Raw genomic sequence first — 72,089 nt, 5'->3', positions numbered from 1 at the left:
GACATAGAACAGCGCAAAATTAGAAAATTCCGTAGGGATACTTTGGATTACGCTCGGGATATCGTCTACTCTTGGCAAGAGTTTTACGCAAACAGCCGACCAGTACCAAGAAGACCACCTAGGCAACCAGCCGCAGCAGAAGAATATACAGAAAGCAGCGAAGTAACTAGTGGGGAACTCGAAGAAACACCAAGTGCTACAACAGCCTCTAATATTTTATCTGAAGCCACAACCAGTGGATCCACAGTAGCCACTCCACAGATTCCTTTTTTAGGCAACGGAAAACCAGAAGAGGACAAAAGAAAACCCCGCCAGAAAAAGAAATGAAGAATAATCTGGTGATTAACATCTCTTCCAAACCTCTTACCTCGGCCCAAATAGATACACTCAATTTGGGTATCTCATTTATACCAACTAACTCCACTACGTTCTTCGAAGAAGAAGTCAACCTCTTTAAACTTATAAGGAAGATGGAATTAAAGGTCTTTTTTAACAACATAGAGGATCACATGCAAACCACAACAAAATCAAAATACCTAGAAATGAAAAATAAAAGCAACTTCTACCCGCAGGTCAATCACCCACTGATTCATCTATTTAAACAAAAAACCATAAAAGACCTTAAAAGATTGAAATACACCCAGCCTAAAAAACAGAACATCCGCAAACACCAACTGAAACTAATTAAACAACTGGCAGAGGACAGCAGCTTGACTCTCAAACAAGCAGACAAAGGTGGAGCTCTGGTACTAATGGACACAACCCTCTATGATCTAGGCTGTACCAAACTCTTACAAGATACCAGGACTTACACACCACTGGATAGTGACCCAATACTTGGGATAACTAACATTATCAATACAACTGTGGAGAAGGCTCTCATGATGGCCTGGATAACCGAAAAAACAGCTGACTTTCTGATACAGAAATACCCCATAACACCGGTCTTTTATGGACTGCCTAAAATACACAAAAACCTTCGAGATCCACCATTTCGTCCAATTGTGGCCGGGACAGAAAGTATATTTCAACCTCTTGCTATCTATTTAGATACAGCCCTACAACCATTGGTTCAAGCAACATCGACTTATCTTAAGGATACGACTCATTTTTTGAAAATTTTACAAACATTACAATTAACAGAAGACAACCTGATACTATTCACCATGGACGTGAACAGTTTATACACCTCTATTCCACACTCCGAGGGAATTGAAGCTCTAGAATGGTTTTTATTATCCAATCGACAAGTAAAAATCCACAAGATTCTGGCACTGGAGTTAATTAACATCATACTTTACAATAACTACTTTCGATACAATGGTCAGTTCTACCTACAAATTTCTGGTACCTCAATGGGGTCCTCCGTGGCCCCATCCTACGCCAATATCTTCATGTATCATTTTGAAAAACAATATGTATTGGACAATCCAACCTGGACGAATAAGATCAAATGCTGGCAGAGGTATATAGATGACGTCTTCGGGATATGGAAAGGCACAGAAACAGAACTACAAGAATTTTGGAATTTTCTAAATACCTGTAATACAAAGGTTTCACTATGGAAATCGGCAAACCACATGTGAACTTTCTTGACGTCACTGTTGAATTAACAAGGACCTCACTTAAAACTAAATTATACAGAAAACCTACGGATGTGAATAGTTGTCTCCACCACACAAGCCACCATCCAAAGCATCTGAAAGACAATTTACCCTACAGCCAATTATTACGGCTCAAAAGAATCACCTCAGAAACAGATACACTCCAGGGAGAATATAACACTATGAAGCAAAGATTTCTGGATAGAGGATTCCCATCGGAAGTGGTAGAAAGAGCCATAATACGCACAGAAACCCAGGAAAGAAATACACTATTGGAAGGCCACCCAAAGAAGAACGAGAAAGGACTAATCCATATACTAAAATACTCAAGCCAAAGCTTTCAGATTAAAAGAATTATACATAAAAACTGGGACATTATCAAATCAGACAATACGCTTGCTCAGCTTTTCCCGGATCCACCTATGATGGCTTACAAAAGAGGGCAAAATTTGAAAGATCAACTGATTAAGGCAGAGAAACCAAAACAACCATTACAGACAACTCTCAGTAAACAAAAACTTGGTACGTTTGCATGTCTACATTGCCAACATTGCAATAATGTAATAAAAGGAGACCATATCAGACACCCCTACAACGGCAAGAAAATCTTGTTAAAACAATTTGCAACATGCGATACCAAGAATGTAATTTATGCTATACGTTGCCCATGCGGTATATACTACGTTGGGAGAACAAACAGGAAAGTTAAAGACCGATGGACGGAGCATAAATCCTGCATCAGGACCAAAAATTGCAAATCCCCAGTCTATAGACATTTTGAAGAGAAAAAACACAATATCTCACAATTGAGATTTGTGGTTTTGGAGGTCCTACGACCATCAAGTAGAGGTGGAAATCTTCCTAAAAAGCTTGCACAAAGAGAACTCTTCTGGATCAACAAATTGGACGCTATGACACCCCTGGGAATTAATGAGGACTATTTTCTAGGGCCATTCCTATGAACTCCCACTACAAGGAGGTAGCCATCTTAGTCTCACTCACATAGGTCAACCTTACACTACATATAACCTTCCGAACAAATTACATGTCATTTAGAAGCTATTTTCGGTTTAATTCTTTACATTCAAAACCTTATCCTTTTTTGGATTCTGCTATGTCAATGTGATTAGATTCTATAAATGAAATGTGTGTTTTCCTTATGGTCCACTGATTAACTAAGAAATGTTTATAAGGGTCTGAAAAATGCTAAATGTCTAAAACAAAGTTTCCATGACAGTATTGTGGATGACATATACACAAATTATAATTACATAACATCACAATTCAGAGAGTAACCTACTCTCTTCAGTTGCCCTAGTACAAAAGCCTAATCATTAGCCCGTTTGACCTACTCTTGCCCATATCGAGGTCCACGGATTACCGCTATATCAAATTCTAGATTAGAAATACACATTTACGGCCATCACTTTTACTAAGTGACGCCATATAATTAAAAATTGATATCATTGCTTCTTCTTATTGATCGCCTATGGTAGAATGCTGCATTTTAACTCATACACAACATGGGGGATTGTTTACATCACTTCGCGCATGCGCGGGTGACGTCATGCGTCAGCGTGACGACGCCAACGCATGCGCGAGTGACGTCATAACACTTAACAATATAAAAACACGTAAAATGTGAGAGAGGCTCATTCAACTGCCGTCTTCCACGGCTCCTGAACTCCTCCTACATTGCTGGTGTGAATCGAAGTGAGTATTTAGACCGGACTTTAAAACTACTTAGCAAACGCACTTAATTCTGGGCTCTAAGCCTGTTTTTGCCTTTTAGAAAGCTTTTCACATACATTTTTATAAAATATCTCTTCTTCTCTCTAGGCTTGAGAGAATCGCTTCTGCCTTCGGTCCCCATTGGGAACAGACTTAAAAGAACTAGATTCCGTGAGCCTAGTGGACAATACACAATCGACTACCCTCTGAGTCTTTGCTGGTTATAAGCATAACTCAAGGTAAGAGGTCATTTTGCATCAACCGAGCACAATAATTTGCACTCCTTAGTAATAAATTATCCCCCAAAATTCACTGCGCCAAGGGCAAAATATAGGGTCAGCTACCCACAATTTATATAGACACACATGTGGCATAATCACACTAACTTGGTGAATATGGAAAGACTGGGGTAATGTTGGGCTTTTTTTCAATAGAATATGTTACCCACCAATACAGCAAAAATGTTTAGCTAATTACTGTCTTCATAACAAATGTGATTTTGTTGTTATATTTTGTTCACTATTAAGTCTATCTAAAGCACTAATATATTGTATATAATTTTCCTTTTGTAGAAATTGTTTGATGAATATGTCGCCCCTGATGAAGAGTTTTTTCGACTCGAAACGCGTTGGGCACTTGAAAACACAAATAAATAACAGAATTTACTGTTGATGATCACTAATTGTCTATTGAATGTGTTTTTCCTAAATCTTCTGTATTTTGAATATAAAGAAATTCATAAACATTCAAAATTATCTTCGGATTATCAACTCCATTAGGCCATTCGGCCTGCTAGACAGTGTGCAGGGGACGCGGCTATCCCTATCGGATTGCTCTCTCTTTTTTTTTTTGTATCACTTGAGAATATCCCAGGAACTGCTATGATCTTATGACACATTTACTAAAACTCTCAAACATGGTTCAACTGTAATCAACTCTTTTTAATGAACCTCCAGACATCTGTGAAGTTTGATTTACAACAAGCAACAGGAAAATGTTTGTAGTTCCGTGTCTGCTCAGGAGAACTTACCTAGTCTTAGTCATATCCCTTAAATAACTGCGAAGCAGTTCCAAGTGACTGTGGAGGGAATATGGCAAACTCTTGTGAGTTAGAATAAATGTTAAATAAGTAAAGTAAAAAATATGAGCCATATTGTGTACATTAGAGGGTGGAATGTGCATGATTAAGAAATATGTGGTAGTCATATAATTATAAGAGCAAATGGGAAACAGGCATTTTTTTAGTACTAATGCAACTGGCACAAGGAAATTCTGTTATAGCTAGCTGTGCCCGGTGTGCCATAGACTGATCTAGCTCTCTCACTCTTTCTCTCTCTTTGCTTTCTTTGTCTCTCTCGTTCTGTCTCTCTCTGCAATTTCTTTTTTCTATATCGCTTTCCCTCTATCTCTCTGTCAAAAAAAACACTTGAATGGGGTTGGGGGGATATGTTTTTTTATGAGAAAAGTAGAATGAGAGACGTCTCTTGAGACAGTGGCCCAGCCCGATATTTGAACAAACTCATTGCCAACTCATGTGTCCTGCAGGAATGTTGCCATCACATTGAGGGAGCATTGTCTGTACTGGTGGAGGTGAGTGGGGTGCGGAAAGGTTCTAGGACGGGCTGCCTGGATTCTGACAGACCAGCGGACCAGTCTGCAGGTCCTACATTTGTACTTGTGTATTATTTATATGTGTGAATCCTGTAACATTGTGTATGCCCTCAGGAGGGAAACATTTCACTTCTGAGAATCAAGGACATTTTGAGAGAAAGAAATGGTGTGTATTCTGCACACACAAACCTATTACAAAGGACATATTTAATTGTATACTAATTCTGTAGAATTGCGGTTTTAAAATTGTACAATGTACGTTTCTAATGAACACGTCAAGCTTGAATTATGTTATAATAAGCACATTACACTTTCCTTGCTGAGCAGAGCATGTTATCAAACCTAAAATAACTATATGAATTAGTTTCTGATAGAGGAACATGAAAAGCCGTGTACGCTCGTTGTGTACTCTTTGTAAACATTGTTATTCAAATGAGAAATGTGACACATAGCACCAATGATGGTCGCTGGCTGTTTTTCATGAAACTAAAGAGGATTTGAGGAGCATCAGAATGACCATAGATCTTTATATTTGACAAATATGTTGGCGATAGAAGGGTTGCATTCTCATATCTAAGTCCATTTTGACCACCTGGCTGGTGTCTATTTCATTTTACACAACGCTCAACCTACTAACATTAAAGCGTGTTTAGTCATGAAACACGGACAATCATTCAGGCAGCTTCTACGTTTGTCTGTAAGGATAAAAAGGCCATCAAACATGTCACTCCATTGGGGTCCTAGGGCTTCTTGTTCCCTGGGTTTGAGAGCAGGGGTGTTGCTAGGTCTGGAAAAGATCAGGGGCTAAGCTAATTTCGGGACTGGCGGGATTCGGTGCTAGCTATAGCCTTTTGGTTGTAGTCCTTGAGTTTCTATCCGTGGCTACAACCAAAAGACCCGGGGCTATAGCCACCTCAGCCCCCCCCCCCTAGCAACGCCTCTGTTTGAGAGCCTTACAGAATTTTAGAATAGGGGGTTCTGAAGGTAAGAATGACTGTGCACAAGCCAAGCCCACAATTCACAAGCACCCTTGCAGAACTATTTCTATTTTATACTTACAGAAAGCAACCAGAACACTTAAGTCCCCAAGACCCTGAAAATGTGCCGTCGATATCAAAATTAACTGCATGATTTCAAGAGTCTCAAAAACCATCCCTTCACCACCAGATACATTCAAAAGAAACCCTTCATGGGAAGAACCAAAACAAGACAGATTTAAGAAAGCAGCATCATATCCAGTTGTAGAGGATATACTACTGGTAAAACATACCCATGGTATGATTCTAAACCTTTCTATGCGGACTTTGCGATCCATTTAGTCGGGCAGTCTGGTCATGATTGCTTAGTGAAGCACAGCAGACTGGCTCAGTTAAGTTGTGGATCTGCTAAAGATTTAGAATGTTGAACAAGTAATGGTTTGAGATGATGGACTGGAAGGTGGACTGGGGCTTTGATTTTGTTATTTGGAATCAACATTTTCAGTTGAAGGTTAGACAACCAGTCTGGTCTCAAAATTACATGCATGTTATGATATGGAAATCATGAGCTGATTTCGCTTTGATGTCTTTTTAGTTTTTTTTTACTCCACAACCATATATTCCATATCTATAAAAAAAATAATTTTATTTGGATGCAAATCAGAGTGAATTTGCTACCAACTTTAGTAGTGCCCAGGGCAAGACTTGCTACCAAAGCCGGCGAGAGGCTATGACCCATGTGCAGGCCTATCCATTCCTTCCAGGATGCGTGCCACTCCCTTACACCATTGAGGAACCTTACAAACAAGGACATGTAGATGCTGCTGTTTGTCTGGGAAGCAAGTATCTTTCACTGCAGCGCTGTTTCATGTGTCGTTCCACATAGAAAAGAGTTTGGATATTGTGGATATGATGCACTAAGGTTTTATTATTGAATTTGTTGATTCACAAATCGGAAATAGTACATTCATGAAAGAATGTATTAATGAAATGATTGTTGCAATAGGTGTACTTTTAAATGTGAAGAATTTATTTTTGGCTGTAACACATTATGGGCCTCATTACACGATAGGCGGTGGACCAAGGTGCTATTAGCACCTTGGTCCATGCAGGTAAAATACTGGCACCGCCTTGGAGGAAAGGGGAATTACCGCCCTATTCCAAGGTCGGTGGGGCGGTAATTCCCCCTGCCCCCATTGCCTTTCCCCATTCCCATTTTGGCCCCATAGGGCATAATGGGAATGGGGAAGGTGCTAATTACGGTACCGCAAATTGCGGTACCGTAATTAGCACCCTGGTCCCTTTGCGGGTTGGTTTTTAACGCCTGCTAAAAAGCAGGAGTTAAAGTACCAACCCACAAAAAGACCTCGTAGAAAGGCGGTAAGGGTTAACGGTCACCGGTACCATTACCGGTGACCGTTAACCCTTACCGCCTTCCGTGTAATGAGGCCCTATATACACATCAAGAATGGGTACATCATTAGAAGCTGCCTTCTTTTCTATTCCTGACGGAAGCCGCGTTGTCTTATACATAGCTACGGGTGAGTGTATATGTGTGCAACATGCGCGCTATTGGATAGTGCACAGACTAATTCTAGAGAGACCATGCATGTATCTTCTGAAGACCTTTATAAACAGTGTTTGTATTTGAAAATGATTGATACTCTTAAATTCAGTTGTTTAAAAATCGTGACATAGCAAGTGCAGGGAGAAAATGGCTGTTTTAGAGAGGCAGTGCATAGATCTTCTGAACTGCTTTATACAGAATGTTTGTATTTCAAGATGATTAAAATCCTTGAATTCCAATTGCTTAAATATCATAAGATGGCGAGTGCAGCGAGAAAGTGGCTGTTCAGTTGGAGGCAGCCTTGGTGTGGATGTTTACAGTCATGTCATTTTCATTTCAACTCATTATTACATTTCAGCACGTCTGTAGCAGAGTCTGGGAAGCCACCTGTCTTCCTTCTAAAATGAGTTCCAATTTCTGATGCAGGATGCCTGCCAGAAGAAGGGAACTAAATCTATTAGAGCGATCAGATGCTGTAAGACTATTTGTTTTCTCTTCCTGAAACCCATATTTATTTGCCCTTGGGAAGGCAAGATGATATGCAGTCTGTGGCGACTCCTGGTCTTGTGCCTCCCTCCCTGGTCGATAGATCTGAGACCCTGCACTGGCGCTGTTCAGCGAGAGCGCGACTTTAATGAATGACATAGACTGCAATCTAGCAGACAATCCCGCCACATCCAGCGTCCCACTATTCAGGGGAAATGCTTGTCTGTTCCAACCTTGGGGTACGAATAGGGAAAATGATGCCAAGGTTTTCAACCACAAACATCTCAGAGGAAGGATTTAGACAAACAAGGCCACAATGCCCTAATTTCCACCTCCACCCAGTGTCAAAAGAACTAATTTGTGCTAATTTCATAGACATCTCCCAGGAGTCTCAAGATCAGAATTCATAAACAGTGCATTTACGTGAAAAGATACGTCATAATTCTGGGATAAGAAAGGGAAGGACCGCAATTGAAGACACAGCACATGAAAGTATTAGACAAATGTTTATTGAAGTACACACCACACCCGCCCTACTTCGAATCCACCCGCCCAGAAATTCACAAGGCTCAGGATTCCAGGGTATCTGGTCATTGCATCGAATGCAATACCATCGAATGCCTTATCATCGAAATAAAACCATCGAAAGGTAAAGGGTTTAGTTTAATTATAATGGGTTTTAAAGGTTAAAAAAAGGGGGTTCGGAGGGACCCCCATTACAAAAAATAAATAAAATTAAATGCATTCAATGCTTTTTTAATGCATTTTTTTAGATGGAATGAATGGTATGTCGATGGTAGGAATTCGATGCAATGACTATAAACCGTATTCCAGTGGCGGGTCCTCTGAGGACATGCCAGGGTTCCAACATTACTATGTGAAGGACCCGGCACTTGGAAATTAGAACATGCGTGAGAACAAATGCATATTGTGTAATACACACTCAAACTATTATGGGCATCTGTGCTTTGTAGAGTATGTTAACTCATTCAGTAGCTACGGGTAATAAAACAGAAACCTATCTTACTCCTTTACTTTTTCAAGACAAATCTTAAAACTTTAAATACAGCATATTATAACATCAAATGTGCCTTATTGCGCCCTCCTTTCTTGACTAAAGTGAAGAAACCCTTCTACCAACATCAAAAGTAAACAAAAAATATATAGGTTCCTAACTTCTTATTAGACAAATCACATTCTGAGTAATCTATCAAAAAATGCTAAGGAAAAATCATCTGCATAGCTGCTTTGCACATCTGTCTCTAGGTTGCCCAAAACATCTCCATCTCACTGCTTCACACAGCTGCATCTAGGTTGCCCAAAATATCTCCATTCCACTGCTTCACACAGCTGCCTCTAGGTTGCCCAAAACATCTCCATCTCACGGATTCGCACAGCTGCCTCTAGGTTGCCCAAGACATCTCCATCTCACTGCTTCACACAGCTGCATCTAGGTTGTCCAAAACATCTCCATCTCACTGCTTCGCACAGCTGCATCTAGGTTGCCCAAATATCTCCATCTCACTGATCCACACAGCTGCATCTAGGTTGCCCAAACATACCCATCTCACTGCTTCACACAGCTGCATCTAGTTTGCCCAAATATCTCCATCTCACTGATTCACACAGCTGCATCTAGGTTTCCCAAAAAATCTCCATCTCACTGCTTCACACAGCTGTCTCTAGGTTGCCAAAAACATCTCCATCTCACTGCTTCACACAGCTGTCTCTAGGTTGCCAAAAACATCTCCATCTCACTGCTTCACACGGCTGCCTCAAGGTTGCCCACAACTCCCTCAAGGTTACCCAAAACGTCTCCACCGTATTGCTTTAAACAACTTCCTTAACGTTGCTCCCATCTGCCTCAAGGGTGCCCAAATGTCTCCATCTCACTGTGTCACACAGCTGCCTCGAGGCTGCCCAGAGCTGCCCAACAATGATCCCCCTTACTGCTTCAGAGAGCTGCCTCAAGTTTACCTAAAGTGTCTACTCTTACTGCTTAACACAGCTTCCACAAGCGAGGTTGCCAAACACGTTCTCCATTTTACTGCTTTAAACAGCTCCCTCAAGGTTGCCCAAAACCTCTCCACCTCACTGCTTAACACAGCTTCCCCAGGGTTCCCCAGAGCTGCAACGATGCCCGAAAACCACCCCTTACTGCTTAACAGAGCTGCCTCAAGGCAAGGTTGTCGAAACATCCTCCCGCTCATTGCTTTAAACAGCTGCCTCAAGGCTGTACACAGCTGCCCCAAGGATGTCCAATACTTCTCCCCCTTATTGCTTTAATCAATTACCTCAAGGTTGCCCAAAACCTCTCCACCTTACTGCTTCACACAGCTTCCTCAAGGTTTCCCACAGCTGCCTCAAATCTGCCCAAACCTTCTCTACCTTACTGCTTCACACAGCTTCCTCAAGGTTCCCCACAGCTGCCTCAAAGCTTCCCAACCCTACTACAACTTACTGCTTCACACAGCTTCCTCAAGGTTCAACACAGCTGCCTCAAAGTAGCCCAAACCTTCCCTACCTTACCTTCACTATTTTGAACAGCATCTTCAAGGTTCCTCAAAGCTGCTCAAATCTTCCCCACCTGATAGCTTTACACAGCTGCCTCGATATTCCCCAAAGCTACCTCAAAGCTGCACAAAGTTGCCTCAAAGCTGCCCAAGCCTTCTCCGCCTTACTGCTTCACACAGCTACCTCAGGTTTACCCACAGCTGCCTCAAAGCTGCCCATACATTCTCCACCTTACTGCTTCACACAGCGTCCTCAAGGTTCCCCAAAGCTGCCCAAATCTTCTCTGCCTAAATCTTCTCCGCCGTACTGCTTTACACAGCTTCCTCAAGATTACCCACAGCTGCCTCTAAGCTGTCCAAACCTTCTCCGCCTTACTGCTTCACACAGCTTCCTCAAGGGAACCCACAGCTGCCTCAAAGCTGCCCAAACCTTATTTACCCTATTGTTTCACACAGCTTCCTCAAGGATCCCCAGCGCTGCCTCAAAGCTGCTCAAACCTTCCCCACCTTACTGCTTCACACAGCTTCCTCAAAGTTCCCCACAGCTGCCTCAAGGTTGTCCAAACTTTCTCCACCTTACTGCTTCACACAGCTTCCTCAAGGTTCCCCAAAGCTGCCTCAAAGCTGCCCAACCCTTCTCCACCTTACTGCTTCACACAGCTTACTCAAGGTTACCCACAGCTGCCTCAAAGCTGCCCAAACCTTCTCCACCTTACTGCTTCACACAGCTTACTCAAGGTTGCCCACTGCTGCCTCAAAGCTGCCCAAACCTTATTTACCGTATTGTTCACACAGCTTCCTCAAGATTCCTCACAGCTGCCTCCAAGCTTCTCAAATCCTACCAACCTTACTGCCTCACACAGCTTCCTAAAAGTTCCCCACAGCTGCCTTAAAGCTGCCCAAACCTTCTCCACCTTACTGCTTCACACAGCTTCCACATGGTTCCCCACAGCTGTCTCAAAGCTGCCCAACCCTAATACATTGTACTGCTTCACACAGTTGCATCAAGGTTCCTCACAGCTGCCTCAAAGCTGCCTAAACCTTCTTTACCCTATTGTTTCACACAACTTCCTCAAGGTTCCCCACAGCTGTCTCAAAGCTGCTCAAACCTTCCCCACCTTACTGCTTCACGCAGCTTCCTCAAGAACCTTCCCCACCTTACTGCTTCACGTAGCTTCCTCAAGGTTCCCCACAGCTGCCTCAAAGCTGCTCAACCCTACTACAACTTACTGCTTCACACCGCTGTATCAAGGTTCCTCACAGCTGCCTCAAAGCTGCTCAAACCTTCCCCACCTTACTGCTTCACGCAGCTTCCTCAGGATTCCCCACAGCTGCCTCAAAGCTGCTCAACCCTACTACAACTTACTGCTTCACACCGCTGTATCAAGGTTCCTCACAGCTGCCTCAAAGCTGCTCAAACCTTCCCCACCTTACTGCTTCACGCAGCTTCCTCAAGGTTCCCCACAGCTGCCTCAAAGCTGCTCAACCCTACTACAACTTACTGCTTCACACCGCTGTATCAAGGTTCCTCACAGCTGCCTCAAAGCTGCTCAAACCTTCCCCACCTTACTGCTTCACGCAGCTTCCTCAAGGTTCCCCACAGCTGCCTCAAAGCTGCTCAAACCTTCCCCACCTTACTGCTTCACTCAGCTTACTCAAGGTTCTCCACAGCTGCTTCAAAGCTGCTCAACCCTACTACAACTTGCTGCTTCACACAGCTGCATCAAGGTTCCCCACAGCTGCCTTAAAGGTGCCAAAACCTTCTCCGCCTTACTGCTTCACACAGCTGCATCAAGGTTGTCCAAAATGATCATGTTTCACCTTTATTGCAAGGGTATTCCTCAGGGTCAGGTGTATGTTTGCATTCTATAAAAGGAAGAAGACGCAACATGCAATACTTAAGTACCATTGTCTACAAAACCTGTAACTCTCCTAGCAAATGTATGAAATAACACACACCTCATTTACATTTTCACAATGAGGTCTGAGCCTCTGAACATTGTCCCAAACTCTTTTCCTTATGTAAATACCTTGTTGTCAACATGCGATATTATCTCTGTGTAACTCTCATCGTGTTATCTGCAAAACAAACCTGCTATCAATATAGCATGCCCTAAACACATCAACAAACTACCTAACTCTTCCTGCTCTATGGAAAATGGGAACAACACCGTAAACACTGACCTTAAACCTTCAAGGTCCCACTTCTTCTATTTGTCCAAACTGGGGAACATATAATTCTTTGATGTTTTGTTTTTATCGGAAAGTGGCAAGACAAAGAACAACATGCAGTCGAACTTGACTCACGAAGAAGATATTCCTGTCCTGTTTTGTAACTCATCTTGTGCTTAGAGCTGAAAAGGGACCCTTTGGGGCAAAATGTCATCCCCTTAACTCAATTTAGTGGAGTTCTCTCTCTCTGGCACTCACCACGTCCTATCAGGATGTTTGTCTTGCTTGTTTTACACAAAGACTGAAAGAGTCCAATGTATATTAACACTTAATGAAAACGCTAAAAAAAATTGATTTGCAAAAATATGACTTTTTTAATTCATAATAATCATACAAACACATTTAAAAATTAAACATAAAAATTATTTTTCCACATCCGAGTGTAGGCTCGTGGAAGATACGCCTAGTACGAATTGAAGAAAAGTGAGAGACCAAGACCAACCTGTGATGCCAAGAGGGCTAATATGAGGAAAGAAAACAACCGCGCACCAGAAAGACACAAGGTCAAAGTACACAGAAAGGCACACAATGCCAAGGAAGAAGTAGATTATTGCGAATTTTAGATGAAGGACATTATCGGGTTTACAGCTTGGACGACACTTGTGTGTGGGCCCGCCGCACATTGGTGCTTCGCATTTGAGCAATTAAATCGTACCCATAAGAAACGGGCAGTATAGGGTCAACAAAGATGCCAACTCGAGTTTCGGCAGCCAAGATTGCTTCAGGGGTCGGGCCTTCGTCAGGGCAAAAATGAGCTTTGGAAGAAAAGAACGGGTGGGCATCTACCCTCCATCTATGCAATCATGGATCCTTAGGAAAATTCGAATGCAGAGAAATATTTCCAGGGGCTGGAACCCCACCTCACACCTTGGATAGCCTCTCGCAGGTGTTGAGATTCTCAAACATAGCTGGAGTCCAACATAGCTGAAATCAGGAAAAAGATTGATGTTGACCATAGCACAAATGGTGCGCGCCAATACAACTGACAGTTGTTTTGCAGTGCCTTTCATTTACAGCAGCGCCAACAGCGAACTAATACAGGCCCACATATACTGGGAAAGAGGCATTGTTTCAACAAAGTCAAAAACAAAAGGGACTCTTTGCAATGTTCTTGGGGCTTTGACCCAGTTTCAGGTGTAGATGGGGCAACATCGCACATCGATATCCCCAGCAGAGGTCTGAGACATTCTAGAAAAAAAGAAGAACCTATAGCGGCCCCGCTCTGGTAACAATGAAACGCCTCCCTCTGAAACTTCCAAAAACATCCATCAGATGTTCTCAAAAAAGAAACCACCGGGGGGAAGGGATCCCCATCTGAAGCAATTGACTCACAGAGAGAGTAAATCCTCTGCCTCCAGCTGACAACACAATACAACCTTGGGTTCCGCTTTGATTGCGACGTCTGACTGCAACAATTCATCACTGCCTCTGCTGCTCCTGCTTAGGGAAGATTTCATTCTTGTGCAATTTTCCCTCCGGTTATGGAGCCCCCAAACTTTTTGCTATTGTTTGGCTCTCCTAACCTGATTTTTTCCAGTGGAGCCCAGCCTTCAGCTGAACTCCCCAGGGCTTTTGCTCACTTGTTATGGGGAAACTGACACGTCCTTCAGACTGTTAGTACTGGGAAACTATGTTTCCCTTAGTCATTGACTATATTGCCATTTCTTGGTAACTTTTTAACAGTGCACCATGTACCTTCCAGTACCATCTGCTGGGGTCCCTTTTTGTTTTATGGCCCTTGACACCCTTGGGGATTTGTTGGGGAACATACAAGTCTGCCTGGGATGAGCTGGTGGCAGCAGTTACTTTTTATAATGTTTTACTTCTTTTCATAGAGTTAAACCATGTTTACCGCGTTTGGCTCAAGACTGTGCCAGGTCCGAAAATGGCCGAGCCACAAAGACTTTTGTTCTGTACCATAGCAATTGCCTTGACCCAGGATGAGTAACCCAGGTTTTCTTCATTTGGTGATGAAGCCTCCTGCGAAAATAGATCTCTTTCGCTGGCTTCTTCCTGTCAAGTATGTGTGGCCCAGGAAAAGGGCTGGAACTGTCTAGTTCCCATCCACACTGCTGGTGCCAGGATGTCTGGAGTGCCTGAATAACTGAGACCACTGTGGGCCGTGACTGGTCCAAGTCTGTGATGCCTGCGAGAGAGCAGATCTTCTATTGGAAGTCCTCGATGTTGGCGCAGAGATAAACTTGGATAAAAGAAGGGGCTCTGCAACCATTCCAGGTTGATCACCTTTGTTCCCACCGAACTACAGAAGGAGCCAAGTCTGCTACATGAAAAAACAGACTCGTAATACCACCGCAGACCGTTGGAAGGTTTTGCCACCCTTTGCCCTCTGCTGTCCCATGGGACCCCTGCTTTCTTCATCGATCAAGAAGGCCTACCAAGCTGCTTCGCCCCTTTGGAGTAGTGGGAACAACTATGCTCAGTGCCCCTTCCTTACCCACTGAATGCGTCCCTTCAGAAGTGTTCCTGGGCCATCAAGTAAACTGTTTAGCGCTACCCCAGGGTATCCTGCAGCTCTGTCGCCGTCTCAAGTGCAGAACCGAGATTTGTGACATTGCTTGTTTGTGGTCCCATGCATTCTCCCGCCAAGTTTATCAGGCCTAGCTCCTCTAGGTCCCGAAGTTGGAGAGTGCGTAACACGGCCCGCATCCCTGATTCCTGCGTCACTACCTGGTGGCGACAGTCGCTATTGTTCACCTGCTGTTCTGCTGCTCTCCTGTGCCCTGAAGCCAGCTGCTGCAGAATTCTCTTCATACCTCCTTTGAAAGCTGAGAAAAGGCAATTGTCCCATTGCAGATGATCACTCTCGACTGCCGCCGCTCGGAGCCGATTGCCATCAAACTGCAGGACTCAAACCTACTAGCAAACTCGACTAAACTGGGAAAGTTTGGTCCAGACTGTGATGAGGCTCGGTGAGTACTTGCATAACTTAGCGGTGGCCCCTTGGCACAGGCAATCGTTTTTATGCACAAGTATCACTTAAAAAGGTATTCAAACTTGGCTGTGTTAGCCTGCGCTCCCTAGCTATTCTCACCACTTGAATACTACTTTGCCGCCAAGGGCAGGGTCAACTTGAATAGTGGGAACTTATTCTTCATCCCCTCAAGCCCCTTCCTGACTTGCTACAGCCCTGCAAAGACGACCTGCTCTTTTGTTCATGTACGTGATCGTGCGTTTTTATGCACAGCTGTACTGTTGAGCACAAGGATCCCCTCTTCTTAGAGTTGGACATAAAAGTTTGGGAACAAACTCTGAAGAATAACCTATTGCCATTTGTGTACTAAACTTCACCCCTTTCTTCACAGGTTGTGGTTGTAGCTTGTAACTTAACTGCACTAGCAAATGTAATATATATATACTGTATAGTTTAAGGATGTGTGTGATCATTATTTTACTCCCAGCTAACGTTACTTGTGTATATTTGGTCCGGCTGACAATAAATGTATAGATATTTTTCATATAAACTTGGCTAAGAGTAATTTGTGGTTCATTGCTGTGTGTGCTCATTGTGGGCTTCCAATCACTCTCACCCCTCCTGATACTTAGTCTTGACCTCCTGCCAAGCTACTTAGATTGGTGTGGCTTATCTAGAAGGTTCCCTGCTTCACTAAACCGAGGGTGGCCTCATAAACGTCTGCCCTCCACTTCAGAGTTTAGAAATCCATCTTAACAGTATTAACTTTCTCAGCTTTGCAAAATGCATACAATTCTTACTCACCACTCTATGAAAACTCTAATATTCACTCTGTGTTCAGCAAACTCCTGCTTATTCCTACTCTGTGGCTTTCTTCTCCTTCCTCCCTCTAGATAAAGTCCTCCACTCTGCTACTTGCACTCTCTAACTCTCTACAATCTAGCAACCCCCTCCCACTTCTACCTGAACAACTGCTCACATTGCAAGTTCTTTCTCTTAGTCTCCAAGAGGCACAACTGGACCTGACAAACAAGAAGGAGAAATTAGTGGCCATGGCGTTTGCCAACACCAGAAGGCTAATTATGAGATGCTTGAAGAATACCCTTGCCAGTCTGTTCTGGCAATTGATGAACCTTATGGTGCAAGTGTCCACATATTAAAAGGGATGGTAGTGGAGGACAGAATTGGTCTTCTCTAGGAAGTATTTCTGAAAATAATATAAATGATGGCTCTTCTGTTGTTCTTGGATGGAATTTCGGAGTCGTTGTAGGGAAGTGGATGGTCATGGACAAAAACTACAAACAGTTTAGTTCTGGTTCATAGATTAGCTGTAAAAATACTGAAACTTGATTAGAAAAACAGAAGCTCAAGTGAGAAGCCAATTTGTTATGTTAAGTTGTCTTATGCCACACACCGTTACCATTTGCACGGTCTCCAGGCGCTCACGTGGTTCTGTAAGACAGTGGGTAGGGTAGGTTAGTGAGGAAAGAGGGATGAGGATAGAGGTTGTGCTCTTCTGTTGGTGCTTGGAGAACCAGGAGAAATCGGCGTATTTGCGTATCGACTTTTTGAGAGTGATTGCGCGCACTCAGGTTTTTGTGTCCGGCGGGGTAACGTCCAGTGTCTTGGTTGTTTGTTTGCAGCAGTTTGTTCTTTTGGCAGATGTATGGCAGATGTGCGGATTGAGTGTTGTTTGTCGTAGGGCAGCCCGTAAGGTTGTGTGAGGTATGTGTGGGTTATTCCGGAGGGGAGGAGGGAGCAGGGGTAGTTAGTGGTTGTTGTAGCTCAGTTTATTATTGTTTTTTAAGCAAGGATACTCCGGCAACTAAACAGAAGAGACCACATCACACCAGCACTGAGAAGTTTAAACTGGCTCCAAGTAAAAAAAATGCATTAACTTCATAGCCCTCTGTATCACTCACAAATCACTACATGGACAAGGATCTGAATTCCTCCAAGCCAAAATCAGCCACTACCAAACAGGAAGAAACCTGAGACCAAGCAACGACCTCCAAATCGAAACGAAACACTACGAAAAAAGAAATTTTGGAGGAACTGAATTCTTCCATCTAACAGACAGCCTATGGAACTGAATCCTGAAGGAAAACATTCAGGTTTGTGGTATTTAGATTTTTCCAGGGGCAGGTACCCTCCTTGGGTTTTTATTTATTTTTTATTTGGAGTTAGCTGTGAACCCTCTGCTGTAGTGTACAGTGGTGTTCCGTTTCAGAGACATTGACGTAGCAGGGGTCTCTGCATCCCATGCAGTGCGGGGGGCCCCACACCAAGGTGATAAGCCGGGGTCCCTCGGACACACTGAAGCAACATCGCTGATGCACTGTGGGCCGTGGCGTGCCCCTGTGTAATCACGGAGGTGGAGAAATCGGGGGAAGATCCCGCCTTCAGCTGCAGCAGGGCACGCTGCGTCTAACTTGTCTGGCACTGGCGGCGGGGTCCTCCAGCCTGGCTTGTGGGCCTCTGCCGCCAGTGCCAGCCATGATGCCTCCGGGTGCCTTTCTGTCCATGCACAGTGTTGCTGCTAGCTGTTGTGTCTATCGCCGTCACTGGCAAAGTCAAACGCACCATTAAGGTGGGTTGCAGTGGCATGTGGGCGGCAGGCACAGCAACTTCAGGGTCAGGCAGACAGGCAGGGTGGCTGCCTGACTTGCACATTTCCGCACATGGGTGTGGTGCACGCTGCATGGCACAGGCATGCGCACATTAGGCAAAAGGCAAGCACTGCGCAGCTGCCTTGCCTGAGCCGCATGAGCTCCTCCCAGCCTAGCCGCACCTGTAACTCAGGGAAGGGCAGGAAGCACACATTTGGCTCCAGTATGTCTGCCAGCTATTCCTTGCTGTGGGAAGAGTTAAATGAACAGCCTGTTCAAATGCCTACGAGGTCGGTTCCTAATCCAGAAAATCATTAGACACTGAAGCAAATTTACTCAGCCGCGTTTTTCCATTTCATTAAATATTCATATTTTCTAATCTAATGGTAGTTGTTTTGACAAATCAGGCAGAGTAACCTATAAAAGGATGTCCCTCATGGGAGGAAGATTGGGATTGACAGGCAGACCAGCTCATGTTAAAATGCATCGCACTCTAATAATGCAATTGGATGATTTTTAGTGCTGAGAGAGAGACGCGGGTGCAAGGGTGGGCCCCAGAAAATACCAGTGTAAAGCTTCCATTTCGGGGGCGTCTTTAGCTTAATCCAGATTCCTCATTCATCCGCCTTCTAGGAAATGTGACCCACAGCTGCAATTGAAAGGCTTCTTATGCCGATCCAATGGAGCCTATACCGGTCCTTACCTAATGTGCTCTTGTTGTAAGATAATGGGCCTCATTATGACCCTGGCGGTCCGGGACTACGGTACCGGTAAGCATGCCAGTACCGTAGTCCCCGGACCAACGCACTACGAGCTGTGCTCTTGGGCCCCTGTCAGCCCACCAGGTCTGACCTGACGGGCAGAGCGGCACTCGCGAGCACAGCACGTCGGATGCACCGGCACTATTCTGAATGGTGCCGGTGCATCCAATGTCCCATTCCCATTCAGCCCTCTGGGGCTGAATGGGAACGGGGAGTCCCTTATTGTCAACACCCGCAAATGGGCAATTACCGAGTCCGCCGAACTCGGCATAACCTGGTTCTGCCCATTCGTGGGTGCCAGTAAAAATGCAACTCCGGCGGCAGGCGAAACCGGCACGGCTACCGCCAGAGTTGTAATGAGGCCCAATGTTAGTGTACATACAGTCTGATACTGGGTATTTGCTTGCATGACCAATATACCACTGATGACTTATCACTATACAGCGCTCTGGCGATCATTTAGGCTTCAGCCTAAAGGGCGCCAAATGTGCACTACACACATCCCATGCAACATGACATACCCAAACAATGATATCGAGGATGTACTCCCGTCTAGGACCTCTCATGTCTAGTATCCGATGGATCTCGTTTATTCCCGTTTGATATGATATGGCATTTATAACGCGCCTATACACAAGTGTTAAAAGGCGCGATGTGGCAAGGGAGGGGGACAGAGGGCAGACAGAGACAATGATCCTACTAGGCTAGGTGACAATAAATAAAGACAATAAATAAAAGTGCAGCCAGCTGGTGGCAAGTGCAAGGGTAAGTGCAGACATCAGGTGTCAAGTGCTAGTAGGGGCTGTAGGGATACAGAAAAATTCCTCGAGTGCAAGGGTTGCCAGGGGGGCAGTGCAGGTGTGCAACTGGCAGGAAGGGGACCTGGCCCAGAGATCATAGGGTAGCCATGTCTTCTTCCTCGGGTTCCCCTCCGGGGCCACCTCAATTAGTAGAGATAATGAGTGAGGTAGAGATGCTTCTCAGACCTCTAATAACCTCTGTATATCCTATGAACCCAGAGGTCACACTTTGTCATGCATGTACCCTGTGACTCGGTGCACCCGGATAACTGCTGAACCCATATGCATGCAACTTGTATGGGCTGAACCCTTACCCTCACCGGTAATAAGCAAGAGCGCACATTTGTCAAGTGTTGGCAATAAAAGGCCGTAGGATTTTATTATGCAGATATGGTTATGGAATAACAATCATCGCATATCACAATATCATCATACTTTTGGGCACCGGGTCCTGAGGTTACCCCCTCTGGCCCGTGCTGCCTTATTGTCCCACGACTTGTAGTGGTCACCGTACAGTGTCCTTCTTCGTTTTTTCTTTTTTCTTCTCCCTTCTTTTGTAGGGTGGGTGGGTTTTGTGGTAAGGAAACAAAGATTGGAGGACGCTGAGTGCACAGCGAACCTCCTGTTTGTTTTGGTCCCCGTTCAGGGTCCACTAACAAGTAGTGTTTTCTTAGAGCATGCTGCTCTTATTTATAAGACCCAGGGGAGCCCTGGGTCTTTGATGTGCATAGTGGGGGAGCTGTAGTCCAGCCCCCAGGCCGGTGTAGCTGACTGTCTATGTCCCCAGGAGGGGGGGCAGGTCCTTGACCCTGCGCCCTGCCTGATAGCTGCCTTCCTGGTGCTTAGCACCTTGTTGCTTGGTGGAAGGGTGAGGTGATTGTTCACACCTGACCCTTCCCTTGCTTTTGTATGCTGGAGACTGCGTGTCTCTGTGTCCGTCGGGGAGAGCAGGTTTGGGGGTGGGGGCTGCCCCTCTCCCAGTCCTGCCACATGGTAACATCAGTTACTCTGCCTCACCTTGTGCGGCCCTGCGTCATTGCCCATAACTGCTGAACCCATATGCTTTCAACTTGTAAGGGCCGAGCCCTTACCCTCACCGGTAAGAGGCAAGAGCACACAGTTATCAAGTGTTGGCAATAAAAGGCCATAGGATTTTATTGTGCAGATATGGTTATGGAATAACAATAATCACATATCATAATATCATTTTACTTTTGGACACCGGGTCCAGAGGATACCCCCGGCTGACCGTGTTACCCTGAAATTATCTCTACTGGCAACCCCTGGAGGATAGGGTAGCTGTGATTTCTCTAAAGACATTTTCCATGCCCTGGTTTGATAGGTGGGTGCCGTCTTTAAGAAACAGATCCAGGTCACCTAACGTGATGGCCGGGTGTTTTATGAAACCCAGGCCTCGTGCTGTAAGTGACTTCAATCTAGCAATCCCACTAAGTCAATGCCTAGTCTGGAATGCCCAATGGAAGCCCTTATTTATATATTTTTATGTCAAGTTCTTAAATCTGGATGATAAACCCTTAAATAACGCCCCTCTCTTTGAATCCCCCTGACCTCACTGAGCCAAGAAGTAGGTTTGTTTTGCAAATTAAAAGGTTTATTAGAAAAATTAAACAATATGTATATATATCACACTTTTATGAATAAATTAATATTTGATAGCACAGTTATGAGTATGAACAGTGATCAACAATGGATAATATTACAGTAGCACAATTCCTTAATTACTTAGGAGTTGGTATAGAAAGGATAAGGTAGCAGAGAATACTTTGTATGGTTTCAAGGAAAAGCAATGATGGAAAGAATGCAGCACAGAAATAAACTGGAGATAATCTGATCACTTTTTCCTTTGTGACAATTCACTCCCCCCCTTATGCAATAGAAAGAGATAGAAAGAAGAGCACACAGTTTTCAGGAATACAATCAAAATCAGTTCAGTTCCCGTTCCCCCCAGCAAGCTTTCAGAAACAGGGATGATTTTAAAACACAGGCCAAATACTTTTAAATGTGATTGCAATGAAGTGAAAAATGTGCTAAAAATGATTTTAATTCCCTATAGGAGATTCAGGGTAGGTGATAGATACTTTGAAATAGTTCAAGTCAACACTAGCAATGATTCAGGAATGATTATCAGAGTGAAAACGAATTTCAGCAGTGGAAAGCAAGAAGCAGCTATTTTTACAAGTGGTGAAATTGAGCCAACTTGCAATTCGCTGCATTTTTTCCGAGTGCGTCGATCGCGATTACAAAAAAACTATAAGGAGTTGGAAGGTCGTTTTGGGTTTGTTGGAAATCTTAGGACGTTTTTGTGGAGGTAGATTTTCAGAAATGAAGTCAAGATTTCAGAATGACAGATGACACTTTTGCAGCTTTGAAATCACAGGATGGACATATGATTTCTATGCAGTTCTAATTAGGTTGAAATGGATGGGATAGGATTACTTTAGACTAAGAGATTGGTTCTGTACAGTTCTGGCTCGATACTCACTCCTAGTTTTGGACTGGAATGGGCCTGGGACTGCACTCCTGTCACTGGACGGTCTTTGGCACTGGTTCTGCTCACAGCATGGCCTCTGGTCTGCTATCGACACGGCACAGCGGTCTGGTCTGGGTCTGACAGGTTCTGGATACAGCTCTGCTTTCCGGGTCTGGGTCTGGCACAGGGTTCTAGCCAGAATCAAACAGCTCGCCCGGCTGTTGAATAGTTTGGTTAGGTTGCTGGATTCTGAGGCCTGCTGAGAAGGATTCAGCTTTTGGTTCAGGCCTCTCTGCTTCAAATTGTGGAGTCTATCTGGAGTCTAAGTTCTGGATATGGTCAGGCAGCATGCTGTGCAGAAATCGATTAAAAAGTGGAAAATGAATGTCCCTATCTGGGTCTCAGAGGCTCTTTTTATGTCTTTTGAAAGTGGGCGGGAAGGCTGACTTTCTATGCCCAACCCTCTGTGGATGCTGATAGGTTAAAGGCTTTACTGTCCTCTGACTGGAGAACGGAGTAGTGAGTCAGAATGAGTCAGAGTGATGCTATGTTTATGGCTTGACTGAAGTCCCTCCCCTTAGCATTTACTTAGAAAAACAATTTTTCATAACCAAACATTCTTCCCAGATACACATGTTGCTGAAATTACATGTACACATCACAGATGAATTAAGACAGGTCTCTGTGCAACCCTGATCTTTCTAAGAGCTTGGGTGCAGAAGTGACAACATTTTGCGTTTTTGATGGGTTTCGCAATATTGGTTTTTCATCAAATCTGACACGGAGGTACACACCCTCTCTGGGCATATTACAGTAAGTTTTGAGGTCTCTAGCATAAACACAGAGGGTACAATATTAGTAATTACAGGGCTTGGCCTCAGAACATCCTACAGCGTCCGGCTTCGTCTCAAATTGTGGGTGCATTTTTCATATTAAGAATCTCCAAATTGTACATTTCTGTCAGCTTGATACAATATTTTATAAGCAATTTAATAAAACATACATTTGCCTCCACTGCAGTACACCCATGTGTTTGTCCCCGCCCCTAGAAACTTGGCTTGGCTCAGAGGTCAAATGTCTTGCCTTCCCCCAGAGCAGTGTTGACAGTTCACACCCAAAATCAGCATACCCTATTCAGCTGAAGGAATCCTTTGTCTGGTTTTTCCTGCTAGCAGGGCATCAGTCCAGGGTGCCACTCTCCATCTGATTAACAGAACCACTTGATCTCCTGCCTTCTTGCTGATAATACTAGGTGTGAAGACTTCTCATGGACAAGCAAGCCTTTGAAGTCCCAGCTAACTCAGGTTCACTGTTTAGCTCCTGAAATACAAGTCTCCTGTCAGAATTTAGATCGCTAGCGCTGGTCAGTGTCAAGCACCGGTATTACACCTATTTTTGACAGCTGCCTTACCAGTAGGCAATCCTCAAAATATACTTTGTTCAAATGTAGATGCACTTCTGTGGACCTCAAATTCATGTAGATTCTTGCGGGAGAATGATGTTGACCCCCCAACACAGAGGTGAGATCTTTTTAGTGGTTTTGGTGAGCCCTAATTTTAGCAATTTTTGACATAAAAAATGAATTCCCCACAGTTCTGGGTTGCTTTTAGCAATCAGTATTGCTATTCCCAAATGGTTTCAGGCTACTGTGTGTGTAGCCCAATGGTGTTTTTAGGCAGTGACCTTCTGTGCTCACTAATATAGACATAAGTGGGTGACAGCCTATTCTTTAGATTTTTACTGTGCATTTTTGGCTGGTTTTGAGCGAGCAGCATGCTTTCCAGTGGCCATTCTGATGTTTCCCATGTCGGTAATGCACAATGATGTTGTAGGGCTTGGATGCGTGGATTGAAACATCCCACAGTGCTAGACAACATTTTTCCAGCCCCCTGTTCAGTTTTCGTCTACAAATGTCTATTGATTTGTAACAATTGACCCCCGCCATTTCCTTCTGGGCAGGATGGCCGAGAAGTAGATTTCTGTGTCCCTCCAGTTATGCGAAATGCCAGCTAAGGAGGAGCAAATTTCTTCCAGTAGTTTTCTCCTTCCTGCATACACTAGGTTGTTGCCCCCTAGATGTACTATCAGGAATTCTGGCGGGTCTCTGTATGTGACCAGCTCTGCTAGTGTGTCGTGGATGTCGGCCCAGAGAAGACCTCTGTATCCCCACCAGGAAGCTATGGTGTTCCTAAAGGGTGGACCCTCTTTAGTTTCTTCTGCCCATCGGCCTGTCTTGAAGACGAATGAGTGGCCGACTATCCATGCTGATCGGAGTGGTGTCCTCTCCCCGGCAGTTGTTTCTGGAGGGGTGGAGAGAAAGAGAAAAAGGGGGAGGGCTATATTAGCTGTGGTCTGATGTATCTTTGTAGCAATCTGACTTCCATCCCCCTATGTTTTTTAGTTGTTCTGGTGCCAGGCCTCCTTGCCATGCTGAGGTGGCGGCCCCAATTCTAAAAGAATGGGTGCCAAAATCTTTGTGTCCCATCCTGCTTTGCTGATTGCTTTCATCAGCACCCCTTTAAATTGGTAGTGGCTTAGTGCCGAGGCATCCCTGTGGATTAAGAACCTCCCCCCCACTTTTGGCCTTTGAGCGTAGTAAAGGTTGGCGATACACACCAGGCAGTTTTCTGCATCGTCGGTGCAGCAGATATTGATGGTTCCTTTGGCCCCTGTTTTGGACTGTTGGATGTCTATGCTGACGATGTCTTGTCTGACCTGCCCTCCATGATGCCTAACCCATTGTTGGCTTTTGTGCTGGAGGCAATGAGTTCCCCTACCCGGAAGGCCCCAAAGTACGCTAGAAAAAATGCTGCCTTAAATAGCATGGTCTCATAGGGGTGCCAGCATATGGCCTCCAGTTGCTCTGCTATTTTTTCTAGTTTGTTGAAATCTAAGGGGCGGCGGGTGTCTACCTGGGGTCCCTCTGTTCTGCCCCAGCCTTTCATGGCGTAGGAGATCAGAGCGTTCTGAGTGGGGTCTGAGTCTCCCCGTATTTTGGAAAAATATGAAATTGCTACCAGGTGTCTTTTGCCCAGTCCCTCTTGAAACCCTGGTTGTGGGCCCATTTTAAAAATATTTCTGTGTCTTTAATCGTTATTAATTCTACATGGTTTAAACCTGTAGCTTTGAATACTGTTTGTAGGCACTTACTATATTGAGCTGTGGTACTGCCTGCCAGTGCTTTCTCGGCCATTTCTGTTAGGAACCCCGCGCCAGGGTTCATGTTCTCTGTGGATAGCGTGATGTTGGCACCCGTTTTTGAGGTGCTTGGTTCTTGTTGGGCTTCCTGGCTTGGGCTCTCTAGCGCTGGCGTTGATGCCGTTTTTCTTAGTTTCCCACTATTGACCAGCATTCCGCTGGTATTGCCGTCATCTGTTTTTGGGCTTGTGGTGCTAGCTCCCAGAACCTTGGCCACTGAAAGCGAGATAAAGCATCTGCAATATTATTGTCTGCTCCAGCGATGTGTTTTGCTTTCACCACAATGTTTTCCTGCAGTGTGACCGCTGTAATGGCTCGTAGTACTTTCAGCACTAAATGGCATTTGGTAGATCTTCTGTTTATGGAGCCTACCACCGCCATGTTGTCACACCAGACCAAGAGTTCCGTGTCAGCTAGCTGTCTGCCACAGATGTGTATGGTTAGCCAAATGGGAAATATTTCTAGGAGGGTGATAATTTTTGTACACCCTGCCGTTTGCCTTGAATTGGGCCAGTGTCCTGCCACCCATTCTGCATCAAGTATGGCTCCAAACCCCCTGCTCCCGGCTGCATCCGTAAAAAGCACCCTTTTTGTCCATGTATTCAATGGCGTGCGCCAAAGTGAGGTCCCATTGAAGTTTCTGAGGAAATTCCCCCAAACTTCCAGATCTTGTTTTACTTCTTTGCCTAGCCGGATGTGTAAATGGGGTTTGGTGTATGATTTGATTTTTAGTTCCAGACTTCTGGAGAATATCTTCCCCTGGGGGATTATTCTGGATGCAAAGTTGAGGCTTCCAGCCAGTGACTGGATTTCTTTTACTGTGGCCTTGTCTTTTGCTCTCAAGCCTTGTATTTTTTCCAGTAGTTCTGCTATCTAAGTTTTTGGAATTCTACATAGGCCCCGTGCAGAATCTATTTCAATACCCAGAAAGACTATGTTGGTGGCTGGTTTGGTTGTCTTCTCTGTTGCCAAGGGGATGCCCCACTGTGCAGCCATTTTCTCTAACTTGGCCAGAGCTCTACTGCATTGTTCAGAATTTGCTGGTCCCATTACCATGAATTCATCAAGGTAGTGAACTATTTTGGCTCATGGTCTTTGTTTTTGGAATGCCCATTGGAAAAAAGAGCTGAACTGTTCAAATAGGGTGCAGGATACTGCGCATCCCATGGGGATGCACCTGTCTATATTGAATTTGTTTTTGGAAGTGAACCCTAGCCATTGCTGAGAGTCTGGTTGGACTGGCAGTAATCTGAAAGCAGTTTCTATGTCCAATGTGGCCATAAGGGCGTTCATACCACACTCCTTCATGACTCTCACTGCTTCTTGGAAGTGTGTGTAGGATACCGCAGATTCTGTGTGCGGGATGCCATCGTCAAGTGACTGGCCTTTTGGGTAGGACAGGTGGTGGATTAGCCTCATTTTTCCAGGTTCTTTTTTGGGGACCAAGCCAAGTGGGGAGACTATGAACTCCGTAAAGGGCATGTAGTCCCAGGGGCCTGCAATCCTGCCTAGTAGTAATTCCTTCTCAATTTTGGTCTCTACCATTTCTGGGTTGTCCATGGCTGATTTCAGGTTTTTGGGGATTTTTTGTGTCCCTGTCCCTTTGAAAGGGATGATGAAACCATTGGTGAAACCTTGCAGGATAGCCCTGCTGGTTCCTTTATCTGGGTAGTTCCTCAGCGCATCTCTAAAGTTGTTAGGATTGATGGGCATTCTCCCTGGTTCTAAAAATGGGATTGGTGGGGGGCGGAGGGGTTGCTGCTAGGCTTTTGCATTTTTGGCTTGGAGTTTGGTGCAATTGCTTGCTTCATGGTCACCGTTGCAGTTGGTGCACGTGTGTTTGTACCAGAATTCCTTCCCCCAGTTGCACTGATTTTTCCCAAAGTTCCTGCATGGGATGTTGGCTTTGGTGGGGTGGTTTTTGTTCTGTTTGTGGGCATTAGACTTAGCCGCCCATGGCTGGTTCTTCTAAAAGGGCTGCTCTCCCTTCTTGTATTTTTCATTTTCAGAATTTCTGGGGCCCTGTGCATTTCTGTTGTTTTTGGGTATTGCTTGGTTGGCCTCTTCCTCTGATGAAGGCTTGACCTTTAGCATGTATAGATCATTCTGTACCTCGTCCCATTCTATCGCTGGCCTCTCTGACATACTCCGCCTGAATCTCATATCATATGCTAGCCAGGTTTTTCCCCTTTCTGCTATTTTTACTTCTCTGATCTTGTCCATGTATGCCCATAGTTTTCTACCATCCCTGGGGAATTTTTCCTCATAGATGGTTGCTAGGATGGCGAAAGATTGTAACCAGTTGTCCCAGTTCTGCTCTACTGGGGCGTTTCTAGCTATGGCTTTTTCCTATATCTTTTTGGGATCCCTGAAAGCATCTCTCCCTTTGCGTTGGGCTTCTATAAGTGAAAAGATTTCGATGAACTCTTTTGCCCATATGGCTTCTTTGATTATAATGTCAATGTTCCATGCCAGGCATCTTTTGTATCTGTTCATGATTTCTGTTTGGAAGGATTTCAGCTTTAGGTCTAGTTGGGCACTGCTGATCATTAACATGTCTGCTGGGTTGTTGCTGTTTCCCCCGTCTTCCTCGGCGTGTTTGCACTGGGGTTTGCCCATTCTTTCAGTGCACCTGTTGGATCTGGTGATGCCGCTGTTGGTGCAAGTGGACCTGTAGCAGCTGCAGTTGGTGTTGTCGTTGTGAGCGGCAGGGGCGCTGTTAAAGGTGGTAACATAGGGGTTGTTAATATTGTTGTGGGCAGTGGGGGTCTATAATAATGTTGGGTTCAAGTGGAGTGGTGGGGCTTGGGGAAACAGTCCCGTCTGGGGGAGGTGGCTGTTGACCCCTGATTTCAAGCAATAATTGTTGCATTTCACTCATGTTTACACATAATTGAGACAGTTTTTTGTTTTTGTTACCTTTTCCCATGCCTTCTGTTGGCTTTCTTTTCTTTGTTGGGGGTGGATCGTTCTCCAGGCCTGTTGGCAAACTTACCCCTTCTTTAGGTAGGCTGTATATGTTTTCCCTGACCCAGGCCCAGCCATAATGCTCGGCTGCTTCTATTGCCACCAACAAGTGGGGTGATTTGGGCTTCTGTGGTGGTGTTGTGGGTTCTTGTGGTTTTCGCTTGGGAGCCATTATTCTTTGCCTGTTTAAGTAAAAGAATTGCAAATACTTTATTCCCTTTTGAACTTTGTGCCGTTACCTAACTGTCTTTGTGAACACGTCACTAATCATTCACCATTCAATTTGTTTGTTTGTGTCACAAAATTCTGTATGCACGAAACTTGTCTATGCTGCTGCGTGCTTTGGGTAGCTGGCTGTTGTTGGGCATGTATCGTCCAACTTTGTGCCCTTTATCTGCTATCCAGTTTCAGTATTATGGAAAACCCCCTTCAAGAAATATCAATAAAGAAACAAAGATTGGAGGACGCTGAGGGCCCAGCTAACCTCCTGTTTGTGTGGGTCCCCGTTCAGGGTCCACAACCAAGTAGTGTTTTCTTAGAGCATGCTGCTCTTATTTATAAGACCCAGGGGAGCCCTGGGTCTTCGATGTGCATAGTGGGGGAGCTGTAGTCCAGCCCTCCGGCCAGTGTAGCCGACTGTCTATGCCCCCAGGAAGGGGGGGCAGGTCCTTGACCCTGCCCCCTGCCTGATAGCTACCTTCCTTGTAGCTTGGTGGAAGGGTGAGGTGATTGTTCACACCTCACCCTTCCCTTGCTTTTGTATGCTGGAGACTGCGTGTCTTCGTGTCCAGGGGGGGGAGAGGAGCAGGCTTGGGGGTGGGGTCTGCCCCTCTCCCAGGCCTGCCACATGGTAACATCAGTTACCCTATCTCGCCTTGGGCGGCCTTGTGGCATTGCCCAGGAGTGTGGTTTTTAATAATTTGGGGATTTTGGAGCCTCAGAAGGGCAGCAGAGTTTTTCCAGTTTCTGCGTCAATAATATCCATCAATAACCATGGGATGTCATCTCAAATATTATCTGTGTTGCTGGGTGTCAGCGCCTTCTTTTGCTCATGGCACCATTATACATAGTCTGTTCATTCACTGTTTTTAAGCGCCAAGAGGCTACTCCAGTGGTGAAAGGAAGCACTTCATAAGAGGATAATACACCAACTCCCATGTCCAACTGCATTACATTGCAAAAATTACCCAACAAAAGTGATATATACTGAAAATAAAGTGGTAATAAAGTGGTAAATATTATGGTTACTGAAAATAACCAAGTAAAAGTAAAGTAGCCTCCATTCATCGTAAAACGAAAAAGAACATCATTTTTTATATAGTCGTACCAGGAGCAGGGTGGCTTAGACCAGGTGGGGGAAGTGTTAAAATGGTGTTTCGGGGGGATGGAAGGGGGGGCAATACGGGTGTTCCCCACAATCTGGAAATATAGCAACAAGGTTGGAAATGATAAGTGCTAAACAAATTGCATTGAGTAGAGTTGCTGTTACAGAGAGGTGTCCCTTTATACTACAAGACACATTTTTAAACCAAATACTTATATTGGAGCAGATTTTGCTTCATGAAACAAAAATAAGTAAAATAATGTATGTTCAGCTTTTCCCTTGAAAATGTCTTTATTGTTACAGTGTATACGCATTTCAATGTGAAATGTGTTATTGTGGTGACTTTGTGTTTACCGCCTCGTCCAGGTTATTTTGACCGGGCTCAATGCATAGAAGCCCAGCTACAGGCAACCAAAGCAATCTGTGGCCTCCGCCTGTTATGGACTACAACTCCCATGTCCCCCCACCATGGATTATGCTGGACAGGGCTAATGAGTGGAGCATGAATGTATGATTGGAGAAAATGTGCGTGAGTGGGGCATATGGTGATAGGCGTGGCATAATTAGGTGGGCTGGGCATAACTGTGTTGGGGCAGAGCTTTGAGAGGGCTCCTATCGGGAGGTCTCAGAGGGGGGCCCCACATTTTGTTTTACGCCACTGTTCGTAGACAGAATGTGATCTATTGTAGTATATTAATAGTAGTATTGTTCCTGGGGCTGCTGCCCTTCTGGGGGTCAATCATTTTCTGTTGTGGTTGTATTTCCGTCTCTGAGTTTCTTATGTAATGGCTTCTGATCTCCTTGTATAGATGAGTGGCTTAGATTTGTTTTACTCTTCCGACGGTTTGCTCTTGCCTTGTGTGGTCCTTTCTAGTTATCTGCTTCACAGTGGCGAAGGCCACTCTGTGGATGTTGTATTCCAGACTCATGGTCTTGTGGGGGTTGGGAGCTTTCGGTTGCTGAGGGTTTAGTAGCTGTGTTTTGAATGGGGTTCACAGTGGCAAAGGCCTCTCTGTGGTGGTCATATTTCAGACTTTTGGTCTTGTGGGGATTGGGAGCTTTCGGTTGCTGAGGGTTTAGTAGCTGTGCTTAGTATGGGGCTACACACTGGCAAAAGTCTCCCTGTGGTGGCTCAGTACTAGAAGGCTGTCAGATGTAACCAGCTTTATATCAGAACTGCATATGTGGCACTCATCCCCTCCCTTGTTGCACCCATACAACCATGGAATGCTAACACACGTTTTCATGCCCACATACACAGGCATTGGCAACAGCTATGGAAAAGGCAATGTTTCCAATACTGTTTGTTTTGACCCCCGCCACATTATGACTTGGTTATTCAGTGGAGTAACTTTGCTGAAAATGTTGGGGGGGACATGACATCTGAAGAAAGGGTCACCCAGCCAAATGAATGGGGACAAAATGGTGTGCCATGAAAGTTGGGGGGGACAAACACCCCTGTCCCCCTCTAAAATTACGCCCATGTGGTTATTAAATGGGGTATTAACTGCATCCAATGCGATCAGTGCTACATTTTCGTGGTGGAAATATTATCAGGATCCAAGGATATAGTAATGAAGAAACCTTTTATATCCATTCCTGTCCCAAAAACATAACCGGCATGGCCGACACGTGTTTCGCGCCTGCTATAGCACTTTTTGCACAACCAGTAATCCTTTAGCGATCTTAAGAATATTAATTAATCTTGCAATCTAAATGCACTTATGGAATAAGACGTACATATAATGAAATCTCGCCCATGCTGATCCTCCACCCAACTCTACCCCTGCTTCTCCCTCCTTCCCCTCACTCGCTCTCCTTACCCCTTCCAATTACCTACAGCCAACCCTCGCTCCACCTGTACCCTGCCAGGTGGGACCCCTTTGTACAGGCACTCTGTTGCTTCCAAGCGAGGTTTGCAGTGTCGAAATCCTATGCATGCAACACTACACACATAGGGACATTATTTATTGTGACTTTCATTGTTTTGTGTTCCACCACCTTCTGTGCTATTTTTAACATATACATGATGCAATTCTGACAAACACCTGCTGTATGATCACAACCTTTTTTAAGTGTTAACCACATGCATAAAATTGAAGGCTGTTTAGAAATTAAAGGTGAATGATTTCAAACATTTAAGATATGCGGCATGCAATAAATAACTCATGGTCAGAGGTAGCATTCCTGCCGATGCCACAGATAAATACTCCATAATTATACCTCCAACATAGATGCAGGCAGTGCCAGGGATGTCATTTCACCAAAATGTCAGGGATAGCGGAAGTGACATCACAGAACCCTTGACCTCTGATGACATCACAGGTAGTGATGTCATTTGACCCCAACCCGAAGTGAAATCACGAGAAGCGATGGAACACAAACTTTCACCCCTTGACAAAACAGGAAGTGGCATCACATAGCATTGTTTCTAAGTACACTACGACAAATATGGTTACGATATCACTGTAAAGTAATATACATTTCATACAAGAATTGATCACCTTATCTATCCTTAATATCAGCGTGTATAGGCCTGTATGACTGTGAATGAAAGCAGACGTAGAAGGCCAAATGATAATGATGTGTTATTATATAGCACTTTCGCTTAAGCGCTTCATAGAGAAGAAATATACATACAATATCAACCAACCTGTGTTGGTACTCATTTATCAACCTCAGCAGGATGAAAAGCTGAGTTGATCTTGCCGGGACACACACAGTGCAGCATTGAGCGCACAACCCACTGAGCTATCTTACTGTCTTTAGCTATCAGAAAACTAGCCACTCCAGAAACAAAGAGCCACATGCTGCTAGCCACAGCCCAGGAGCATCAATAAAAAAAATAAATAAAAAAAAAGGTTATTTGGGGGAGGGTTTAGGGGTAGCACTGAACCCTCAGGTATCGCAGCTGCGACCTCTGGCGACCCCTAGATGACATCCCTGGGAAGTGCTAAATGTGTGTGGGTGTTTTGAAAACTTTAATATTGTATCTGCCAGTAAAATAATAGACACCTAAAGAATCAGAGCAAAATGTAAATGATGATTGTGTTTAAAGACACACTTAAACATTTGTCTCATTTCAAGACACGAGTATGTTATTTTATGTGTCTGTTAAGTGGTATTTGTAAATCACACATCTGCAATAGAGAGTACATCCATCAACCACAATAGGCCGGTGGGAGTTGCAGTCTTAACCTCTTGTATGTTAACACTGAGGGGAGCAGCCGTGGGTGGGTGCAGGGCAGGAACATCATTTGGAGGTCGCCAGGGGTCGCAACTGCAACCGCTGAGGTCTCCCTTGCTACCCAGGTGGTCTCCCTTGCTAACCCTAGAAATAAAAGAAATAAATAACTTTAAAAAAATGATTTCATTTTAAAGGTAAGCTCCTGGGGTGTGGCCAGCCCCATGTGGCTCTTTGCTTCTGGAGAGGCTGGCTTTCTTGTTCAGGCCTCTCAACAAAAAATACAGGGTTCTACAAGTCTAACACTATGAACAGTGACCGTAAATAAGAAAGAATCGGAATAACAAATCGTCATTCTGGAATTCTATACAATACTTGCTAGACTCATTAAAGGTTTGTTTCAGGCACATCTCAGGGGCTGAGTGACTGATTTAGTCGGATTTAGTCTGTTCTTAAATACCTCAAATTCACAATGCAGACAAAAACTATATGTATTTTGCATTTCGCAAGTTGTAGTTATAGAATGTTTTTTTTCTGCTGCTGTCTCTGTTATGATCATCACAAGACATTCCATCTCGATGTCCTCGGTCCCTTGACAAAATCCTTGTGCCTAAAAGCTTGTGTACAGTGTAGAAACGTCTGACCACAGCACATAAAGTGGCTCTTGATTTCATTGTGCTACAATTAATTTTTGGTTGTAATGTGTCTATCTTTCCTGTCTCCCTGGCATGCTGTTCTGGGTGTTTGTTTACATGTAGAGGTAACAAGTGCCCAGAGTATGGGATGCTGTGTGAGTGCGCTGCTTTCCCTGTGCTACTCTAAATTCTTTAATAAACAGTTATGAACCCTCCCGATGGTATGTATTTTGCCAACCTCTGAAGCCTGAAAAGTAGATCCACGCAGGTTTGACATGTGGCCAACTTTGCACCAGACCTGCAGATGAACTGGCCTGCTGTTAAATCTCAGTTACCAGTTTAATGGTATCCACTACAGAATGTAATTTGCTTTCTGACTTTAAGAACATTCAGACACGTAATTGCCATTTTACTATAGGCAGTGTGATAGCTATAGCTGGTAAAATGGCTCAGTGTGTTGAGCGCTCGCTGCTGCAATGTGTTTGTGATCTGCAGGTTGCAGGTTTGAATCCTGGCAAAGTTAACTCATCCTTTCACCTTTCTGAGGTCTGTAAATGAGTACCAACACAGGTTGGGAGATATTGTATGTAGATTTGTGCTATGTAAAGTGCAAAACTTTAAGTGCTATATAATAACACTTCATTATCCTTTGGCCTTGGATGTCTGCTTGCATTCACAGTAATTTGGTAATATGGATTTATAAGCACTGATATTAACGGTACATATGGTGATCCATTCTTGTATGAAATGTATATCACATTACAGTGATAGTGTAACCATATTTATCGTGGTGTACTTAGGAACAATGCTATGTGATGCCACTTCCTGTTTTGTCAAGGGGTGAAAGGTTGTGGTCCATCACTTTCCGTGATGTCATTTTGGGGTAGGCTCAACTGGCATTACTGGGATGTCATCAGAGGTCAAGGGTCGCGTGATGTCCCTTCCGCTCCCTAGTCAAAAAGGAAGATCATCCTGGAATCATTCTGGAGTCATCCGATGACTCCATTCTAGAGTCATCCATGGAGAGTTTAGGAAGATCATCCCAAGTCTGCGTACAAGCCAAAATATTTAATGAGATGAGGACACTAGAGTTATCACAGAAACTACTCCAGGATGAGTTCGGATTACTTCCAGTGATGATCTTGGATTACTCCAGGATGACTCCATGACAACTTCAGGATGAGTGGGGGATTACTCTAGGATGACTCTGACAACTTCAGGATGACTCCATGACAACTTCAGGATGAGTGGGGGATTACTCTAGGATGACTCTGACAACTTCAGGATGAGTTGGGATTACTCCAGGATGACTTCAGGATGAGTTGGGATTACTCGAGGATGACTTCGGAATACTCCAAGACAACTCCAGGATGACTTCATGACAACTTCAGGATGACTCCACGACAACTTAAGGATGAGTTTGTATTACTCCCGGATGACTTCGTATTACGGTTGGATGGCTCCATGACAACTCTAGGATGGGTGGGGATTACTCCAGGATGGTTCCATGATAACTTTAGGATGGGTTCTGAATTGTAAATGATTAATGCAGACTACTCCAGGATGAGTTTTAATGATTTCAAGATGCTTCCAAAAGATTTAGGAAAAGGGGTTGGATTACCCCAGGATGTATCCCTTTTGAGTAACATTGGTGGCATTACTTTACAATGACTCTAGTTAGACTTCTAGATAGTTTTCAGGGAAAAAAAAATTATATGGAATTTTGCAGGTGTCACTTCATCTTTGCTTGAGCACCCGTTAACTAAGTTCCCTCGATTTAGTGCACACAACTACAAACACCCCCACTTCCCAGGTCACAAACCAACCTGTAAGCTCCCTCATTTCAATTCTCACCTCTAGCCAGCATGGCCTCACCCCCAATAAACTCCCACAATTGCAAAGCACTGCACTAAAATACACTCTTCCAGCAGCCTACACAGAATCTGTTAAAGGTCTACCCGCATGACAGACTGCCGCCAGTCACTTCACCGAATATCAATAAGAGCAGCTAACAATTACCCAGTTCATATTATGATTGTAGCAGCTATAAATTGTTGATATTTTAATATAGTATTGCTCTTGTTATAAGATATCTTCAATCAAACATAGGCTCAGAAAGTGTTCAGCATTTTTTTATTCAACAAATTCGGTTTAACAGCATAGCTGTATTCCATAAGAATGAATAGGTTTGAAAAAATACCAACAAATATCATCGATCCTGCATTTCAAAACGCAGAGTCTTCCTTAGGCCTCTTCTGGCATTGCAAATTTTGGTGGCGAGCTTCCTTATCACCCAGCCGTCCATAGTAGGCCAACTGTTAGCCTTGCAGACAGATCTCAAAGATTCTACAAAAAAAGAAAGGATATATGAACCTAAATGGACATCTGAATAGGCATTGTTAAATTCCTTATTGTAGAATACATACCAGATTAATGTTAAAATGTCAATTTACAAATGCATCACTACATTTAAATGCATTTGTACACAAAGGATGAAACGGGCTTAAAGATAGATTTGAACTGAAAATGAATTATGGTTTTCTGTGGCTGCATTCAGAATTTTATGGTCTTTAGTGTAGCTATATTGATTTATATCAGTTAGAAATAGAAGGCATGAGTGAAAATGGGGAAATAGTCTTTCAAACCCTTTGCTAATTAACTACCTCCCCTTTTGCCCATACCATTCTTACACCCCGATACATATCTACCAACAACGCGCACATATCTTGTACCCACACTCACACTCCCATCTGCACAACCTCTGCCACCCACCCGGCTACTCGATAACTTCCTCTATGCAGTTGAAGGGGCCAAAAAGTATTAAAAAAACCAAGAAAAAAAAACATGTTAAAAGAAATACAAATTTGAGATACTCTTCTTAAAAAAGGTAGCATATTTGCATTGGAGTAACAGACTACTTCCTCCCAAGAGTTCACTCTTGTTTTCTTTATCCATCCTACTTTCTTTGCAAATGATATATGGCATTTATAACGCGTCTATACACAAGTGTTCGAAATGCGACGAGGCAGGGGAGGGGGAACAGAGGGAAGACAGACAACGATCTTACTAGGCCAGGTGTCATTCAGATCGCACAAGTGCATGGGAAGGGGAAAAGTGCGAGGGAAAGGGAGAGGGGAAAAGTGCAGTACATGGGAGAGGGGGAAAAAGTGCAGTACATGGGATAATAGAATAAATAAGAAAAATAAAGGCGGGATGATGGCAAGTGCAGGGTAAGAGCAGACATAAGTGCTGGTGGGGGACTGTAGGGATACAGAATACAGTTCCCAGGTGCGGGGGTTGCCAGTGCAGGTGTGTAAATGGCGGGGCCTAGGCCCAAGGTCACAAAGGGTGGCCAGGTAGCCAGTGCAGTTTCAGCCAGGAATTCAGCAGGGGATGGGGGGGGGGAGGTTTTGAGGTGCTTCCGGAACTGGAGATGGTTCTCCTCAAGTTTCAGGGAAGCAGGAAGGCTGTTTCAGAAGGAGGCCCCTGCCGAGGAGAGAGATCTACCACCAACTCGTTGCTTGGAGAAGCGACAGACCCTGAGGGAGTTGGAGGCGGATGATCGAAGAGCTCGAGAAGGAAGATTTTTGGGAAGAGAAAGTTGAAGGTATTGCGGCCCCAGGCCCAAGAAGGCCTTGTGGACAATGCAGAGGGTGTTCAACTTAATCCTTGCAGCCACCTCGAGCCAGTGCAGAGATTTCAGTCCTGGAGAGATACGATCCCTGGGCTTGAGGCCAAGGACAAGTCTCGCAGTCCTTCTGGATAAATTTCAGAGGGCGGAGAGTAGAGGCAGGCAGATGTGACTCTCAACCTGTTTGACGGATACCTGCAGCAGGTGCATTAACCCACTACACCATGAAAGGAACCCTAAACTGCGGAAAGGAAAAGACGTCTAGCTGTTTGTGAGCCATTTTTCTTGTTTGGCTCATTTATCTCATACAGAATCACAGCTGCTGATACAGTGGCAGGGCTTTTAACGGGATGAGTTTGGGGGCTGCGTCGCCCCTGAAGTTCCCTTCAGGTCAAGCCGAGCACTATGTCAGAATTGATGTGGTGTTCACGGGCGCCGCATGAGGTTGCTTGCTCCACTCTGGAACAAAGCCCTGACTCGGCTAATGCGTATTATTGGCCAGCAGACTCCATGATTTGACAGACACGGTGAATAGCTCAGTTGGTTGAGCACCTGTGAAAAGAGATTTACGTTCAAACAACTGGCTTGAGCTCCGTTTTAGGATTTCCTTATTCTGAGGTTGATGGTGTGAATGTTATTGAGTTTAGAGACGCCCTCAGCGACACCAATCACTTAAGCGCCGAGAAGCAGGCTAGTTTCTGGTTTGCAAATGTATACACTGGCATGACACGAACATGTGTGCGTTTGTTCAAAAGGGAAGTAACCACGTCCCCCATCTCTGAAACTCCCACCCCTTGCCCCTGGGTGCGTTATTCCTGTCCCCTGGGGGAGGGGGCGCATAGTAGGTATGCTTGCCCTGGTGGAGAATTAAAATAGAAAGCGCTCTCACCACCCAGTAGCAGCTTCATGGCTCCTCTCCCTCCTCGGTGGGTGGTCCAGTCCTTCTGTAACACAGGAGGGGCTGTGGGAGGGAAGGAAAAACAGGTCAAGTGGGCGCACATATCAGCAGAACCAGCTTCGCCCCCTCCAATTCAACCTCACGCCATTATTTTGATCGGCTTTACCTGTTTTGTACATCACAAGGCAAACCTGAGCAAACAGGCATAGCGCACAGAAACGGTCTTTTCGAAACAAGGCACTAGTTCCAATGTTGGCAGAAAAAGGATCTGAAAGTGATTTGACAAGGATCACACCGAGTTGAAGTGGAGAAGCTAGGACTAGACTCGGTCTGCTTGGTCCAGAGCCAGCACGCTGGCAGACTGGCCACTGCACCACTTGCCGCCCGCAAAATACACACCCTGATAGAGGCATCTTGCAAGGTTGAACACATCCTACAGAATGCTGTGTTATTGTGGGCACGAGGATGAGTATCTCGGCAGGGGGCACTGAGTCTGGTGGTCAGGAGGGCATGATAATGAGAAGTCTCCCTGGTTTGGAGCCGTCCCTGGACCATGCAGGCAGGCACCTTGCCCCTGACTGCAGGGGCACTTAAGAGCCGCAGCCTGAGAGGGGCAGCTGTCCACGTGCTCTTTAACATTTGAAGAGTTTAACAGTAGCCATCCCCGCTGTCCAGGCTGACACAAATGAAATGCAGCCTTTGAATTTCAGAAGCACCGCATCTGTCCTAGTATACCCGCGCTGCTGGCTAGCACTGGGGCTTCTGCACAGCCCAGAAAACCCCCTCACCAGGCGTGCACCCACCTTGTGTTTTGTATTTTACCTTTACTAAGCGCAAAATAGGTGCTGTGTATGTACTGAGTAAAGTACGCTGAACCGTGACATCTGTCCGTTTTTAAGGTGATCGAGCCTCGGAAAAAGCACTTCTGCCGATAATATCGAAAACATAACCCTACCAAAAAAATCTGGATTGAAAGTGTATTGCTACTGGATTTCCCCAAATATTTAAATCCTCTTTAAATCCTCTTTAACTCCAGAAACTCCCATTGTACTTGCTCCCCCCTCAAGACACTGCTCATGTCTTCTTCACAATGGGCTATGTCCTGGGGCACGTGAGCACCGGGGGACTGTAATAATGGTGGTGGTGGTGGTGCGCTACACAAATCAACTCATCATAAACATTCCTATATGATTCTTAACAAATACCCCTTGCATTATTGAAATACACCTTGAGAAGCTACGAGAGATTCAGATGGCCGGCATAGTATCAACTAGTGACTCACAACAACTTACCACCCGATAATACAATTGTTACAGAGTAATCCTTTTTCATAATCGCATCTTTTCCGTCGTGGTCCAGTTCTACAGTATCAAAAAAGGCACGAATCATTGCCACGCAAGTCGTCAGTAATAAACTGCAAATCCTCTCTTCCCAAGCACTGAATGGTATCGGTGGTCTGAAAGACACCCAAATGTTAAATACCCAATGCAAGGCACAAAATAGTTTTCTAAATTTGAAAACAGATATTTAATTTCAACTATTCGCTGATATAAACTTTATGAAAAATAGCAACTAGTAATGCATGCTATTTGAGCAAGGGGGGAACAAAAACAACAATCTTACTAGGCCCAGTGACATTGAGAACGCGCAAGTGCATGGGAGAGGGAAAGGGGAAAAGTGCATTGAGGGGGCGGGAAGTGTGGAGCAGAGTAGAAACAGATACATTATGCAACAAACAGTGGCAGTGCAGCCAGCAAGTGGCAAGTGCTGGGTTAAGGCAAGTGCTGGGTTAGGGGAGCAGACAGGTTATGCCTGATAAGTGCATGAAGAAAAAGAGGGGGGGGCAACTGTATGGTACCCCAGTGCAAGGGGTGGCCCGCAGGCAGTTTTGGGTGGGTGACAGGTACCAGGACTTGTCTAGAGACCTCATCAGGTGTGACGGGGGAGAGGGAGGAGAGCTTAACCCACTGAGCTATCTTACCGGCTGTAGCAAAATTAGTAATTATATGTCTGAATGTTCTCAAAGTGAGAAAGCAAATTGCACTCTGTAGTGGATACCATTCAACTGATAACTGATTAAACAGCTAAACAGCAGGCCATTTCATCTACAGGTGTGGTGCAAAGCTGGCCACATGTCAAGCCTGCGTGGAGCTACTTTTCAGGCTTCAGTGGTTGGCAAAATAGGGAAAGCATGCACTCACATGACATCCCGTAATCTGGGCACTCGTTACCTCATACATGCAAACATCCTGAACCCTTTAGTGCTGCCTGTTACTTTGCAATCCAATCACTCAACTGGTATTACATGAAGATAAAACGGGATTAAAAGATTTAAAAAACACATAGCTGGTGAAATATGCAAAATAATGATGATATGATGCATCTGAGTCAAGTTACACGAAGACGTGTACAGAATCACTCTGGCAGATAGCCATCTCACACACAGTAATGATAGTTTAAAAAAAAAATGGTACACTCAAGATGGAATGTCGTGTGATGAGACAGATGGCAGAAAAAATATTATGCATACAACTTACGAAAAGTTAAATGAGACAGCAGGCATCACTCACAGGGTAAGCTACCAGGAGAGGTAGAGCAATACAGAAGAGACAGGAAGACAGAGAGTAGAAGAGATAGCAGGAGCCACCAGGAGAGACGGGGCAAGACAGCACAGGGAGACAGCGCAGAAGCGACAGCAGGTATCAGAGAGAGAGCAGAAGAGACAGCAGGCCATAGAGGGATAGATACTGAGGGAGAGAGGGGCTGCACGAGAAACCTTGTAGAGACAGCAGAAAGAGAAAGAAGGAGAAAGAGACAGCAGAAAGAGAAAGAAGGAGAAAGAGAGAGAGACCGACAATTGCCAGAAAGAGAGCCAGCAGGGAGACAGCTGGAGGCAGAGAGAGCTAATATGGGAGAAAAGAGAGAGTGTGAGATACACAACCGGAAGAAAAAGCAAGAGGCCGGTGTGTCTGAAGAAGCAGTAACTCACCCTAGCTGCTGACAGTGACACCCGGAGCAAGGTGATCCTCATGAGAAGAGAGGCTGCAGCGGCGTGCCAGAGGGAGCAAGATGGACAGGCAGCAGGGCAATATACAGAAACAGATCAGAGAGACAGGCGAGAGGGAGCGCAGGATACACGGCAAGGCTAGCAGGAGGTAGGCTCGAGGCACTCCAGAAGCAGGGACAGAGTGCACATTTCATTAAATTGACTTTGTATAACCACCCAAATTGAACAGGACAAATGGCATTTGCCTTTCATAAAATCAACACACACAAAAAACCAAGACAGGATATTTTCTTCTAATAGTGTTTTTGAAAACATTAAAAGGTGTGCATGTTTTAAACTCCAAGAACCAATATAAATGTTATCTCTAGGACTTGGACTTACAGTACCGAAATGGGACATTTCATCTTTAGTTGTTTATATCAGGTTATATAGTGCAGTGCTGAAGTGTCCAGCCTACAAACCTGGCAACTGCGGTTGACAGGCACTCAAACTGAACAATTAGGCGGGGAGTGAGCTGTATTAGAACAAAGGGTTTGTGCCAATTGTGTTGCCTTGCAAGAATCAATCTCACCTCTAAGGGGGGACCTTGCTTTTGTTGCCAAACAATTAAAATGAATAAACCGAAATTTGGTTTTAGTTCAATCCAGGGAAGGATTAATGATATGGAGGTACAAAATAAAGTGCCAGCAAATTGCACATGTATTGTTGATCTCGGCAAAAGATATAAGCCTGTCGTACAACTGCCAAAATGTCTAGTCAGCAGGTCAATCACTCATCTCTTACAGTTTCTAACGAGGTGCCCACGGGAAAATATACCAAGCAGGGGTGGATAGTGGCACTGGTGTTGCAGTAGTTGTTTCAAGGGTACATGAACCAGACATCTAGAGAGCCTGTATTCAAACAAAACAAGCCCCCACCAAAATAATTGGATTATCAATAAATTCCTTATTGAGAAGAACTGTTTAAATGACCTATTTGCCCAAACTTAATTCGTGAACTAGGGAGGAGGCTAACTCGCTTAAAAATACATGTGTGCTTTGGTGGAGACACAGGAAAGGGTGCTTATCATTTATTTGGTCGGATATCGTTGATGTAAAAAGATTACCTGATGTAACCAATCATAACTGAGACATCATAAACATAATTTTGTCCCGTGATTATCTAGCAGAAGGGTTGCTTGCTATAGAGTTCAGAACTGCCACCATTAGGTTCGGCAATACAGCACGAGCGTTTGAATGTGTTGCGGGCAGCTGACACAATTACCTTCTGCGAATTCCAGGACGCTTTGTTTGCTGTGATTTCCAGTTTTGCTTTTTACATCTGGAGATGGGTATAGCATGTAAAAAGCAAAACAGAAATCCACAAGCAACTCTTCAGCTCGATGCACGCTTCGTTACCTACCCGCCCCAGGAAAGCCCAGCCATTCCACGGCGCCTGCCGGGAGCTAGAGCACACAAAGGGTACCTTTGAGCTGGCACATCTCTCCCTTCTTCGGCTTTCTTCTTCCATTAACCTACAGGTTCCTGACCTGGACTCTAACGAAATCTGCAACTCTGGCCCTACACACTGCAGCGAATACTCTGGATTTTCTGGTCTCGGACCTCTAATTTAGACCCGAGTTCCCTGCCTTCTCTCCTCTTCCCGCTGCCTTCAAAACAACAAATGAGCTCCAAAAGATACACAGTGCTCAGAATGCTTTATAACACCCATTATTCAACTTATAGCCGTAACCCGCTAGACGTATTGAAACGTGCTAAAAACTAGCAAAAACAGCTAGAAAATGTACTTTCCTCGCGTTTTGGTAAATGCTAATTCTGTTGCGTTTCCTGTTTGTACAGTGTACGTGCGTTTGTTCTGTCGAACCTGATGTTTTTAACCACTCGTCTCCCATACAAGGGGGATCAAAATGTACTTTGTTTACAGGCTGAAGGTATACTGCTGAAATCTTCAATGCATTATCAGCTTTCCTTACTGTTCTGGAACGTGTATTTGCCATCTGTTAATCCAGTCACCATGTGTGCCTTCTAGTTTACAGGCTTCACTCCCCTGATGATCCCGTTCTCTCCAAAGTAGGCTAATCCAGTTGCTCCTCCTCAGAGGCGTTCTTCTTTTCTTTTACTCTTCCCTGCAGTTTCGCGTTGCAAGTGCTCGCTTCCCAGCTCTGGTTTGGACGCGTGTTCGCTGCCTTCTCTCCACTTCCCGAGGCCTTCAAAACAACAAATGAGCTCAATAAGATACAGTGCTCAGAATGCTTTATAACACCTATTATTCAACTTATAGCCGTAACCCGCTAGACGTATTGAAGCGTGCTAAAAACTAGCAAAACCAGCGAGAAAATGTACTTTCCTCGCGTTTTGGTAAATGCTAATTCTGTTTCGTTTCCTGTTTGTAGTGTCCGTGCGTTAGTTCAGTTGAACCTGATGTTTTTAACCACTCGTCTCCCATACAAGGAGGATCAAAATGTACTTTGTTTACATGCTGAAGGTATACTGCTGAAATCTTCAATGCATTATCAGCTTTCCTTACTGTTCTGGAACGTGTATTTGCCATCTGTTAATCCAGTCGTCCCTTCTAGTTTACAAGCTGCACTTTATGAGCTCATTTGTTGATTTGAAGGCAGCCGGAAGAGGAGAGAAGGCAGGGAAAACGCGTCTAAATCAGAGCTGGGAAGCGAGCACTTCACGCGAGACTACAGTGAACTGGAAAAGAAAGGAAGAACGCCTCTGAGGAGGAACAGCGTCTAAATCAGAGAGCTGGGAGGCGAGTACTTGCAACGCGAAACTGCAGGGAACAGGAAAAGAAAGAACGCCTCTGAGGAGGAGCAACTGGATAGCCTACTTTGGAGAGAACGGGATCTCCAGGGGAGTGCAGCTTGTAAACTAGAAGGCACACATGGTGACTGGATTAAAAGGCCAGCTCATAAATCAAGCTAGCCTCGTGTGCGGAGAGACACGTGCAATAGCTATGAAATAAACGAGCCTAGAAAGGTGCTCAACACCCCGATCCTTACCTTAAGGCTTGTGATGTTCAAGCGCCGGCCCACGCTCGATTCCTCATCATTCGCCATTGCTGCAATTGTTGCCAGGCCGGAAGTCGGAATGGAAAAACAAGCCGCATGTCCTTCCGAAAAAAGCCCAAAACAAACTAACTCCCATCCAAAAAAGCAGAAAAAGAAAGCACCAGAAACGCTTTGGATGGGTTTCAAAAGTAAGCAACATAGCACAATTTTTCATAAACATATAGAAAACATAGACATACCATATTACAATAAAAAATGACTTAATAAAATGCATTTTATTTTTCTGACACTTGGTATAATCATATCATTTCACCATTCACCAAAATAGCTTGCGCTTTTGCGGTCCGTTGGTGTCTTGCCTTGTGTTGTGCCACATTGCCTAACAACGTGCAACTATTTCATCCAATATAGTGTAAGTAAACGGAAATATGATATTAATGTGAGACAATTATCTATATAATGCCTATAAAAAAGCCAAAAACTCTTGTCTTTGTCAATACGCGTTTTAACAGGACTTCAGCGCAAACATGCAAGCTTCTTATAAATCAAGTGGCTGAAGGCACACTTGGCTAAGACATTTTTGTTAAACCAGATTAGCTTTTACAACTCTGATTAAGGCATTACATCTCAGAAGACCTTTTAGAAATTGCACTGGCAGGCGTTTACAGTGTGAAGTTTGATGCTATTGCTTGATAGAGCCGTCACAAAGAAATCCCTGGAGGATGTAATGCAGGATATATATATATGCAGGCTTTAGATTCGAGTACAAATGGACAGAGAGGGGCAATTAGAGAGGTCAAGAGGACGAAGATGAAGTGGGAGATCGGAAGAGTAATAAGGGTTTTGATGGTCAAAAGAGGTAGGGTCTGGGAGTAAGTTAGCAGTTAGAGCGTTAGTATGTGCTCGCAGATGCGCCCTGGGTGCTCACAGAGGCAGTGCCATTACATGCAGATCAGGACGTGTGCCCACAGATAATGATAATGATGTGTTATTTATACGTGTTTCCGGTCAGAAGGAAAAAACAAGCTGCATCTCTTTCTGAAACAAGCCCCTGACTCCCATCAAAATAATCCAAAAAAAGCAAGCACACATAAACGGTGTGGGTGCGTCTCAAAAGAGACAATATCATAAACATAGAGAACACACACACACACACACACTATGTTACAATAAAAAGAAGGAATTGTAGCTTTTCAGTGGGGATTTAATGTTTCAGCTCCCTCTGGCTGACCATCTATTGTATTGTATTGTTTATTTATATAGCGCCTATACACCGGGAAGTGCTCAAGGAGGGTGGGAACATGGTGAAAAAACAAAAGTCGCTCAGTGCCCTTGAAATTCTGAGACAAGTAAGTGTGTAATATACATTTAACAGTTCAGACACAGCAAATAGGCCTGACGGCGATTCTGCAGTTTTACCAGTGCAATTAAGGGGAGAAGAAAAAAACTTGCTTTGTTATGAGCAGCACAGTTAAATGAAATCCTCTTTATTAACCAGCTGCATGCCTCCATCAAACAATGACTAAAAGTAGGTGACCTTATTATCACAAAGGTGATCCCGGCGAGCATGCTTAAGGCAATCGGACCTGGCAAATAACAAGAAGATTAAGATTTATCAATTTGGCATAAAAGAAACCCACTTTTCAAGTTTTGAAATCAAAAAACGACTATTTTTCAGAAAAAAAGAAAGGAATCTCTCCTGAGGAACCACGGCTAAAAGCTGTGGTGAAACACGTGTTGGCAGAATAAAAGTGTTTTCATGTAAACTTAGATGACTGGAATGTATGAAAATAATACATGAAAAATAAAACCATTCATGATTTAAATAACTAAGAGTCTAAAGTATCACATCTGGTGCAGGAGTCGCACAAATCACAAGTGACAACATATGAGGAAAAATATCACAAAGGTTATGTTTGTCAGCTTGCTTTATCGTGTGATTTGCATACTTTTTAAGTCATCTCCATCAAAACCCAACCATGTCCACAAACTGCAGATGGGTAGATATGTGGTTAAGTACTTCAATTGCAAGACTGGACTCCAGTCCTGATTTCGCCACTTGCCTAAAACGTCTTATCATGGGAAAATCATTTAGATCTTGCTGTTTCTAGGCTGACAAAATTTGAGGTACCTGGGAGTGAATTATTTTGTAGGGAACACAATTCTAAAAAGGCCTCAATCATGGTATTGCTCAAATGTTTCCTTGCCTCCCATATGGTCCTGATATCTCCCTTTCCAGTGCAGGGAACCACACAAGTGAAAATTCTGGGTTCAGACTACTCTCCTCCTGGGCTTCACCAGTGGCTCTCCTGATATACCACACTTGGCATTTAACACAAGCAAATCGATCACCCAGACCCACCACACAACCTCATGGGCCGGGAGGATAGCTCAGAGGCAAAATTCTCTATATACATATATTATGCCACCACCACCAATCTCACCACAGCAGCTCACTTAGGCAACCCAAACACCCTACCTCACCACAGCAGCTGACCCCATTGCCCCAAGTAGCTACCCCAGTAAAATCAGATTTGCCTAACCTCCAGGACCTCCAGGTGCCCCCTCCCCCCTCCCATCCTCTGGTTTTTCAAGCACTTCTTGAGGTCTCAAATGTAGGCAGGTTTCAAATGTAGGCAGGTCTGCAGTAACTCACCGACCCGTACTTCCCAACATCACCTTGCATTGCTCTGAACGACCCACACCGCCCACCTTGCCAACAGCAACTCCACCACCCAAGCCATATGCCTCTCAACCTTTCAGAGCCCCAAGGCAGGTGAAAGCAGAGGATTTTGTTTTGGACGGGTGAGAGTCCATTGAATTATATGACAGGGACATGTGAGAGGCTTGGTCACAAGCTTTACCCCTGCCACATTGGGGATTTTGAGGGTGCTGGGTGCCTGCTTTTGACTGGGATGGCAAAGGATTCTCACCCAGGGGGTGCATGCTATGTTAAGGCCTGTGGCTTCTATTTTTGCCCAACATAGTCTCAAGCTTTACCCTTGCCACATTGGGGATTTTGAGGTTGCTGGATGCCTTTTTAAAACAATTTGGATGGCAAAGGATTCTCACCCGGGGAGTAGGGGGGCATGCTATGTTAAGGCCTGTGGCTTCCATTTTCGCCCAACATAGTCTCAAGCTTTATCTGTGCCACATTGGGGATTTTGAGGGTGCTGGGTGCCTGGTTCTGACTGGGATGGTAAAGGATTCTTACCCAGGAGGTGCATGGTATGTCAAGGCCTGTGGCTTCCATTTTTGCCCAACATAGTCTCAAGCTTTACCCTTGCCACATTGGGGATTTTGAGGGTGCTGGAGGCCTGCTTTTGACTGGGATGGCAAAGGACTCTCACCCAGGGGGTGCATGCTATGTGTAGGCCTGTGGCTTCCAATTGTCGCCCAACATAGTCAAATAGGTGTGCTTAGCAAAGCATTTGAAAATCATTCAGCACAAGGGCAACTAAGCAAAAGCTGACTGACAATCAGTATTAGTCCGCAAATCATCCTACAAACTCTGATGCTCTTAAGAAATCAGTTAGCCATCCCCAAATCATCAAGAACAAACATGTTTCATGGCGATGCTCTTGGAGTATCAGTAGGCCATCCCAGGATCATCCCCAAATCAACAGGGACAAACAAGGTGATGCTCTTGAAGTAATCGGCAGGTCATCCCAGAATCATCCCCAAATCATCAGGGGCAAACAAGGTGATGCTCTTGAAGTAATCGGCAAGTCATCCCAGAATCATCCCCAAATCATCAGAGGCAAACAAGGTGATGCTTTTGAAGTAATCGGCAAGTCATCCTAAAATCATCAGGAACAAAGTTTTCTAAAATACGGATGATCTTGGCATCATCAGCAAGTCATCCTAAGCTCATCTCCAAATCATCATCCACCATTTGGAGACATTTGCTGATGACTTTAACAGCCTGATGACTTCTGATGATGTGGGAATGACTTCTAATGTAGTTCGATGATCATCGGATGACTCCAGGATTATCTCTAAAGTCATCCTTTTAGACCTGGGCTGCCCTTGGCATTTTGGTGAAATGACGTCATTGGTGCAGGGAGCTTTCAAAGATGGAGAGCGCGTGAGTGTTTCCTGTGCAGCTCACCTTCTCGGCCTGTTCTGTGCACGTAGATGAAAAATGCACGGAAGGGTCACCACCGACCTTTCGGGGTATTGTTTTTTTAACAGACGCCAGAAGTGTGACCTGCTGCACTCCCGCGCAGTCCCTTTCTGACGGCCGGAAACGCACGTGTTGCCATTTTTCTGCACACGAGATGCTTTCAGCTTCCTCATGGAGACCACACACAATCTGATCAATACCTCTTGTAATAGTTAAAAAAGCCCATCGGAGGCAGAGAGACTCATCAATAACTGAGCCCCCTTGAGGGGGAGGGGGAGCAGGCACGGCCCTCGCTCGCCGCCCACTTACTGCCCTTCCAGAGACAGGACTCAGGAGCCGGGGAAGCAGCCGGGCCTTCCTGGCAAAAGAAGGGGCGGGGAAAGGTCAGCGCTAATGGCGGCGCAGCCTGCTGGATCGATCGCGTGGAGCCATGCTAAATGCGCTCCCGGGGGAGGCCTTTGTCACCGGGCCAGGCCGGCTCTGAAGGATGTCTGATCCGGCGCTTCGGCAGGCTGACACACACCATAAATAACAGCTGTCCTGAGGGGGCTCTCCTGAAAAGAGAGACTTCATCTTTACTGAATCAATTTCTGGCACTTCATCTGAAGAGTAACATTTTGCCTTCTCTGGCCAGATCCAGCCGGCCCTCCCATGGGCGTGTCCAGGAAGTGGCCTGGGGTGGCACGTGGGTATGACGTCCTTTCATTGCAGGATGTTTTTTCGCAGGGTTTTTTGCCGACAATTTTTTACCGAATAAACTCATCTAAATTTTTAGGGGGGGTTAGGAAAATATATATATGGGGTGTGGGTCTTCAGGAATAAATAAAAACTTAAAAGGGTGATGGGAGTTTTTGGGAGGAAAACCCCCAAAAATAAAAATAAAAAAATTCGGAGTTTTTTCGTAAAATAATCTGCTGTAAAAAACCCAGCGAAAAAACATCCTGTGATGAAATGACATGGAACTGACATGTGCTACCCCTGGAATCTGATTGGCCACCCCAGGTGCCACCCCATTATCCTAAACCATGGGTGCACAACATGCGGCCCGCCATGCTGTTTTTTCTGGCCCGCGAGGCACAAAGACTTTCCTAATGAAAGGCGGTCCGCAAGCAGCATCGGCGGCCCTCCATTAGGAAAGTCTTTGTTGTCTTCCGGGCCGGACAGAACACTGGCCGTCATTGGCTCAGCACACACGCACCATGTCGCTCCTACGAGCCACGTAGTGCGTGTGTGCTGCACCAATGGAGGGCCAGCACTACGGCTGGCGTGCCCAGTAAGGCTTGATGCCGGAAGGCATTTCAGCCTTGCTGGCCATGCCAGCCGTAGTACCACTCCACTTACCTCGCCAGCGTTCCAGCTTACCTGCCTTCCAGCACGTCCGGTAAGTGGTCTGTTTGTGTTTGTGTCTCGGGTCTGTTCTGCTGTATGTTTGTGTTGTGTATGTTGAGATGGGGGGTGGAGGGGTGTCGGATGTGTATGAATGTTTGTTTTTGAGTGTTTGTGTTGTGTATGTTGAGATGGGGTGGGGGGGTGTTGGATGTGCATTAATGTTTATTTTTGAATGTTTGTGTTGTGTATGTTGAGAGGGGGGTGTTGGATGTGTATGAATGTTTGTGAGTGTTTGTGTTGTGTATGTTGAGATGGGGTGGGGGGGTGTTGGATGTGCATTAATGTTTATTTTTGAATGTTTGTGTTGTGTATGTTGAGAGGGGGGTGTTGGATGTGTATGAATGTTTGTTTTTGAGTGTTTGTGTTGTGTATGTTCAGTTGGGGGGGTGGGGGGTGTCGGATGTGTATGAATGTTTGTTTTTGAGTGGTTGTGTATGTTGAGATGGGTCTTGGGGTGGTGTCGGATGTGTATGAATGTTTGTTTTTGAGTGTTTGTGTTGTGTATGTTGAGATGGGGGGGTGGAGGTGTCGGATGTGTATGAATGTTTGTTTTTGAGTGTTTGTGTTGTGTATGTTGAGGGGGGTGGGGGGTTTGGGTCTGTATGAGTGCATGCTTGAGAATGTGTGTGCTGAGTTTGAGGGTGGGGGATTTGGGTCTGTATGGGTGCATGCTTGAGAGTGTGTGTGCTGAGTTGGGGGTGGAGGGTTCGGGTCTGTATGGGTGTATGCTTGAGAATGTGTGTGCTGAGTTGGGGGTGGGGGTTCGGGTCTGTATGGCTGCATGCTTGATGCTTGAGAGTGTGTGTGCTGAGTTGGGGGTGGGGGGTTCGGGTCTGTATGGGGGCATGCTTGAGAGTGTGTTTGGGGCATAGTGTTTGATTGGGGTGAGGGACATGGGGCATAGTGTTTGGTTGGGGGTGAGGGGGACATGGGGCATAGTGTTTGGTTGGGGGTGAGGGGGCCATGGGGCATAGTGTTTGGTTGGGGGTGGGAGCCATGGTACATAGTGTTTGATTGGGGGTGCAGGACATGGGCATGGAGCATAGTGGTTGGTTGGGGGTGGGGGACATGGGCATGGGGCATAGTGTTTGGTTGGGGTGAGGGACTTGGGGCATAGTGTTTGGGTGGGGGTGAGGGACCCATGGGGCATAGTGTTTGGTTGGGGGTGAGGGGGCCATGGGGCATAGTGTTTGGTTGGGGGTGAGGGGGCCATGGGGCATAGTGATTGGTTGGGGGTGTGGGAGCCATGGGGCATAGTGTTTGGTTGGGGGTGAGGGGGCCATGGGGCATAGTGTTTGGTTGGGGTGAGGGGGCTATGGGGCATAGTGAGAGTGTGTTTGGGGCATAGTGTTTGGTTGGGGTGAGGGACATGAGGCATAGTGTTTGGTTGGGGGTGAGGGACCCATGGGGCATAGTGTTTGGTTGGGGGTGAGGGGGCCATGGGGCATAGTGTTTGGTTAGGGGGAGGGGGCCATGGGGCATAGTGATTGGTTGGGGGTGTGGGAGCCATGGGGCATAGTGTTTGGTTGGGGGTGAGGGGGCCATGGGGCATAGTGTTTGGTTGGGGGTGAGGGGGCTATGGGGCATAGTGTTTGGTTGGGGGTGAGGGGGCCATGGGGCATAGTGTTTGGTTGGGGGTGGGACCCATGGGGCATAGTGTTTGGTTGGGGGTGAGGGGGCCATGGGGCATAGTGTTTGGTTGGGGGTGAGGGGGCCATGGGGCATAGTGTTTGGTTGGGGGTGGGACCCATGGGGCATAGTGTTTGGTTGCGGGTGAGGGGGCCATGGGGCATAGTGTTTGGTTGGGGGTGTGGGAGCCATGGGGCATAGTGTTTGGTTGGGGGTGAGGGGGCCATGGGGCACAGTGTTTGGTTGGGGGTGAGGGACCCATGGGGCATAGTGTTTGGTTGGGGGTGAGGGGGCCATGGGGCATAGTGTTTGGTTAGGGGTGAGGGGGCCATGGGGCATAGTGATTGGTTGGGGGTGTGGGAGCCATGGGGCATAGTGTTTGGTTGGGGGTGAGGGGGCTATGGGGCATAGTGTTTGGTTGGGGGTGAGGGGGCCATGGGGCATAGTGTTTGGTTGGGGGTGAGGGGGCCATGGGGCATAGTGTTTGGTTGGGGGTGGGACCCATGGGGCATAGTGTTTGGTTGCGGGTGAGGGGGCCATGGGGCATAGTGTTTGGTTGGGGGTGGGAGCCATGGGGCATAGTGTTTGGTTGGGGGTGAGGGACATGGGGCATAGTGTTTGGTTGGGGGCCATGGGGCATAGTGTTTGGTTGGGGGTGAGGGGGCCATGGGGCATAGTGTTTGGTTGGGGGTGTGGGAGCCATGGAGCATAGTGTTTGGTTGGGGGTGACGGGGCCATGGGGCATAGTGTTTGGTTGGGGTGGGAGCCATGGGGCATAATGTTTGGTTGGGGGTGTGGGAGCCATGGGGCATAGTGTTTGGTTGGGGGTGAAGAGGCCATGGGGCATAGTGTTTGGTTGGGGGTGAGGGGACCATTGGGCATAGTGTTTGGTTGGGGGTAGGAGCCATGGGCATAGTGTTTGGTTGGGGTGAGGGACATGGGGCATAGTGTTTGGTTGGGGGTGGGAGACATGGGGCATAGTGTTTGGTTGGGGGGGTGGGAGCCATGGGGCATAGTGTTTGGTTGGGGGTGTGGGAGCCATGGGGCATAGTGTTTGGTTGGGGGTGAGGGGGCCATGGGGCATAGTGTTTGGTTGGGGGTGAGGGACATGGGGGCATAGTGTTTGGTTGGGGGTGAGGGGGCCATGGGGCATAGTGTTTGGTTGGGGGTGGGGGACATGGGCATGGGGCATAGTGTTTGGTTGGGGGTGAGGGGGCCATGGAGCATAGTGTTTGGTTGCGGGTGAGGGGGCCATGGGGCATAGTGTTTGGTTGTGGGTGGGGTATATGGGCATGGGGCATAGTGTTTGGTTGGGGGTGAGGGGTATATGGGGCATAGTGTTTGGTTGGGGGTGGGAGCCATGGGGCATAGTGTTTGGTTGGGGGTGTGGGAGCCATGGGGCATAGTGTTTGGTTGGGGGTGAGGGGGCCATGGGGCATAGTGTTTGGTTGGGGGTGGGAGCCATGGGGCATAGTGTTTGGTTGGGGGTGAGGGACATGGGGCATAGTGTTTGGTTGGGGGTGTGGGAGCCATGGGGCATAGTGTTTGGTTGGGGGTGTGGGAGCCATGGGGCATAGTGTTTGGTTGGGGGTGAGGGGGCCATGGGGCATAGTGTTTGGTTGGGGGTGAGGGGGCCATGGGGCATAGTGTTTGGTTGGGGGGGAGGTACATGGGGCATAGTGTTTGGTTGGGGGTGAGGGACATGGGGCATAGTGTTTGGTTGGGGTGAGGGGGCCATGGGGCATAGTGTTTGGTTGGGGGCCATGGGCATGGGGCATAGTGTTTGGTTGCGGGTGAGGGGGCCATGGGGCATAGTGCTTGGTTGTGGGTGAGGGGGCCATGGGGCATAGTGTTTGGTTGGGGGTGGGGGACATGGGCATGGGGCATAGTGTTTGGTTGGGGGTAAGGGGGCCATGGGGCATAGTGTTTGGTTGGGGTGAGGGGGCCATAGGGCATAGTGTTTGGTTGGGGGTGGAAGCTATGGGGCATAGTGTTTGGTTGGGGGTGGGAGCTATGGGGCATAGTGTTTGGTTGGGGGTGAAGGGGTGAGGGGGCATAGTGTTTGGTTGGGGGTGGGGGACACGGGCATAGTGTTGCACTCCAAGAGTGAACCCAATAATAAAGCTAAAACAGGCACAGTTAGGGGATGTACATCCTTTGCTTTTTTGAGGAAACCTGACTCAACGAAGTCCGTACTCCTCTTGGGCAACCCAAACAGCAAACTATAGCAGTCCAAAATAATGGAATGTCCAATCAAGGGTCAATAAAATATATATAATTTAATTAAACAGCCGATATACAATAATTAAATCGAAATAAATTATAACAATGGAAAATGTGTAGTACAAAATGTAAGTTTGAAATGCATAAAAATCATTACCCCTCAAAAACTTATTCTTTATCCATGTGTTTAATATAAATTGGGGGTTGAAAAAGCCTCCTGCCACGCCCCGCCTACAGCCCCGCCCACATTTACTTTTCGGCCCACTATAGCCCCCATGTAAGGATCTTTCGGCCCTCTGTCAAAATTAGTTGTGCACCCCTGACCTAAACTATGATGCTATATATGGGTAGCTTTCTTTGTAGGCGTTTTGTGTGCACCACCAGAGAGTTCTTCCTCAAAAACCAAGCTCCTTGAGCCTACAATACCCAGGTCCCTTTCTGCATCCTAGTGGAAGTCTGAAAGTTTTCATGAGCACTTGGAGTAGCTGCTAGAGGGTCATGTGACACACTGCCTTTCTTGCTACTGTGTCTCCTCTAGGCGTCCAAGCCTCTACCGCGAAGGGACACAAGTAACAATGGGAAAATCCCAGTTTGCGCCAGAAAGAGCCTAGGATCAGAGCGGATCACATGTTCATGCCAGGACCTTCCAGTGTTCACCCTTTACTGACTTCTGCTTCCACACATAGGAAACCTTCGACCCACTGACTCTCCATTCACTGCAGAGCTGCTGTTCTCTCACAGGACCATCACTGTTCTGTGACTGTTAACCATTTTTTGTTGTTGCCCATAGCCTCCTTCTAGCCCAACTGCGAACTTAGCCATCTCCTTCCCTTTCCTCTTACACACCTTCCCTCCAACTCTTGGACTGCACCCTTCCTTCACTGTCTTCACTTGTCTATTTCTTCCACCCTCCATCATGCACCTTGGCTTCTATCCATTCCTCCCTGTACTCAGTCTTCTCCCCGTGGCCCGCTCTCCCATATTCTTCAGCCACAACTTGGTCTAACTTCTACCTCCCTCTCCCCAACCCCCCTGCATCTGCAACTGATAACCCGGTTTCCCCAGGATTTCCAACCTCATCCACCCCATCCACTCCAGGTAGTATTTTTCAATGTATTGGAATGCTCCCTAGACTCGTTTTATTGCAGCAGAAACATTTCAGCACCCAATATCTCATCAGTTTGGGTATAAGGTGGATATCAACCAGAGGTGGGGGAGCCAAAGAATTCATGGGGAAAGCCGACTGTACCCCCAACAAAGTTAGAGGCGGAATCCCTATTCGGTAGTCCAATGATGATTCAACAGAGGGTGCGGTCTCACTTAAATGGGCAATCTGACTCAGTGGATTTGTCTGCTTCTAGCCCTGGATACTGTGTTCAGAGTTTTCTACATGATGTTGTCAGTACTAGAATGCTTTGCGGCATTGGCACACACTGTATGGGAGCCCTGGGACTGCCCATGAATTTCCCGGCACCCATTCTGAACAGTCTGAGAGGGGTGTGCAATGCACTGAACGTCTCTGTGCATTTCCTGCAACTTGGAAATGAAACATTGCTATTTTGAATATATTTCTACTGCTTTGTATGAGGTCGAAATACGTGTTTTATGAATTTCTGCAATTCAGCTTGGCCGACGTTTTCAGACCCATCCTGCTTAATTGAACTCATAGCAGGTAGGCAAATGAATTAAATAGTGCCGTGTGTGAAGGGTGGGATGAGCCCGCATTTGAAAAATGCTTCTACCTATGAAAAGAAAGCATGAACTCAAGAGGTTGAACTCTGCAATGAATGGTGGCATAAGTAAACTGCCATTTTTATGAATCTTGTTTTATGGAGAGAAAAAAAAAGAAATCTTTTGTGAAATGCTGTTGTAAAGGTTTTATAAACAAAACAAAATAACCAAAAAATAAATAAAAAATAAATAAAAGTAAACTAGCATTTAATGAAGACTGTCAGCACTGGCAGGGGGTGGAGCAGAGAGGGGTAGTGTGGAGGGGATCTCCTCATTGGTGCTATCTGATTTCAAACTTTGATGCTATGAGGTAGGATGGTGAAAGGGAGGCAAACGCCTCCAAACACGAGGTTGTTCAGTTTTGATGGTTCCTGCTTAAGCTTACAGTTACTTAGATGATAAAATGAGTTGTTTCTTTTTTATTTTTGGTATTGGTGCTATAAAACTATCCAACAAACCTGCCTTCGATTGGTGAATGAGAATTTACGATTGATCAAATAGTTTAGAAGATAGAATAGAAAGTGAAGAAACACTATGTATGGGCTAGATGTGTAATTTAAATAGGTTTATAAAAGGAGGGATGGAGGCAAAGCACCATTATTATTAGATTGCCAGTGCAGAGACCAGAGAGCCTTTTTTGCAGGCCACAAACGCCTGAGAAGGAATAGTGGCAGCAAACACGTCATGAGAAGAGAATGCTTCGACAGTGGCATGCACTTTGAGTTAAAAATTTCGGATTAGAATGTTGTCAATAAAACAATGTAGCACAAAGTCCACTAGTTCAGAATATAATCTGCAGCAGCTGTGACAACAGAGGGACAACTTCTGTTGGCTGACTATACTCACTGCGGCACTCTCTTCAGCAGAGTCCCTGGCCCTCAATACTCCGGCACCCTTAAACTGCATGCAGTCCATCAAGATACCCTGCGAGTGGCCATGCACCTACGGCTAGTGCTGCCAGCCGAAGGATTGTGCTCTACCCCAGTTTGACACAAAGAATCACATTGCTGCAGACTGACAGGCCCCCTGGTCCATGCCATTGCCCATGTCGTATGCCCATTAATGTGTACGGAATGTTGAAAGTCTTTTTTGACCTGATTTTAATGCAGTGTTACCGTGTTTGTGAATCCTCCTGCTTGCGCCTTGGTTTCGTTATATCTTTAATTGTATAAAAATCTGTACCTGTATATTTCCCCACCCCTTCGGCACCTCTTCAGCTTTTGAGCTCAGCCTACGCTACCAAAACTTGTGCAACCTTGTCCCAGACAACATTTCAATTTGACTAGCTCCACTCTAGGAAACTATTTGTCAGTGGATCTCAAGTGGTTTTTGACTGTGACTCCATTAATCCCTTAGCATCGAATACCTGTCAACCTTTTCAAATGAAAAGGTGAATACAAAATGAAGAATTTACTTTTTGCAGGTGAAATGTCCATTGATGCCTATGGACGGGCAAGGGGGTTGGCCAATGAACAAACTGACTCTGGGGCGGTTGACACCCGCAAAAAGCAGGCATGCATTGACCATGCTAGCAAGGGTTGCTGGGAGTTGTAGTCCCAAACACCTGGCGAACCGACGGTTGCAGAACCCTGCTTTAGCTACTCTCCCACCTCTGTATTGGTTTCTCATATTAGGCATAATGCCTGCCTCTGCATGATTCAGTCGCTTCCGAGGATGCACTCAGAACTGTTGTATGGTGCTTTCATACACAAGTTGGCTTAGAGTTGAGAAAGCCAAATCTCTTCATCAAGGAGATCATGTTCATACCTTTTAGCTGTTTCTCTTGTTGCAATGGCATTTTGATAAGTTGCCAGACCTGCATTTATTGTCAGTCACTGGTTCTTTCCGGGTGTCCTTGCACTCTAGCAGCTTCATCACAGCGATGAACCTGGGCATCCTTGATTCGACCTTGGGCACATTTTAAGAGCTTATGAGCTGGAAATTGCCTTTGCCGAGCCGCATCTGCTTCATGGACGCCTGCCTCCATTTCCTCATTAGGTTTCAGAACAGCTTTCCTGCCTCTGATCCAGGACTCAAATATACTCTGCCCAGGATTCAATGCTCTCCAAATGTTGCTCATGAACTCTGCAAGGGGACCATCTTTTCCTGCCATCTCCCTGTCTCCCAAATTTGATTTGGTTCAGCTCAAGCTGTGTGCATGGAATCCTCCCCTCTGCGTGTTACAGGGGTCCTCCGGCCTTCTTCAAGGCAGCCTGGAATCCACTCTTTCCATCATCACCTTGTGCTTCGCTTGCTGCAAACGATTCATCTGCATGCTCTTCCATAGAGTCAGCATGTTTTTCTTGTATAAACACCAGCTAAACATTCTGGTCACTATTTACAAGGCTTTCTTTCCCGTCATTGAAGGGAGGGTTACCGCCTCTCCTTTACCTGCTGAAAACATTTTTTGTGGGTGATTCACAAATTGGATGAGAATGTGATCCACTCGGATACATGATTTTCACTCCCTTTGTGAAAATAGAGGCATACTTGCACCATCCTGGGGTTGGGCAGGGCTATTGCCTTTCACTGAAAAAAGCGACCCTTTTTTCACAAACAGGATGTGCTTTTCTATGTGAGAAAATGCCACACATTCCTGTCAACTGATTGGATCAGGGACTGTGGGAAGCACAATGCTTCGGTTTGTCATATTGAAGTCTTCAGAGCACCACAAGTCATTGCTTTCACAGTTAGAACCTTATAAAACATTATATATAAAAGTCAAAATGTGTCTGTTGGGTAGTGGCAGGATTTGTGGGTTTGTTGGTTTGCGGCTTGGCGAAACATTGTTCCTTTTACAATTCCACACCGTTCCACCAATCTGCACCAACGTTTGCATACTTACCTGTTAGGACCCTCCAGACATTACTGGCTACATGACATTTGGAAATCTCAGACCCTTTCCCATGGATTTTACCAAAAGTAGAAATGTGTGGTTTTGTGGCTTGGCAAAGCGTTGGTCCTTATACAATTCCACACTGTTTCAACAATCTGCACACTATTTTGCATAGTTACCTGTTAGTACCCTTCGGACATTACTGACTACATGGCATTTGGACACCCCACCCCTTTCCTCTTATTTCAGCAAAAGTTACAAATGTGTTTGTGAGTTTGAGGCCTGCCCACCAAGCCATAAACCATGTTCACCGGGAAGGGAAACAAAAAATGTTGTTTTTGAACTGGTCACGACACGAGGAACACAACTCATGGTCTCTATGGGACTTTGGAAACCACGTTTCAAGGCTATAGGATGCACGATTTCTGAGATATTTTCACCACAATGCACCACAATGAACTGCACCACACAATGGTGAGGCTAGAGGTGGGGAGAGAGCAGCACACCAACTCGCACCTATCCTCAATGGGTGCTCTGTCGTATGTCAGTCAGCCACAATCGCCCATTCTCTGTGCAGTTTACGTCAGGGTGCAAAGCACATCAAGCGATAAGCGAATCGGAAAAAACGACCTACAAGATCAGTGTTATCATGTCTGTCTACAGAACCCGTTCAGAGAATGGGTACTTCTGTTAGTCATCAATAAATATATAAATACATTGGGGGCAAATTCTCCAAAAATGCTCAGAGGATGCGCTTCATTCATTTGCTCTCATTGCAGAAATGTGTAGGTCACCTTTTTCTCAAAGGTGACCTGTGCATTTCACGGTAGGTGACAGTAGCGCAAAGATGGACTGGACAGCCATCTTGAATATATTAGTGTCGGGAGCATGCTCCCAAGTCAAATGTATGACTGGCTCTCAGAACCTACGTGCTTGGTGGGAGCGCATTGGACAGAGACAGGCCTTAAAGTTCCTGTCAGTGCGAAATTTAGCAAAAAAGAAGAATGCATTCTATCCTTGATTGAAGCATAGAAAACAAGTGGGAAAGCAGCCGTTTGGACTGCTGCTCTCCCACTTCAAAGTAAATGCACAAAAGGTTCAGCGCGGCACATGAGTGCCGGGGTGAGTGCAGTCAGCTGCAGGTCCTCTCTCTGAGATCCAGATATCTAGGAGGGTGATTTGGTTTTAACATCTAGGCATGCCACAGAGTTGGAGGCAACCCTGGAGCCTCCCTGGGCAGAAAGACCAACCGAAGCGCCTATTGGCAGCCCAGCTCCCAGAACTCTTACCAGCAATTTGCAGAGTGACCCTATGAACTATCAAACATGTCTAACAATATTTCGGATGGAGAGTTGTTCAGTAACTGCTTGGAAGATCTGTGTCTATCTCCAGATTGAAACTCTAATCCCATTGGTTCTCCCCCAGTTTCCTGTATGTCTCCCGAGCAATCTCTGGTGATGTCTCAATGCTCACAGATGATAGTCACTCCTTGCTATTATGTAGCCCCCACTCCTTTTCCCCCACATCTCATGGAGGGCTCTAGGTCTCAACCACCCCTTGGTGCAACCATAATATCACCCCTACAATTTTTTTGTCCGCTTTAGTCAGACTATATGAAACCATTAATACCAATATAAATGATCAAAAAACAGTCTTGACTACAATGAGTTAAAAATCCTCATTTTTAGAAGGTTTTATTCTTGAGTCAACCTTGCCGAAACGCCCGGAGCATTATGTGCAATCAGGTCTGTCTTGCCCCTCGCAACCCTCTCCACAGCGCTCATGCTTATATGTGACCAATTCTTGCTCTAACATCGATACCATTGAAGCTGCGAGTGAGGCTCCATCCAATAATAAGCCAGAGGGAGGACTCACTGCAACTGATAACTTAAATTAATCCATTTATTTCCGTGAAAGAAAAAAATGGGTCTCAAACATCCAGGTAACGAAAAAAAGAAATCTAAGAATTTTAAATCTTCTAAATTTAATAATAATTGTGTGTCAAGGAAATTCTTGCGCAACTCCAGCTACTCTCTGCAGCAGATGGGAAACTTCCTGCCATAAAACATAAGAAAGGTAAGCATGAGACTATCTCTGACAAAGGCTCAAATCATTTAATCACAAATATGGCAGGCTTGGATAAAGAGCGTGCACAGGAGCACTCAGAAGAACCTACTGTTCGCAATGGCGTTATCATGGTCATGGATCTTCTATGTACTCCCTTGAAGAGAGTGTGGCCAACATTACTAGTGGTGCAGATTCGATGGAGATTGCAAAGATTCCCCCAGTTACTCTCGCACCGTGTAATCTGGATATTTCATCGTCGCCCCAAAATAGAATTTGCTTATCTGCCACCTCTAATCCTAAAAAGGGAATGTTCTAGGAGGTTCGATCTAATAAATCTAGTCTTCCTGCATTTTTAACATGGGAACAAAAGAGAATCTCCATTGCACAAAACTCATCTGTAAAGAAGGGTTCATTTTAAGTGGAGTTATCTAGGCTTAATCCTTCACAGTTCTCTCCTAATTCTTTGCTTTAAGAGAGAATCCCTATATCGTCTGAGAAAATCATAGTTAATAGATCAAACATTTTAGCACTGTTTAATTATATTCCCTGTCTTACGTCTTTAGTATCTAGTGATATTTACCAAGTTGAGTTCTTAAAAGACCTGACAACCGATTGTATTATTTTACATGTCTGTTCAAGGATTATTGTTGAAACTCTTTTGTCATCTGCTTCTAAATTACAATCCCTGGGCTACGATTTGACTGAAAAACCTAGGAACATGGATGGTGATAAATCTCATCACGTCAGTTTAAGTCAACCCTCAAGAGTACTTCCTATTCAAATTATCTGCGATAATAATGGTTTCCACTAGAGAAAGGTTGTGTACGAGGGTACTGGGGGTACTACATTCTCTACTAATGTAGAGAACTAGTCCTTGCTGGCTAAAACTCTCCAACCTGAATGTTCTGAGAAAGGAATAGTGAAGCTGTAGTTTTAGTCCTTACACTATTACAGTCCTTCCTTAGAATATAAGGGGGTTTTCACATTTAGTTAAAATAGTTAATATGTCTTTAATTTCAATATTTTCCTTAGGACATCTGGCTTTAAAAAAACCCTTATAGATGGTTATTCTCTATTTCTAAACCCTGTCGAGAGATGACGCTTGGGCCACCCCTTTGGGGGCCTACTGGTGGGTGTTACAAATGGTCTTGGGGTTAGTGCAACTAGCCGGTTGGACCCAAACTCTTTTATATAGGCAGCAGAACTAACATGGGGTGGTCTGAATTTGTCCTTGTTAATTAACATCTACTGGAACCCATGGGGTATTTCCAAGAAGTTCTATTTGAAGCTATTGGGGACGTTTTGGTCAATTGGCAGTCGACACGCAACTTTAATAGTGTACTGATGTATGGTGATCCTAATTCTTTTTGCCTTGTGTAATGAATCAGGGATAAGACTCGGACACAGGGGCATTGTCATGATTGATATAACATTAATTAAAGTAAAAAGAGGGTTGGAAAAATACCTTTATCACCCTATTTCTATGAGGGGTTTCCCTGCCTCAACGAAACTAAACGATGTCAGTGTCAGAATGTCCAAAAATAAAGAGTTTGCCATACTGTGTCCAGAATCCTAACAGGACCCTTAAATGCTAATCTCAAAATAACGTTCAAAGGGATATAGTCTTCCAAATGTACACATGCAGCTTTTTACAATGTTCCAACACAAATTTCAAAGGTGTAAAAATAAACAAAGTAACAAAATTCCACAAAGTTCCACAATTCTCAGGAGGGCGGAGGATCCCCTTCCTGTGAGTTTCACAGGTTTCTCAAAAGTCACAACCACAATTCTTCTCTTTTGGATATGCAACTTACCTAATAGAGGGGGTATGGATTTCACACACTCAAGGAGGTTCCCTTTCCTTGTCTTAATTTCCACACTTTGTTCTCCTTTAAACCCAAGGGGTTATGTCCTTTCCCTAAGGTTCACACTTTTAAGAGACACTTCTTCCTCTGCTTGAATTCCACAGTCTCTCTGCAATTGGGTGCGGGTCCTAGACTTGCAATCACATTACCTGGTATACTCTCCTGCCAGGGCCTTCACAATGTTCACTTTATGCGTTGGGTCTTCTCATTTATCTCTCTCTCTCTCTTATATATTTGGCCTCCCAGCTCCCTTGCTCAAGCACACATTACAAATGTCTCTGTCTTAGTTTGGCACACACCGGGAAGCGCCCCAGTGTTACAATTCCATGATCTGGGCTCGCCCATGTCATCAGGCTTCTTCAGCGTTCTCTGTGGTCTTCAGTCTCTCCAGTGGGGCACCCCCTCCTTCTGCTGCCATCCAGTCTGCAGTCCGGTACTCGCCGTGAATGGGTCTCCTCTTTGCAGCCTCTCCTGCAGTCAGCCTTTTTGTGGCATACCTTCTTCCCTTCTACTTCTTGTGACGGCAACGGTAGGAGCTCCTTTACTCTCTTTTGTCACTGGCTTGCTTCTCGCTTCCCAACCTGCGTCAAATTAAGTGGAACTCCATCTTATTCAAAGTGCTGGGTTTTTAAAAGTCCCAGCCCCTATCGGATCCTCCCAACTACTAGAGCATGACTCTAGTTCTGCAGGTTTGGTGCTCTACATTACTCTCGTGCAATTCCTCATCTCAGTGCTTTTGGAGAAAGAGTTAGAAAGAGCCTTACTGTCAGTATACAGTTGTCGGATTGGATCTATGCCACAATACGCCATAGAAGTTTGTGAATCTGAGGTGATATCATAGCCTGAGTGGAAAGTGGGATACCATGTTCCTGTCAGTGCATCTCCTTCCATCCAACAAGGGTTGCCTCCCCCCAATTTGGTCCTCCCTAAGGTAGCCCTCGTTATGGTAAGGAGAGCTGTTTTACTTGAAACTCCTAATGTCTGGTGGTTTAATATGACAGGATGTTGTGTCCTGCATGGTGGACTTCAATTGGGACTATAATTTAAGGAGGCTGCTCCTTAAATAAATACTGAATGAAGAATTTGTGAATAATTTTACACAATTGGTTGGGGCCGGGGTGGAGGACTGGAAACTGATTGTGTGTTTGCATTGTAACACATGGGAGCCTGGTGAGCTAGTCAGGGTGCAAGATAAATCTGTTGCAACCCAGATAGTGTGATGATCCACTCTAGTAAGCTTGTAGGTGGACATAAGACCAGGGACAAAGTGCCCACAGGGTTGGTATAGGGAGGGTTCTGTGCGGGAGGTGTTTGTGTGGTTAGTGTGTGAGTCAGATCACTGAGACTGTTGATCTGGGGTTGGCTACTTGCTGGTGCCTTTATGTTTAAGGGGGTGTTCTAGAGTGGCTGGGTGGTGCTGCCCACATTAAAATCATAGTTTGTGTTGAGGCCATTGGCAACGCATCAGAACTGGCAGATCAGTCGTGCTTCCTGTTGCTTTAGTTTTAGTTCACAATTTCTGCCTCTTGTGCCACATGTGGCTGTTTTTAGTCCTACAAATGGTATTTCCTTCTTGTCTTCAAGTTGGTGAATTGATTGCCAGTGGGTTACCTGGGGTAGTCTTGGGTCCTGTGATCCTATCGTGTTCAGGTGTTCCCTAATTTGTGTCCACAGCTCTCTGATGGTACTTCCTATGTAGATTTTCTCACAAATACATGCAATAGCATATGTCACATATTTTGTGCAGCAGTTTATGTGTTCATTAATGGTAAATTCATCGCAGTTCTTGAATTTGACAGTGTTCGTGACACCCAAGGACAGTTCCATGCATGTGCAAAAATGGACTTGCATCCTTCACAATAACATGGGGATGTATACAACAGTAGGAGACATTACAGCCCATGCACAGGAAGGGTTTAGCATCCCACAACTTGTCAAGTCATGGAGTCTTGCGCGAACGCATGCACTTATTAAACCAATTGAGCACATATATAGCACAGGAGACAAACCTCACCCATCCAAAGCAGACCAGGCCAACAGGTCAGGTAAGTCAAACAGCGCAGGCTGTCAAAAACTCAACTGCACTTTAGATTAATTTCTTCCAATTCCCCATTAGCAGGACTTTAACTTGCAATCTTCTCTTTCTAGCAACACCATGTTGTAGCTTGAATGTAATTCCAGCCCCAGGCACATTATACTAGCTAGTTGTCCAAGGATACTCAAACTTAGAAATATGGACGCCTTCTACAATTGATTACTTCCCCATGGAGTGACAGCCATTAATGCATAATTTGCTCTATTTCAATACAATTGAACTTTCCTACAGCCGTGCACTGCATAATAATTTTTATAAGTCTATAAAACCCTCCAACTGCAAAGGCGATGCCTGCCCTGCCCAACTTATCAAAGACTCCTCTTACGCCCTTGCTCCCTTTATCACTGCCTTCATCAATGCCTCCTTCAGGTCAGGCCTTGTCCCGAAAGATCTCAAAGAATCTTGGGTACGCCCACTAATCAAAAAACCAACACTCGACCCTGCTGTGCCTGGTAACCACAGACCAATCACCACAGTCCCATTCCTGCTAAAAATTTTCGACAAAGCAGCTTATATGCAAGTCCAAAAACACCTCGAAGAAAACCAACTCCTTGGCTTGCGCCAATCAGGTTTCTGCCCAAGACATGGCATGGAATCAGCCCTCCTCGATCTAAAAAACCAAATGGACGACTTGAGGGACTTAGGCAAACCTGCACTTCTCCTACTCCTTGACTTATCCGCTGCGTTCGACTTGGTCGACCACAACACATTGTGCCGCCACCTTGCCTCTGCAGCCAACTTCTCACACAAAGCACGCGACTGGATCACCTCCTTTCTCCAAGGCAGGGCTATGAAAGTCTTCTCGGACTCGGCCACTGCCGCACCGAGCCTACTTACATGTGGAGTCCCACAAGGGTCTTGCATACCACCCACTCCCTATAACCTGTTCACCAGGACACTGTTCAGCATCCTGGATGTCATGGGTATTTCATACACCAATTATGCGGATGATACGCAGGTGTTAATCCCTCTCACAGGTGACTACAAGACTGACATGGCCAATCTTACGGATATATACTCAACCATCCAATCATGGATGGCTGACAACTGGCTCTGTTTAAATAGTGAAAAGATAGTACTCCTACTCATCGGCTCATCTACCACCCTGGGTAACCTCAGTCAGGAATACTCCTCCTTCACCATCGACAATACACCTATCAATGTGTCTGACCACGTCAAAACACTGGGCGTCTACCTAGACTCTAACCTCACCATGGACAGACAAGTAAATGCTATCTCCACCTCATCAGCCTACTACGCCAAAATCATTAATGCAGCCAGACCTTTCCTCTCACAACATAACTGCCTCACCATAGCTAGAGCCATCATTGGATCTAGACTAGATTACTGCAACGCCCTACTATCTGGGACGTCATGCAAAAACCTTTCTAAACTGCAAATAGCGCAAAACAATGCCCTCAGGGCAGCCACTGGGACTTCACGGAAAGAACACATCTCAGAAATCAGGAGACAAGTCCATTGGCTCCCAGTCAAACAGAGAATCACGTTCAAAACTCTTTCACTGGCACACAAATGCCTCCATGATACTGCCCCTTCATACCTTGTACAGAGGATTGTCAAACACACGGCCGCAAGACCCCTTAGGGAGGGTTACTCCAACCTTATCCAGGTGCCCAAAACCAAAAAAATCCGCGCAGGAGGATCCAGCTCCCCTACGATAGCTGCCCCACAGTAAAATGCCCTCCTGCCTAGCCTCAGAATGATTCAATCCCATCTTGCGTTCCGCAAAGCACTCAAAACACATCTCTTCACTTAACCAACATAACATGCTGTGTTTTGTGTTTTTGTATGCTCAAAGAAAATGTTGACTAACTGTATCCTGTAACCAAGAGACCTTCTGGTCAGATGTAACCCCACCAATGAAAATTCTTTGCAAGCTCTTATAACAAGCGCCACGATGCCCCTGGGCTGTACGTGTGCTTTACAAATGTGAATAAATAAATAAATAAATAAATAAATAAATAAATAATATTCACCTTTCCCCAACCTAATACAGGGGCGACTGATCCACAAACCATAAGTACGCCAAATAGGATGGAATATATATACACACACCCCAAGTTCCACATAGAGGTCCCTGCTCAGGCAGTAGTTACACAGCCATGCCAATCCTAACCAGGGTCATGCTTCCAAATGTGAGTTGCATGCCAATAAGCGAAACCGCTTGGCCCTGCACCTAACCTTCTGTACTCCAGGGCCCACCGCCACCACACCAGTTTATTCCATTCATCTTCTAAATTTTAACTTATTGCCCAAGTGGGCTGGTGCCCAAAATCACCACATGAAAAGCGCCGGAAGCTGAGCATCAGCACAGAACCGCCAGCAGGCATCACACATTCACGTACTAGGTAAGGCCTTCTGTGTTAGGCCAAACAACTCATATGCCCCACATAAGGTTTCCAAAATGTGTACATTAGTCAAATCCACAGCGTATAGTAACCTTAAATCTTGCCTCTCCCCTTTTCCATCCCTTCTTTTCCTCCTCCACTAATTGAAATAAATGTCGTAATCACTATGCGATTGTAAATAATTTGTAATGGACATTCCATGCTCCAAACTATATCTAACAATTGATACAAATAATTTGTAATGAACATTTTTCATTTATACTTCAAACTATAAACGGATACTAATAACCACTGTCACATTGTATATGGTGCAGAATTGAAAATAATGCACAAATTCAGCCTTCTTGATAAAGACCCGGAGGGGTCAAAACATGTGTCGGTTGACCACCCAAATCACATAAATAAAATACACGTAACCCACTACACACAAGAAAGTGAAGAATAATTCTTTGAGCGCAAGGTATCCGGGCCCAACTATATTCCTTAGGATGGATAAAGGCAGACAAAGGGTGGGTAACAAATAAAAACAATACCCACAGGCTTTGTATACCTCCTCACATCGCATCTCCCTTATTGCTGTACCCCAATGCAATAGTCTCAGCTTATAGGTGGCACTTTATTGCTACCTGTTTGCCAAAACTAAAAGTAAGAGGCATGGGGAGGGTTTTTGGTTTTAGATGCAGGATACATATCAGTAGGCATATGAAAAGTTACACATACTTTAGCATAGACAGCAGACTCCCATTAGCAGAATGTGCTCAAGCATGCAGACATATTTTGAAGAGGGAGTCCCGGGGGTCCAAAGACCGTCCCTCCGCCCTCCGAAGTTCATGACGAGACGAAAGGCCAAAAATGCTTGCAGCCACACATCTTATTTCAGACGAATCCCAAGTGAACCAATGATTGACAAATACACTGAGAGGTACCCGCTCAGCCAACCATACAGACCGAATACAATATAAATCTTTCCACGTGTGGGAGAAGAGCCTATGATTGTGAACAGAGATGCCTATATGGACACTCTCGACTGAGCACCAAGAAGCCACAGTGCTGATGTCACTAGCGACACCACGATGTAGTGGTGTTAGACATGAAGCACACGTGCAGTCCGCACTGCACCACACAAACACACACTCGTATACATGAAGAACATGAGTGAACAATTATATAGCTAGAGGACAAATATATATACATAGGATTACAGGGATATATATGGAACCCGGCAGAACCAAGTGTGACTAACCTATAGATAACATAGCATAACGTGAACGATGTAGAAACCTCATTATAATGCTTACGAAAATTACAGCAGGCCTCAAGTCACTGAGCAGGAGATGAGCTCAGCTGATCCAGGCTGCACAGAGAGCTAGATGCGTGAGACAGTTCCACAGCCAATTTCAGAGATGTGAAGTTACATTCCAATCCTCAGATGACAAAGGGACCAGCTGCAGAGAAACTGAATAAATCCTCACAATTAGGAGCTGCAAAGCTCACATTTGTGGTCTCGAACCACGTGGTACAGCTGAATGAAACAATGGACAGTCTTCTGTGTTGGGAAAGAGGAGCCGATCCCAGAAAAAGCAGACGCAGGCTGCGACACTTGTTGCAACATACAGAGCACATTCTCATAGGCAAATATGGTATGCACAATTTACAATAAAGACACATAATCATTCACATCACCTTGAAGAGGTACTCCATGAGCTGAGAACTCATTTGATTCCCTGTCCTGGGGAGATTAGCTCTAACCAATCACAGTTTTGTATTGCAGGGGTGGATGACAAAGGACAAGAACCAATGGTAAGCCCACTACTCTGTAATAGATGGTGAACTGGGGATGGGACAGGCCACCCACCTGACAAACGAGGGCCAGTAGAATAACTTCTATAGGTGGTCATATAGGTAATAGAGGTTTCAATATTCAATTCCTCACAATGATAGGTTTTTTGGGGAAGGGCCCAAGTGATGACAGAGTAATGATGCAATTTGGCGTAAAACTGGCCTGCGAGCCAGGAGACGTTGAGACATAATGGAATCCCCTGCGTTCTCGTATTGATCCCTGTTGGTTTTATTTGCAATATAGCACATTTTATATTAGCCTAGTCCTCTGTATACTGGGGGAGGGAGTTGGGCTCTCCAAGTCCATGGACTTCCAGCATCGCTCTGGCATACTTGGGCGTTCTACCCAACAATTTGAAGCAATGGGAAAGGCACACATACCATTGCATAGAAGAGACAGTGGATATAAATGATACGCTACCAGGAAGGTGCATGTTTGCTAACTAAGACTGAGTGTAGACGAGAGCTATCATTGTCAAGTTGTATTGATTTAAGCAAGCAAAGAAACATGTGATGCACAAAACGTTCTGGGAGCCCTACCGAGAATGAACACGGCCAAATTACCTGTTCTATTTGAAAGTGCCCAATCAGGAGGGTCTACAACCAAGATTCACTTCACTTTACCTTTCTAGATGGGAAATAACCATTTGCACATCAGACTGGTTCCACCCACTTAGGCAGTCCAGCAGCAAAAAGCTAGGCAATTCTTCTTAATGCCGCTGCTCACCCACTTCAAAGAAAATGCATGACAGTTTCAGAAATTGACCTATTGCGCATTGGACCTTGCCATGCACCTAGTCCAAACAGCCGCAATGGAAGATCTTTCATTTTTGCACATTTGAAAAGACATACTTTTTGTGGCTTCGGGGAGTGCATTGAAAAGTGCAAAAATACCCCCTTATTTGGGAATGAAAAAAGCCAGTTGACTGTGAGCATTTAAGATGCACACTTTCAGAGGTACTTTTAGGATTTGGGTGCACATTTTTGTGGCACAAGTGATGAGATACTTTAGCGCATTTCCATTGCTTGTGCCAAAAAAGGTTTGAGAATCTGGCCGAGTGTGTGTTCTATTGTGAATGCAGAAAACTTTATAGGGTTCATTTATATGAAAAGAATGTAGTTGTGAATGACATCCAGGCAGCAGTTTTAGAGCATTAGCAGATGTGGCGGGATGGAAGAAGGAGTCAGACTCTTTAAGGACATTTTAGAGTTTTTAATGAAATTATATAGACAAGGCCTATCTTTCCCTATCATCAAAGGGGACACTGTGCTTATCTAAAGGAACTAAGGGTGCTCCTCAGTCCTTGGTCGAAATATAACTCTACCTGACCCTACTACTAAGTAAACAAATGAAACACATCCTTATTCTCTTGGGCTGTTGATTTCTTCAATAGTCTCTGGGCGAAATGTCTCTGGTTCACCTGTTTCCTCTTTGCAAAATATTCTTAAATAAAGCCTGGATATCTGTTCTTTGGGCTCTTTTTAATTCTTGGACAACACCCCTGGGTTGTTTGTTTTCTTTAAGAATATGTTGTAGCCAATGAGTCTTTACATACTTTTGCACAGTCTTGTCTCTTGTTTATAGTCTCTCAATTCAACCTTGATTAGATTATGTGAAATTTAATCCCCCTCTGTAATGTCTCTCTCCTGGGATCTTTCCTTAGTGCTTTATCTTCTATTCTTGTACACTCTTGGTTTATGAAACTGTATCCCTTTCCCCAGGGAATTTGTCTCCAGTCTATCTCTATTGACCAATTGTTTTTTTTTGGTATTCTCTCTATGCGCTCTCCACATTACCAGGTAAACAACTTTAGCTCTTGTGTCTCTTCTTCAGGACTTTGACGAGTTACACTCTTCATGCATGTAATTCCCCTCAAAGGATTACTGGTTAATGACCCCAGACACCTTTTGCATTGGTAATTCAATAATTGTGTTCCTCTTGATCCATATATGCTTCATGCGTTCCTTCCCCAGCTGCCTCGTGCTTCTCCTATGTTCTCCGGTACCTTTAGGTGAGTATGGGAACCTTGCTGGGCTTGGCACTTGGTTAAGTATTCTTCTCGGTACTCGGTTTCCTTCCGCTGGGCTTTCGTCAGCATCCCGATCTCGACGTCACCTCGGGCTGCTGCCTTCTTTGGACGCAGACGACAAGAAGCTCTGCTCGCTCCTAGTAATGATGGTCTCTGTGTAGTTGTCTGCGTGCTTTACCCACCACGATTAATTCCTAGTCATGCCACCACCAGGTCCTGGACACCTCTTCTTCTCTGGCAGCGGTTTCCCCGGTGCCTCGGTTGACATTCTCCCGGCGTCTCGCTTTGCCGATCTTCGACTGTTCGAAAGTCGTGCGCTCCGTGGCTAGCTTTGACTCTGCCATTTCTTGGTGAGATCACGTCAGGGGGCTTCCCCTGCATCCAAAACTCTCTCTCTTCCTCTCCTCTACTCATCTCAGTTATGTACAATACTCTTAAATGATATCTTCTTTTTTACGTTCTCTGATTGTTTCGCTTCTGCCTTGCCACCAGCCACATATAAGGATGTTGAATTCTTCTTCCCAGAAGGCAATCCCATATATGCTGATAGCGTGGCTGATCCAGGGACTTCCTCACATGAATGGGAGTCTTTGTCCCCTAAAATGGAGTCACTCCCAGTGAGGTCCCAATTGCCAATACCTCTACGGAGGGTTTTGCTGAGTGGGCTCACCTCTGTAGCCTTAAAGGAGGTGTCTCCCACTTGGGGAGAAGGGACAAATACAGTTGATTCCTCACACAAAGCATCATAAAACATCCTGGCAGGTTTCGTAACTAATGGGCACTGACTTCTTTGAAGCTGGCAGCCATGTTCGGGCCCGGATCATGAGCCCGTTGTGCCCTTCGATAAAAACGTTTCTGTGCCGATGGTCAGGAAGAGTAGTGTTTGGTTTTTAGCTGTTTAGTAGGTGATGCAGGTTTTTCTTTAACATGATGTGTTTTGTTGGTTGGTCCTTCTATAGGTAGCCTCAATATTTTACCCCCTCCCCAAAATGGTATTCCTCTGCGTACCTACTCTGTGATATAATCTTAACAGCTAATTGCTTTGTTCTCCATTGAAAACAACTCAAATGTAAATAGTTATTCCTTTGTTGGTAGAACTTGTTGTTGTACATGATTTCTTTCTGTAACACCTGTGCATTCTCACCTACACAGTGTTCTGACGCCCTTTTGGACCAGGTCTGCGCTATAAAAAACGGCATAAATAAATACAGATAATATAAAATCCATCTTTGGTCCTTTGTATCTTCAGTTGCTGACTTGTGAGTGTTGTGCAGCTGTACCCCATGAAAAGATCTTGGCTCTTGTTCTCGCCCTCTGTGTAAAATGGTATCATTGCTGCCACCATCTCGAGGTTGGGCTATGAAAGTTCCCTCCACTTTAACCTTGCTTTCGATGTCCTTCCTAGACTGATACGGTTTGGGAATGTAGCTCCTAGACACCTTTTGGGGGATTCACAGAAGAATGTGTATCAACCGGCAACTGAGAGCACTGCAGTAGCTTCCTGCAAGAAGAAAAAAAGGGCTCAAGTAAAAACCCTTTGATGGACCCAGCCAGGCAGGGTCTGAGGGTTCCCCTCCCCCTCACCTGAGGTTCATGATTTCTCATCACCTGCCCTCTGACGCCCTTCACTCTGTCCAGCTTATGTTTTTGGGTCTGCAGACTCTGCCTGGGTTGCTCTCTGCATTTCTATCTTGACCTCCACCCTGTGGAACC

General features: G+C 45.2%; 1 long non-coding RNA gene across 2 annotated transcripts; it reads right to left on the bottom strand.

The window, feature by feature from the left end:
• Nucleotides 1-35,738: 35,738 nt before the first annotated feature.
• On the bottom strand, nt 35,739-44,456 carry LOC138468279 (uncharacterized). 2 transcript variants are annotated; one of them, XR_011268233.1, is made up of 5 exons: nt 44,169-44,270; nt 41,141-41,193; nt 39,444-39,607; nt 38,143-38,214; nt 35,739-35,968 (listed from the first exon to the last, which is right to left on the bottom strand). It is a non-coding gene; the product is annotated as an uncharacterized lncRNA (long non-coding RNA). The 2 variants fall into 2 exon arrangements; XR_011268234.1 differs by lacking the exon at nt 41,141-41,193 and having other exon boundaries at nt 44,169-44,456.
• Nucleotides 44,457-72,089: the final 27,633 nt, after the last annotated feature.

The sequence above is a fragment of the Ambystoma mexicanum genome, chromosome 4q (genome assembly GCF_040938575.1).
Source record: "Ambystoma mexicanum isolate Mex_15411 chromosome 4q, UKY_AmexF1_1, whole genome shotgun sequence".
In the NCBI taxonomy this organism is placed as follows: domain Eukaryota; kingdom Metazoa; phylum Chordata; class Amphibia; order Caudata; family Ambystomatidae; genus Ambystoma; species Ambystoma mexicanum.
The sequence above is the reverse complement of the archived record's forward strand: the minus strand, read 5'-3'. Positions and strand labels throughout refer to the sequence as shown.